The 71,793-nt window shown below is 43.0% G+C and overlaps 4 protein-coding genes across 8 annotated transcripts in view; 1 reads left to right on the top strand and 3 right to left on the bottom strand.

Moving 5' to 3' along the window:
* The window catches only part of LOC149501866 (uncharacterized), a 4,074-nt gene extending 2,712 nt beyond the window's left edge, over window positions 1-1,362 (bottom strand). The window contains exon 1 of the mRNA XM_089732168.1: window positions 1-1,362. This exon is cut by the window's left edge and continues 2,712 nt beyond it. Within this exon, the coding sequence (XP_089588294.1) occupies window positions 676-1,185 (510 nt within the window). The 5' untranslated portion in view covers window positions 1,186-1,362 and the 3' untranslated portion in view covers window positions 1-675.
* A 3,801-nt stretch (window positions 1,363-5,163) lies between these two features.
* On the bottom strand, window positions 5,164-24,392 carry Sir-3 (sid-1-related gene3). Of its 2 annotated transcripts, none has more exons than XM_028172010.2 (18): window positions 23,929-24,392; window positions 21,715-21,784; window positions 21,339-21,435; window positions 19,919-20,175; window positions 18,148-18,276; window positions 17,437-17,520; window positions 17,115-17,294; window positions 16,630-16,786; window positions 13,400-13,552; window positions 11,762-12,003; window positions 11,306-11,467; window positions 10,320-10,502; window positions 9,774-9,891; window positions 8,416-8,538; window positions 7,509-7,625; window positions 6,756-6,870; window positions 5,638-5,825; window positions 5,164-5,381 (listed from the first exon to the last, which is right to left on the bottom strand). In XM_028172010.2, the coding sequence occupies exons 1-18, from the start codon at window positions 24,000-24,002 to the stop codon at window positions 5,188-5,190; spliced, it is 2,643 nt and encodes an 880-aa protein (XP_028027811.2). In that variant the 5' UTR covers window positions 24,003-24,392; the 3' UTR covers window positions 5,164-5,187. The 2 variants fall into 2 exon arrangements, with proteins under 2 accessions (XP_028027811.2, XP_028027813.2); XM_028172012.2 differs by having other exon boundaries at window positions 18,166-18,276; window positions 23,929-24,391.
* A 4,322-nt stretch (window positions 24,393-28,714) lies between these two features.
* On the bottom strand, window positions 28,715-40,259 carry lace (serine palmitoyltransferase long chain base subunit). Of its 2 annotated transcripts, none has more exons than XM_028172015.2 (9): window positions 40,027-40,259; window positions 36,729-36,926; window positions 34,891-35,045; window positions 32,786-32,999; window positions 32,447-32,674; window positions 32,134-32,365; window positions 30,471-30,645; window positions 29,813-29,983; window positions 28,715-29,656 (listed from the first exon to the last, which is right to left on the bottom strand). In XM_028172015.2, exons 1-9 carry the CDS (start codon window positions 40,180-40,182, stop codon window positions 29,527-29,529), a joined length of 1,659 nt encoding a protein of 552 aa, XP_028027816.2. In that variant the 5' UTR covers window positions 40,183-40,259; the 3' UTR covers window positions 28,715-29,526. The 2 variants fall into 2 exon arrangements, with proteins under 2 accessions (XP_028027816.2, XP_089588277.1); XM_089732151.1 differs by lacking the exon at window positions 40,027-40,259 and adding an exon at window positions 38,157-38,179.
* A 3,172-nt stretch (window positions 40,260-43,431) lies between these two features.
* On the top strand, window positions 43,432-69,162 carry Rtnl1 (reticulon). Of its 3 annotated transcripts, XM_028181324.2 has the most exons (7): window positions 43,432-44,195; window positions 53,691-53,726; window positions 64,706-64,913; window positions 66,774-66,875; window positions 67,472-67,578; window positions 68,466-68,571; window positions 68,983-69,162. In XM_028181324.2, exons 1-7 carry the CDS (start codon window positions 43,547-43,549, stop codon window positions 69,035-69,037), a joined length of 1,263 nt encoding a protein of 420 aa, XP_028037125.2. In that variant the 5' UTR covers window positions 43,432-43,546; the 3' UTR covers window positions 69,038-69,162. The 3 variants fall into 3 exon arrangements, with proteins under 3 accessions (XP_028037125.2, XP_028037126.2, XP_028037128.1); XM_028181325.2 differs by lacking the exon at window positions 53,691-53,726 and having other exon boundaries at window positions 43,433-44,195; XM_028181327.2 differs by lacking the exons at window positions 43,432-44,195; window positions 53,691-53,726 and adding an exon at window positions 61,955-62,114.
* The last annotated feature ends 2,631 nt before the right edge of the window (window positions 69,163-71,793 follow it).

The raw sequence follows: 71,793 nt of genomic DNA, 5'->3' as shown, positions 1-71,793 counted from the left end.
CACACAAAAGTAAATTCATTCGTATCACAAACTAGGTATATAATACTTTATACATTTCTATATGCATATATATATATTATAATTATAATAGTTGAGTATCTAAATATTAGGATATGGCAACTTAACATCTTATTGTCTATTGGAATATTCTATCAACTAGAAGTAATCAGGCTGTAGGTTACGCTCTTTACTGTAGGTAATAAAACATTGACATTATACTTTAGAAGGGTTCAGTACAATAATTCACACAGAATAATTAATTGTTCTGGTACATGTTGGTTTTCACTTAAGATGTGTACTTATCAAACACATAGTATGCTATACATATTATTATGAACCGCTGATGGTATGAACCACTTTTAGCCATTGTATGTGACAATTATTTTATAATTGTTGTGAAATTAAATTTTTAAATTTCATAAAAACAGAACATACACAAAACCAGCCTGACACTTCAACCAAAATTACAACCTAACTATAAGTAAAAATTATTAAGGACGGTTCTGTCATGATGTGATTTGAATTTAAGCAGCAACATTTATGATATGTGTTACACTACCACGCTCAGTCATGTGCTCACTTCAGAGATTCAATTACAGGTAATTGTAATTTAGAATTATTAATCAAACAATACCGAAACAGTACCTGTAGTGAGATCGTAGTGACATTCAGATGTTACGTTTGCAACCAGTGGAACATGAGACTGTGCACTGTAGGATAGTCCAGCTCCGCATTCGGTGAAGAAAGGAACTCACGCAGAGTGAGCGACTCGTTGCCATTCGCCGAGTCCTTTAGTTCTGCAGCCGACTGCGCAGAGTTGTCGTCTGAAGCACAGTCGGAGGATTCACGCCATTTATCTTCGTAGTTAAGATCGCACAAAGTGGGTGGCTCGTCGCCGTCGCTGAACTCCTCTTCGAGTAGCAGCGTGCGAGACTTCGATCGCGAAGAATCTCCGTCATTGCTGTCCCGACTGCCGTTCTCGTTTTGTCGTCGCGCGTTCTTTAGCGCTCGGTACCTCCGTGACCGCTCCCGCTGTAGTCGTCTCTTCCTTTCATCAGCCCGTTCCAACTCTTCGGGTGTCTTCTTCAAGGCATTCTTTCCAAAAAAGTACCTCATGAATGACTCGTCACAGTTTCGTTTCGATAAATAACTCGCCATTAACTTGTAATAGTATTGGTTATCCATTCCGATGATATGTAATTAAGTGAAATGTTGGCGTTTTCTTTGATTGGAAAAGAGAAAATTACATAGGTATACCTACTGGAAGTTGCGAAATAAAAATAAATGAGAACGCGACGACAGTCGCCGCCGTGACGTCACTTCACCATGACAGTGTCACTGATTTGACATTAAAAAGTAAGATTCGTTTTACGCTATGTTGAAAGCTTTATTTTATTTTTGTTTGAGTAAGGTAAATTAAAAAAAAAAAAACTTACGTAATGTATATCGCTTTTATATTTTCTAGCAGTTACCACTACTTAGAATCAAACGATCGCGAGCGCGACGAACGCGATATGATATTATTATGCGTTATATTGCTTAACAGCACAGAAATGAAGGGGTTTTGAATCACAGTGTCACTTGCGACGAAAAATGAACTCTTTTTGATATCGTAAGTCATGGTTGTTAGAACCTGGTTGAGCATCTAGGCATTGCCCTAAACTATAACTTATCCATAAAAGAGTCATGGTCACTTTGGTGGTGTCGAAATAATTCAATATAGCTTCTTACCAAATGGGATTATTCTATCTCTTATTCACACGTCCCCACTATACGATATCGCTCGATCTCATACGCGACACAACAGACGGTCTCTAAGCTACAAGAGCTTTTGTTGGAAGTTTTGTGTCATCCCTCGTACTCACCAGACCAGCCCAGATTTAAATATCCATCAATTTTCGTAGACGGGGCTTTTAGAGAGTACATTTCACAAATCTAAAAAAAATAAGACCTTGCTCCGACAGACTTCTACTATTTCCAAAGTTTGGACAGCTTCTTGGCAGGAAAAATTCAATACTCGATAGGCAGTGCCCAATACCTTTGAAGAGTTTTTTGGCTTACGTACATCTGACTTCTTCACGAAGGGCCTTGAAAAATTACGACTGCGCTGACAGAGATGCATCGATACCATGGGCATATTTTGATTGATAGAAATAAAAATTATTTATAAACAACGGACTCAACTTTATTCTATTTTTTCCCCCCTACCTATGCTGATAGCCTTGAGAGGTTATTTCAGCTTCACCCTAACGTGTAGGTGAGCTCACGGGGCTCAAACCGGAGTGTTGCTAACACTGGCCTAGCAAGAGCCATGCTTTGCAGAATCTACCACCGGATCGGAAACGCGACCCACTGAGAAGATCTGGCGAGAAACTCAGTCGGCTGTGTATATGGGTTAATTCGCTCGTTGAGCCCTTCGTCGCAAGCGACGGGTTTGACGACGACGGTGACCGGTGCTTGTGGTACCGAAAGCACCGTTAATGGATCGGGAGGATCCGTAATGACGTGTTTTGGGCAACGTCGACTGTTTACCATTTGGTCTACAGGATCGGATATGATTTATTCTATACTAAATAGCAATTTCGTAGGTAAACCAGTATTATATATAAAATTAGTGCTTTATTTTCTATGACTCTCATTTCATCATCTGTAGGCCTCTCCCATAGTTCGCCACAATGAACGATACTCTGCCTTCCTCATTCAATATTTTTCAGCATATCGCCGCAAGTCATCGGACCGCCGGGCACGAGGACGCCCAACGCTGCGCTCACCGGTACGTGGTCTCCAATCCAGAACGCGTCTGCTCCATCGACTATCGGTTCTGCGACACGTATGTCCGGCCCATTGCCACTTCAGCTTGCTAATCTTTAGAGCTATGTCGGTTAATTTAGTTCTTCGACGGATTTCCTCATTTCTGACTCGATCCACCAAAGAAACTCCGAGCATACCCCTTTCCATAGCACGCTGAACAACTTTGAACATGCGGACCAAACCTAAGGTCAATGTCCACGTTTCAGCGCCATATGTCATGACCGATAGCACGCAAGTGTGGTGCTTTTAGGCAATACAAGCACCGGTTACCGTCCTCGTCGAACCCGTCGCTTGCGACGAAGGGCCCGACGAGCGAACTAACCCACAGACACAGCCCACTGAGTTTCTCGCCGGATCTTCTCAGTGGGTCGCGCTTCCGACCCGGTGGTAGATTCTGCGAAGCACTGCTCTTGCTAGGGCGGTGTTAGCAATTCTCCGGTTTGAGCCCCGTGAGCTCACCTACACAAGCTAGGGTAAGCTGAAATAGCCTCTCAAGGCTATCAGCATAGGTAGGAAAAAAAAAAAAAAAACGCAAGTGTTGAAGACTTTTGTCTTTAAGCATTGCGGGATAGCTGAGTTAACTCTCATTTACTAGGCTGCACTAAAAGTATCGGGAATGGAATATTTCCACTGTTCCTGTCATATTAAAATCTTTTTAATTGAAAACTCCTTGGTTTTAAAAATCGAATACCATTTATTTATTTTAAAAAAGATTCTCGGTCTTGTCACGAGGTTTTGTCAAACTTGTTTAGTCGTTGAGAAAATGGAATTGACTCGAGAAAATTCAAGAGCGATGATTTATTATGACTTTCGAAGTGGTTTAACACAAAAACAGTGTGTTGACCGGATGATTTCTGCATTTGGTGATGAAGCCCCATCCAAAACCACAATTTATCGCTGGCTTGCTGAGTTTCAACGTGGACGTGTTAAGCTCAGTGATGATCCCCGTCAAGGTCGTCCAAAACTGCAGTCACCCAAGAAAACGTTGATGCTGTGCGTAAGCTGTTTGAGGAAGATCGACATGTGACATACCGCGAAATTCAGGCAACTTTAGACATTGGCATGAGTCAAATACAAATAATCTTGCATTAACAATTAGGTGTAAAAAAGTTGTTTTCCCGATGGATACCGCATTCGCTCTGTGAAGAGCAAAAAGCGGCTCGCGTTACTTGGTGCGTCAGAACTCTCGAAAGATTCCACGCAGGATCCTCAAATGCTGTATACAACATTGTATCAGGTGACGAATCCTGGATATACGCGTACGAACCCGAAACAAAAAACCAGTCACGAGTTTGGGTGTTCGAAAATGAGTTAAAGCCAACAAAAATTGTTCGTTCACGGAATGTTGCAAAAAAATGGTGGCCACGCTTGTCTCCAAAACCGGCCATGTTACGACTATTCCTCTTGAGGGACAAAGAACGGTTAATGCAGAATGGTATGCTAGCATTTGTTTGCCATAGGTCGTTTCTGAACTCCGTAAAGAGAACTGCAACCGCCGCATCATCCTCCATCACGACAATGCGAGTTCTCACACCGCGCACAGAACAAAAGAGTTTTTAGAGCAAGAAAACATAGAATTATTAGACCATCCGCCGTACAGCCCCGACCTAAGCCCTAATGATTTCTATACTTTCCCTAAAATAAAGAATAAATTGCGTGGACAGAGATTTTCATCACCTGAAGAAGCTGTGGACGCCTACAAAAGGGCCATTTTGGAGACCCCAACTACCGAATGGAATGGTTGCTTCAATGATTGGTTCCATCGTATGGAAAAATGTGTCAAATTTCGCGGAGAATACTTCGAAAAGCAATAAATACATTTTTAAATAGTAATGTTGTGTCACTTCGTTAATTCCCGAAATTTTCAGTGCCGCCCTCGTAATGACCCCTATTTCTATTTTCATTTTTTTTCTTCAATGTACGAGACACATCGGATTCTACTGTTTTTACCGACTTCAAAAAACGAGGAAGTTCTCAATTCGACTATGTTTTTTGTTACCTCATAGGTTTTGAATGGGTGAATCGATTTGGATGATTCTTTTTTATTAGAAAGCTGACGCTTCCCGCGTGGTCCCATTTCAATTTAGACCAGTTCTGATAATCGTATCCACGAGAAAACCATATAAGTCTTAAATTTACATTAAGTACGTGCGCGACAAATAGATGAATAATTCAATAACTCAATGTCGCGCCAAGCGATTTCGATGATTATTGTTTTTAGTGTATATTAATTTGTTTTGGAATATCTTTTTTTTTTCTATTTGAAGTCGGTTTTTGTTAAAGCATTTCTATTTACAATTATTAACGAATTGTTTTAACATGATAAATACACTTAGAAATAAAAGATACAAACAATAAAAAATAGTTATATTAAATTCAAAAGACGGCAATCTCTGTCCGTTTGACGGCGGAGAGTCCGTCGTCCCAGGTGAGCATGACGTTGAAGGTGAAGTAGAGCGCGGCGGCCGACAGCATGTGCCACAGGTCGTGCGAGTCGTAGAACTGCAGCACGCGGCACTCGTGGTTGCGGTGCCGGGACTGCGCCGGCGTCGCCGACCAGTCCGTGCTGCCTGCGCACGACCGCACTCATGCAACTTAATGTCAGTGAATACAATATACAATAATATACCGATGCGGCGGGCGGCATGTCGGTAGATCAATAGCAGCAACCTTTCATGGTAAAAAGATATTAGTTTTAGTTAATACATATAGTTAGCTGGTTTGTTATATCCTGCACATTTTGTGTACGTTACTTTTTACAATAAAGCAATGCACTCTTCCGCCACTGTACTCTTATACCTACATAAAGTTTAATAAATATATTACCGGAAGTAAAAAAGTAGAGAGCTGGCACCCAGCAGGCGGCGGCCGCGGCCAGGAAGCACCAGGAGTACCAGCGGATGCGCTCCCCGTGCAGCAGCTTCATCAGCACGTAGAACACGATGTACAGCAGCGTGTTGCACAGTAGCACGTTCAGCAGGTGGGTCGCTATGTCCCCCGCCTGGGTCAGGAGCCTGGCGGAGCACATGGTGCGGTTGGCGAGGGGGCAGGATCCTTGTGCTAGCAGGCAAGTCGACAAACTTAGCTCTGCGAATTGGCACGTCGTCCTGTCCATCTGCCGCCGCCATTGTTGGCGTGTCCAGAGAGATGAGAGTGAGAGTGTGTGTTTGTTATTACGTTAAATGGTCAAATAATATGAACGTCAGGTTTATAGTATTCATCAAAGCCCATAGTGATGTTGCCAGCCGTCACGTCGTCACTATGACGTCTGCTCCAGTTCATCGAATACTTTACGGCGGACATTATGCCGCATTGTGCCGCCGGCGGTTAAACCTTGTAATTGCGCAGTTTTCTAAATTATGTTGATTTGTTTACATGTTGCGATCTCATTACTTTACCAACATTAAAATCGTTCTCGAGACCGTCTTAAGTAAATATTTCCTTCGAGAGACTGTTACCTGCCCGCGGGCAGGACGAAAGCCCCAAGAAGACCCCGTGAGGGCCGACTGTCGAGGTTTGAAGCTGTTTTAATCCTAATGGTTTGAGGATTCGTATACAATCAGCATCTTCATTCCTTTTATCTGATTATTGCAGCCGCATTGAGGCAGCGCGCTTGTATACTAAATGATTTCACTTAGGTACACATCTACCTCACAACGTCCGCTACTGAACGTGTTAGATTAAGGTAGCAGCAGTGGCCCTTTTTTCTCTGCGCCGATCGGACGGCACCAGGCCGCGGGCCGGGGAAGGGTTACGCTCAGCTCTAGACCCCGCAGGAAGCAGCCTGTCCTATTGATCCTATTCAGTCCCGCGTTCCTTTTCGCAGACAAATTATACGGTGACTCATCCCCAAGATGGCCGCGACTGCCCCTATTGACCTACTAGCACGTAGGTAATTTGGTTGCCGAAACAAAAAAATAAAGGTAATAGAGCAGTGAGATCACCCGTAGATGGCGAAGCCCCAGTTGGCGGCGTTGGCGATGAGCAGCATGACCAGCCGCGGCGTGTACAGCGGCCGCGCCCGCAGGCCCCGCGCCGCCACCGCCAGGCTCGACTTCTCTGCACACACACACACACATGGCAGGCGGTCGCGGGACAACATGACATACGAGATGCTCAGGACACAGTCCTCTATTACTTCGTCGCTGCTGGAGGCGAACCGCCAGCTGCTAAGCTAGTCCATGAGACCTATAGATTGGGCAGCGTCCACACGTGGTGTCGCCTATTGTACATACTTTCCTCATGCTCAAGAATGAGTTCCGTATGAAGGAATAATATAATATTTTAAAAATAAAATTATCGAAATGTTCATAATTACTGGTGATAGGACATCTTGTGAGGCCACACGTGAAGGTGCCACCGCCGCGGTTAGTTCTGCCGCGAGCAGTTGTAACGCGTTCCGATTTGAAGGACGGGATAATTGTCATACTGTACAATTGAATCTTAACAATTACGCAAAGTATAGTTATCGCTAATTTGCCCCCATCTTGAGACGCGTGTCTCATATTCCGGTCGGCGGTCGGAGTACCCCGGTGTAATACACAGACAATGCCATTCCATTCTCCAACGTATCCCACAGTCGCTTGTGCCGACATCCGCGCGAGCATCGGAGCGGTGTCGTTCTAGGACAACGCCATAGGACCTTTATATGAAATCAATTCCTAAGAAGTACATTCTAAAAATAGCAAGTTCGTTACCGAGACGAAACTGTCCGACGTAGTAGATGCGCAGGGACAGCAGCAGGAACGTGAACACGTGCAGCACAGTGAACACGCTCCAGAACAGCGGCCCCCCGCCCAGCACGCCCCACACCACTGCAACACGCGCATGTTTTGATTTTTTTTTTCCTACCCAGCTGAGAGCCTTGATAGGCTATTTCAGCGTAACCTTAACTAGTAGGTAAGCTCACGGGGCTCAAAACTGACGACATTGCTAACACGAACCCTAGCAAGAGCGTGCTTCGCAGAATCTACCACCGGATTGGAAACGCGACCCACTGAGAAGATCTCCGACGAGAAACTCAATGTGTCTGAGGGTTAATTTACTCGTCGAGCCCTTCGTCTCAAGCGACGGGTTGGACGAGAGCGATGACCGGTGCTTGAGGTACCTAAAAGCACCGTTAGTGGATCGGTAGGATCCGAGATGACGTGTTTGGGGTGACGTCGACTGCTTTCCATTCTGTCCGCAGGATCGGGAATGTAGTTACCGGCGGCCACGATGAGAGGGTTCTCGTGTCGTGCCGCTTTATCGAAGTGGGCGCGCACGTACTGTACTCGCACAGATACTGTTAGCAACATGACTACGTCACTTGCAGGCACCGAGAGAGATCGACGTCACGGGGCATACCGCTAATGTGAGCGTCGCAGGCTAATACAAATTTTGTATGAAGCGATATGTTCTGAGGCACTTGTTCCTCAATTTGCCAGGCAAAACGGGACTTTAATTTTAAATTAAATAGAATTCGATATATATCTGTACCCGATTAAGGAGCCTGACGCGGCACATTTTTAAAGTAGCAGCACTGTGATGTTTACGTTTAGTTGTATTTGCGCAGGTGCAGAAGTTTTGTACGTGTTAATGTTGAATGATGAGGTGGGCCCTTACCGAGCGCGATGAAGACGGCGAGCACCCCGAAGGTGGCGTGCGCCCGCGCGTTGATGTCGGGGTGTCGCGACTGGTAGATCTTCACCATGCACAGCACCGCCAGCACGTACATGAAGGCCGTGTCTGAAGACACACATCACGTATTCAACTACATGTTTTTAGGGAACTGGCCCTCAACAGAAAACATGAAGTCCTCATTTCGCTGTCCGTCTGTTTGTCTCTCTATTCAACTACATAGTTGAACCAAATTCTTGTCTAGTTGAAAATATTGATAACATAAGGTCTACGGCGCAAATAATTATTAAATATCTCAATCTTCTAACTCAATGCAAACAAAAGCAAAAAAATAACAAATAACAAAAAACACACAGCTACATTTTTACTCCTAAAAATCTATAGGGCACTTTCTCTTGACCTATAATAATAAAATTTGGTGAGAGGCTAAATCTTATAGCACAGATAAAAGGAAAAGTTTCAAAATAATATATCTACAGTAAATAAAGTAAATAAATTTATTACTAGGTAGGTAATTTCGGTAGGCAGCGGTTTGAGTCTGCCCCTGACATTGCTGAAGTCCATGGGCGACGGTAACCACTCACCATCAGGTGGGCCGTATGCTCGTCTGCATACAAGGGCAATAAAAAATAAATAAATAATAAACTCATAGATAAATATTTGAAACCTTAGTAACTAGCTAATATAATACTGGCTGTTCTAACAGAGACAATATCAAAAGTACGCTCTTTCCAAATTTAAAAGACAGAAAAAGTAGCTTTTTGACAAGAGCTTAGGATAGACGGTTTGCTTTTGGAAGGCCTTTGTAAAAAAATTTACGATGTAATCGTATTGTATGCCTTTATAAATAATGCCATCTGTCAACAAATAGCAGAAACGAATATCAAAACAACTAGTACTGTCGGGAACGTTCTCGATAATTGTAGACTCTCTCTCTTTCACTCTTTCTCGCTCTTATATTTAACTCCTTCTTTTTTCCCTCTGTCCACGGATGTCCACTGCTGGACATAGGCCTCCTCTAAGGTTCGCCACAGTGACCGGTGCTGCGCAGCCGGATCCAGCGAGTCCCCGCGACTTTTAGCCGGTCGCCTGCTGGTCGGTGGCGCACCCACCCGCGCTGCGCTTTCCGGTACGCAGTCGTCGTTGATATTTAACTCAATCGACGATATTAGAAGGCATCCCCCTGAAAGATTGAATTCTACGCATCAGTCTGAATAAATATAGCATTCCAAAAATTTTAATGACTTTCTGTGTCTGTCCTCTCTGCTGAACTTCGTTCAATGATACGTGGCATGTGCAGAGTTGTAGAATTAGTGCGAGCGAGGAGGTTCCAAAGTACATACCGAACTGGAAGTTGAGGCTGTTGGGACAGACGTGGTAGCTGGCGGAGAGCAGCGCCACCACCATCATGGCAGCGCCCAGGGACGACAGCAGTCCGTAGTGCGCCGGGATACCGTACTCCTGCACAACAGTGTCGATGCGTCACAACGGTCTGACGCCGCACAACCGTCCGGCTTGTTTGTACCACACGTCATCATTTATAGTATTTATTATAGCGCAGATGGCTGCCCGAGCCGTGGCCCGAGCCGTGGCCCGCCTGATTGCCGCTATTCACAATGAGGCATTAGGTCGAAATCTACATTTTATTGCTAGCCTCACGCGGGACGCACTACAGTTCCGCGGCAGGGATATAATGCTGACAGCCACTCCTGCGGGCTCATCACAAGCCCTTCCACCATCGGCGACGGACGTAGCTTCTGTTCGCACCACTTCTCAATTGTGGTTAAATTATAAACATATTCCTTTTTTTAAACATTTTCTGGACAACTGTCGTTATTATGTATGTAAACGTTTGACATGTTTCGTGGTAGAATGACGTAAAGTGGAACCTCATGTCGTGGCGCCCGCTTCCTGTTCCGCTTCCTGCGCTGCAGCTGCAGCATGAAGAGCGCGCCGAGCAGCAGGTAGCCGAGGTTCGAGAACACGTGGTTGAAGTCGGACAGCCCGCCCGCCGGGTGCGCGCACAGGAAGTTGTAGTAGCACATGTCCAGCGACCCCGATATGTTCAGCATCTGACGAGTGAGCCCACTTGTATGGCGCATGCTAGATCATCTGCACGCTTAGTAGCGGAAACCACCGGAAAGTAGTGTCCATCTAGTGTTAGAATCTGAGCTACTCATATTCCATCACGCTTGGGAATAAATTTCATTTTAGTATTTTCCTCGTGTGGACTATAACGTCAATGTCAACTACAACGGAAATGCCGCCACTCACTTTGAGGCAAGAGTTTTCAGGTCTCATACAATGGTCTCATACAGGCAGTACAATGGCTACCCCACCCTTCAAACCGAAGCGCATTACTGCTTCACGGCAGAAATAGGCAGGGCGTAGAACTCGCTGTAATCGACTGAATCGAGTGAACTAACCCATAAACACAGACCCCTGAGTTTTTCGTCGGATCTTTTCAGTGAGTGGTAGACCCTACGAAGCACTGCTCTTACTAGGGCTAGTGTTAGCAACGCCTCCAAGTTTGAACCCAAAGAGCTCACCTAGACGTTAGGGTAACTCTGGCATTTACTGGTGGACCTCTCGTGAGTCCGCACGGGTAGGTATCGCCGCCCCGCCTATTTCTGCCGTGAAGCAGTAATGCGTTTCGGTTTGAAGGGTGAGGCAGCCGTTGTAACTATACTGAGACCTTAGAACTTATATCTCAAGGTATGTGGAGCGTTTACGTTGTAGATGTCTATGGGTTCCAGTAACCACTTAACACCAGGTGGGCTAAGAGCTTGTCCACACATCTAGGCAATAAAAAAAAAACAGCCTCTCAAGGCTATCAGCTTAAGTAGGAATAAATAAGAAAAAAAAGAGGACGTACCACCTGGAAGGCGGCGACGAACTGCAACACGGGCAGTGCGTAGAACACGGCCACGGTGTAGAGCGTGTGCAGGTAGCGGTCCGAGCGCGCCCGCAGCACGCGCCGCCCGCGCCGCGCCAGCGCCGCCACGTGCAGCCGCGCCGGCATACCGAACGGACGACTCTGTCGAGCACAGCCCACCTGGACCCACGGTTCTATCCAACACGCCCTACCAGTAAGTGAAGCGGGAGTTCCATGCATCGTAGGTAAGACAGCGGTTTTTTCACTACAGTTGTAGCTTAGTTCGAAAGGTGCACAACGAAGACTTCGTTGTAATATCTGTGCTCTTTGGTAATCACTTAGCGTCCAGGAGGTCTGCGAGTTCTTCCGCCCATCTACGCATTAGTTTTCCAGAACATGACTTTTCACGTCCCCCTAAAGTTAGAGAAGGAAGAGAGAAGAAGCAATGATCCTTACCGTTTCCTCCTGTACCGTGCTCCGTTCTATGGCGTCGCCTTCCGTGACGGCTCCATTGGCTCGGTCCGGGGGCGAGGCTGCTCCGTGATTACCGGGGGTCCCGGGAGACGTAGTGGGGTTAGCGGCAGAGGACGATGCGGTGGGATTGGCGATCATATTGTTTGTGATCGTGTCGTTTGTGACGGCAGGAGACTCCTCCTCCGAATCTGTATCACTTGCATCACTGCTGTCAAATGTTGCATCTGAAATGCGTTATTTTTTTATTGTGGAATGTACTCTTTAAAAGCCCCTTCTACGAAAATTTATGGATATTATATCTGGTTTGGAGAGTACGAAGGATGACGCAAAACAGTAAACCCTAGCTATGAGGTCGAGAGTTGTGTAGGAGCAGCGGGGACGTGTGATTGACTGAGACTGACCGGAGTTCGCGAGCTTGTTCGCCCTTGTGTCCAGTTCCTCACAGTACACATCTGCAGTAATGCTGGTGTCATTTGGTAAGAAGCTATGATGAATTATACCGGCACTTTTTTGGGGCTTGTAAATTTCCTTAGCTTGGTTCAAGCTTTTTCGAATTCCTTTTATTTTATTATAACTAGCGCTACAGTAGGTCTGCAGTGCACAGACAGTGTAATTATCATCTGCATTACGCTTAATTATAATTTACGAGTATAAAATACTGATATAGAATAGTCTTATGGAAAAAAGTATAGGTACGGATCAAAGATTTAAGCCAGCAGTATTCACTTCATAAATTTTTATTGAGGCAAGTTCATAGCTAAAGACCGATTGTATTTAATGGCGATCGAAAGAAGTCGGCTGGAAGCCGTATTTGGTGAATGAGGTGGTTACTACATGGTATTTGTTTTTGGACAAAAATTCATTCAGAATGATGTTCTTGTGCGAAGGCGCATTATCATCATGAAAAACCCAAGACTTTTCTTTCCTCAAATGTGATCTTTTGTGTCGAACTTTAACGCCACATAACACTCAAATATTTATTAGAATTCTTCATTTATCGTTAGATCTTTCGAGAAGAATTCCGAGTGCACAAACCCCGCGACAGTCAAAGAAAACACTCAACACGATTTTGACTTTGATCAATTTGTCGTGGTTTTTTTCGGTTTCGGTTCAGTTGGAAGGCGCCTCTCCGAAGACTGTTGGCTAGTTTCCATGTCTAACTCGTAAACCCGCGTCTCGTCACCAGTGCAATGTCAATGCATTTCATGAATCTTGTGTCGGAATTGAATCGTTCCAAATATGTCCTCAGCGACTCCTTGTGTGGTTGAGTTTTTGAAGAAAATTCAAGCGTTTTAGTACTAGCGGAGCGGCAATATGTTTCAAACAAAGTGATTATTTAAATGGTACGGATCGACTTGCGAGAGAGAAAGCTCGGCGGCTATCTCTTACAAATTTGAATGCAAATGCAAAATTTAAGACAGTCTCTTTCTTCGATGTTTTTGTCCATTATCAAATTCGCAATACACACTAAATGTGATATAACCAAGAACAGCACTGTAGCAATCCAAATAGGAGATGCAACTCAAACTCCGCGCCAAAATAGAAAACAGTTGTGCCAACCTAATGGCAACCACAACGACAGCAAAAAGCACTGAAAATGCAAGTATACAGCGCACTCACCGGAGCCGCGCCGCCGCCGCGCGGTCCGCACGGGCGTGCCCGCATCGCTCGTCACGCCGGTCACGCTCGTCACGCCGGTCACACTCGTCACGCCGGTCACACTCGTCACGCCGGTCACACTGACGCCTTCCGACAACGCTCCGCTCTCAGACTCTATAGACGCCAAGTTATCTTAGTCGTAGTAGTCGTCTCGTTAGTAGTAAAAGATAGTCTATCTAGACGATGTGCGACCCACCTGATGTATGGACATTACCACATGAATGTAACCACCAGCTCAACTTAGGTCCCAATAGGATAGTAAATACAAAAACAGCGGAATCTCAACATTGCCGTCCTTTAGATCATGACGACTTCGGACTTATTAAAGTGGTCACTGATGACCACGACGCGAGGCACGTCCGCACTGAGGTGCGGGGACAGCCGTGGACAACGTTCACACCGTCCGAGAGCTCAGATAATTAAGAACAAAGAGTTGCCTTGCGGCAGAAATGTTTTTATTTATTTATTGCTTAGATGGGTGGACGAGCTCACAGCCCACCTGGTGTTGAGTCGTTACTGAAGCCCATAGACATCTACGACGTAAATGCGCCACCCACCTTGAGATATAAGTTCTAAGGTCTCAAGTGTATTGAGTAGAAGAAGGCTGCTGCAGTGGTACCCACTAATGCAATGTACCTACATAGTTCAAGAAGTCTTACTCTCTGATTTCGGAGGCTACTACTTATTTTTAAATGTTATATTCTATCGTTAATGCTATGAATATTATTTCAGGTGCGCTGAGGCGCCTGCCTACCGGCTGTCCCACAAAGAGTACATCGAGCCGAAACTGTAGACAGCGTTCCATCAGAATAATTGACTCGACAAAAGAAAAAAAGTTCCCAGTAAATAGTTTCGTAATAAAGAGTACTTGAACATGACGAACAAACCATTCTTCGGCCATCCTTTGAATTATATTACGCAAGGTATCGTATTAAGGCTATTATTATTATTAGTATTGTGATTTTCTTCATTTTTCGACCATAAATCAAAGTTCTCTTGTAATAGGGAATGCTGTGTATAAGAGAAACGACCTAGCTCTCTTTGTCCTTTCCCTCTCCCCGCGCTCGTCGAGTGGATCGCGAGACGCTCGGTCTATTTTCTCACTCTCGCTTTTCCTAAATTGTATCCTGTCTGTCTAGCCGCAATGAATCTGTCGCGAGTTAAATTTTACTCTCAATGCGCTTAAATAAGTTTCACTTCAAAAAAGAACGCAGGCTACGAGTAAGTCCGAAGTAAACGATTTTCTCCGCTCAATAGGAAGTTAAGGAAAATGGAACAGACTCTGAGTTTGCAAGAGCTAAGTATCGTCGTGCGTGTTACTTAATTAATTAGTCGAAATCTAACTCCAATCGGAGTAGACCGCGTACCTACATGCGTCAAATTATAGTTACATATACTTGTTTCAAAGATAGGATAGAAAGCAAGATTGCAATAGAGACTCGACCTCATTTCACAAGTAGGTGGTGGTATACACGTTATAATATCTATGAGTTGCGGTGCGATAACCACGTAAAATCAGGTAAGCCGTATGCTCAACAACTAATGTACAGCAGTAAATTAATAATAACAGTTCTAGTTCCGCTACGCAAATGCAGCCAAGACTCAGGCCTTTGAAGGGCTGCGGCAGTCGCTCCGAATGTGTCTTCTTTTGTCTTTGCAATAAAGAAGTAATATAATAACATGTTCAAGTTTGCAGAAGCTTTTGAGCCTTGTGAACCTAGTGATATGATTGTATTTTTTTTTTTTTTATTGCTTACGTGTGTGGACGATCTCACAGCCCACCTGGTGTTAAGTGGTTACTGGAGCCCATAAACATCTACAACGTAAATGCGCCACACACCTTGAGATATAGTTCTAAGGTCTCAGTATAGTCACAACGGCTGCCCCACCCTTCAAACCGAAACGCATTACTGCTTCACGGCAGAAATAGGCGGGGCGGTGGTACCTGCCTGTGCGGACTCAAGAGATCCTACCACAAGTAATTACGCAAATTATAATTGTGCGGGTTTGATTTTTATTACACGATGTTATTCCTTCATAGTGGAAGTCAATCGTGAACATTTGTTAAGTACGTATTTCATTAGAAAAATTGGTACCCGCCAGCGGGATTCGAACACCGGTGCATCGCTATATACGAATGCACCGGACGTCTTATCCTTTAGGCCACGACGACTTCAAACTGTTGTATTCATTGTTTGAAATAAGTTGAAAGCCTTTGTTATAATTTTGTTCTGACGCATGAACCGAATGAACGACGCAATGGTACTTTTGTTGTACAAAGTCAAGGCTCTCATAGAACAGTTGAAGCAATAATTATTTTTTTTCCTACCTATGATGATAGCCTTGAGAGGTTATTTCAGTTTCACCCTAACGTGTAGGTGAGCTCACGGGGCTCAAACCGGAGTGGTGCTAACACTGGCCCAAGCAAGAGCAGTGCTTCGCAGAATCTACCACCGGATCGGAAACGCAACCCACTGAGAAGATCCGGCGAGAAACTCAGTGGGCTGTGTCTATGGGTTAATTTGCTCGTCGAGCCCTTCGTCGCAAGCGACGGATTCGACGAGGACGGTGACCGGTGCTTGAGATACCTAAAAGCACCGTTAATGGATCGGGAGGATCCGTAATGACGCGTTTTGGGCAACGTCGACTGTTTACCATTCGGTCTACAGGATTGGGTATGTAGTTTCCAGCGGCTACGACAAGAGGATTCTCATGTCGTGCCGCTTTCTCAAAGTGTAAAGCAATTAGGTAATAATTTAGGATGAAATTGTATGAAATTATTAATTATTGTCAGAAGGCTTCTTCAAAAAAGCGACGCGACACGATAGCCCTCATATTGTGATTGCCTCAACTTATATGCTCGACCCAAATGACGGAGCGACGCCAAGCACATCCTATTTTATCCTCCCGATTCACTCTCGGTGCCGTCTGACCTGCAGTCCAGCCCATAAATGAAGCCCACTGAGTTTCTCGCCAGATCTCTGCAGTGGGTCGCGATTTCGATCCGGTAATCGATTTAGCAAAGCGCTGCTCTCGTTAGGGCTAGTGTTAGCAAGTCATCCCAGGTTGAGCTCTGTGAGTTCACTCAGCAAACCCCTTCGGCTACGAACGAACACGTAGAGGAACACATTACAGAGGCCACGTTTGGGCCCGGTGTACTGTTAGCGGGACCGCGCGGGGTGCGTGCGTACTGTGCGCGTCGGCGAGCACGGCCCGCGGCGCCGTGAGCCGCGCGCAGGCGGGCCAGCGCTGCGCCAGCACCAGCGCCGCGAAGGCCACGTAGAACAGCAGGAACACCGCCACCGTCACGCCCGCGCCCACCATGTACTGCGCCCGGGACAGCGACGCCTGCACACCAACATCTTACTTCTAATCACCTACTGCACGTTTCGCTACTTCGGGCCAGAACAGAGAGTCTACAAGACACTCATCAAATTTTGAACGAATCTTTTAGCGCTCACTAAGACAAAGAGAGAAGAACAAAGTGACAGGCCCGGGCGGACAAGTAAGCAAGCATCTTGAATCTCTTTCTCTCTCTTTGAATAGTTTTCAGTATGACTACACGATGTTCGCTACAGAATTCAGTCATGTCAGGTTCATTTTCTCAAATTTTCGTCGATTTAAAGATGCAAGAACAGAAAAGTTATCTGTCTGTTGTGAGAATGAGTGATTGTACCCTAACGGTCAGCATGAAGGTCTTCTGCCGCAGAGTGGCTGGGGGGGAGGGGCGGTCAGTGTGGGCCCAGAGGGCGGCCTCCAGCAGCCAGTCGTCCTCGGGGGCCGGCTCGCCGGAGCACGCCGCGTCGTCGGGCCGCACCAGCGACACCACGTAGAACCCCATCGGGTACAGGCTGCGCTGTCAACGCACCACAAGAACTCTTTTCGATGACGCGGAACATCTCAAGGATCGAAGTGACGAGTTACAAATCTTTCGGTTTTTAGTTAATTAAATGGACGTGTATTGAATCGATGTTTACGAACTGTATTGTGGTTCTTACAGAGAGCTGCACGGCGCCGGAGCGCATGACGGTCATCCTGAGGGTCGTCAGGTCGATGTCCTCGATGGTCTCCGCCAACGGACACTGAAGGAGAAAAACAAAACGCGTCTTCAAAATAAAATAATAATAATGAAAAACTCAGGTCATGTTAACGCAACCTTACTGTTGTTGAAAAATGCACGAGTTGAGCGAATTTATTTACATTTGGGGCTATATCTACCAAACGAGGTCAGAGCATCCTCCCTAGATACTACCCACTCTATACAATCAACTTCAGAACGCTAGTTTTAAAATAATACAATTTGTACCAAAAACGTTTGCAGATCATCATTAGCAACGTGTGCGTGTGTGCGTTCTGACCCGAGCAAACATTACACAGAGTATCACGTACTATTGTAATCACGAAATTAAAAACAACTATAGATCCAAAGCCATTGCTTTTTTGAATTAATTGAATAATAATTAATTGAAATTAAAAACAAGATGCATGTTCGGGTGCATGTTGGACGTCAGCGCCGGTGCTTCGAAAGACATTTTATGTATACAATTTTATTAGACCTCACAAGCTTTATTAATCGTTCAACTTTTTCTAATGCGAGAGCTTTTCTTCGTTCAACTTTTTTAAAGAGAAACAAAAAACTTACTTTCCACACCGGGCCGACGTACAATGTGCGCCTGAGCTAAAACGTACGGACAATCACACCCACCGACCACAAACATAAGATCTACCGTGTATCTCTGCACGGAGATGGTCGCGCACACCTCGTCCTCCGACTCCACGATCAGTCGGACGCTGTTCTGTCCCGGAATGAAGTCATAGTAGTTTACCGCAGGACCAGTCTGAAATATTATTTATTAATTCTCAAGTGAAGGTAGTGCTCAATAAGTCAAGCAGTCTGTTCAATATTCATAGCTTTGTTTGATTTACAGCTCATGTTAGTGCATGAAAGCAGACACCGATCTACTTAAAAGTCGAAAGTACAGCAGACGCAATGCGATACTTATCGGTCATATTGGAAATATATAGGAGGTGGCTTTGAGGTATTTTTTAGGATAGGAAGGCTTGATGCAGCGCCACCTTACGAGGAAAGAACATTTTCCTTCGTTGGCAAATCTACCCCATAGAGCCTGCAGAGGCGGTACGATCACGGAGTCACTTCACGTGTCGGAGTTCTGCAGAATAACTCCCATTTTCCCTGACCTTTTTGCTCTAAGGTATCGGTTAACGTAGAGATTGAACAGTAACGCGGACCGGACGGACCCTTGCGGAACTCCAAACAAGATTGGGCGCAAACAGAAACGAATTTACTTGACCCGATACTGAAATTAATGATTGGATGAGAACTCTCGTGAAGTGTTGTGCAAATCGTTGTAATCGTTGTAACTTTGCTGAACGCCTACACAACATTAAAGAAAGCGACTCCCGTGTAAACGATTTTGGGTCTGTTAAGAAATACTTGAATGAGATCCGTGATGTGGTGCACAAGTGTTTGAAGTGGAACCCAGTCGTCGTGGCCTAAAGGATACGACGTCCGATGCATTCGTTTTGAACGATGTAACGGTTTTTGAATCCCGCAGGCGCGTATCAATTTTTCTAATGAAATTCGTATCTGGCAAATGTTCATGATTGACTTCCACGGTGAAGGAATAACATCGTGTAATCAAAATCAAACCCGCAAAACTATAATTTACGTAATTACTGGTGGTAGGACCTCTTGTGAGTCCACACAAATAGGTACCACCACCCTGCCTATTTCTGCCGTGAAGCAGTAATGCATTTCGGTTTGAAGGGTGGGGCATCCGTTGTAACTATACTAAGACCTTAGAACTTATATCTCAAGATGGGTGGCGGCGTTTACCCTGTAGACGTCTATGGGCTCCCGTAACCACTTAACACCTACACTACTCGTCCATGGGAATGCTCATGGGGGGAGACGAATCCCCGAGGCGCTTGCAGATCAGATGCTCGTATATTTGTTTATTAGAGATATGAGGCTAGTCTGACGGTGGGCTTAGGTGCTATTTTGATTTGCAGAGTTTGTAAATGCCCATAATGTCTATTACTTACTTACTTACGTAGGGTTTTAGGGGAGTTCTACGTTCGAACCATAAGGAATAGCTCTGGCTGTTCGGGGCTCGCGGATTTAATACAAGTACGAGTATGTAACTCTAATTCTCTATGTCATCGAATGCCGGAGGTCGGTCGGTCGGCGTGTGCGAGGAGACACAACGGCGGCCGCGTCGGGCCCGGAGCTCTGAGACAATTCTACGATGATTTTAGATAACGCTATGAAGCTCGCAACCTTGTTTCGGTTGGCTACGAATCATAAACCTGGATCGATCTGTTTTTTGCTCGTAAACGATCTTTAACGTCGTCAGGCAGTTTGAAGCGGTGAAGGACTAATCGTTTTTATAACCTTTTCACATATAGCGGGAGAATGTGTGAGCTTGGGCCGAGTTATAAAGGGCAGAGACTTAGTACCTGTGTCGCGGTGACGGTGGTGCGGGCCTGGAAGCCGAGCAGCCAGTCCCTGGCGGGCGCGGCTCGCAGCGTGACGGTGAGGGGCGCGGCGCAGGCGGACGCGAGGTGCAGGGTGAAGCCGCGCTGCGAGCCCGCGCCCTCGCACTCGGACGGCGCCCCCACCGCGTCCGTCGGGGAGCCATCCCAGCACAGCGTGCGCTCCAGCTCAGACATCAGCATCGATCCGGACTGGTACGGGAGCTGCCATGTTGTCGCTCCTGCGTCATCAACAAACTGTGAAACTAGATCAACTCTCGTCTCTGTCTCTCTTCGTCGACTATTATTAGAATATCAGAGGACGATCTGCACTGTCACACAGCTCGTAAGTGTTTATGGTAATTCTGTATATTGACTGGTGTATATTCGTATTGCATCCGCACATAGGACATACCTATAGCGCGTTGTAGAAATAAAGTACAAACTTGTAATTTATTTCTACAACGCGCTATCGTTGGGTTCCTTGAATAAATATTTAAAGGTTATCAATATCTAATAAAATGTTGTCACTCGCTTAATGCGTGATTCACTTTAGTTTTTCACCAACTACGAGTAAGGAGGGGACAAAGTTTGGGACGAAATTTAATGCAGTCGAATGCAGAATATTAGACGTTCCAACTTGTAGTTAAATATATACATTTATTAATTATCAGGGTCATGTGCGAAGTGTAATTGCATTCATCGCCCAATCATACCAAAGTCCAATGTCGATCATGTATACATTATTTATTTTTGTATTTATCTACTATAAATTCAAACATTTTGGTTTTATATGTTAGCAAGAGAATGAGTAGTTAAATAATAAGTTAAAATTTAAACCGCCAGATAATGATTTCTTAAATGTAATTGACCACAAAACTCGAGCTAAACCACCCAACTACATACTTTACTTTTCTTGAAATACTCTCAAAAGTAATACGAGTAGGTAGTGACGTTTGTGTTGTCGAGTAACTTCATTAAAACCAACATTATCAATGCAGCGGATTCATTATGATTGAGGGTGTTTTTCTTAAAAAGGCGATGAATGGTCATGCACTGCTGTCGATTACAATGGATATAACAGTATATGATCGACACAACGCCCGCTTGGTTGTTGTCTTTTCGACATCATTTGAATGTACATATGTATATAACGTTTACAAAATTACATATTCAAAAAATATGAATAATCCAAACAATCGTTGAAGCAAGGTAGCACTCTCGTATGTATCTTTAAAACACCTAGATATAAGATGAACGTTGTTGTATGTTGATGCGTGTTGCTACTAACGACGCTAGGAGCCTTCGCACTCTGCTCTAATGATTGCGTAGCAACGCAGTTTGATCTATCTAATGTTTGATTTCTTGTTGTAATTGTAATGTAATATCGACCGATTGATATTACCTGTTTTAGTTCTGGCGGTGAGCAGTAGCGGCCGGGAGGTGTCCCCGCCGACGCTGCGCACCCACAACCGGCTCGGGAACTCTGCTTGATCTTCGTTCTGGGTAGAGATACTTATTATTCCTACTTTATTTAGAGTGTATACGAAATATTGTGATCGCGAAGGTAGTTACCCCCCCCCCTCCCTCCTCCTGCCGCGTTGCGGTTTGTAGCGCGATACAATCCAGACTTCGGCCTCAAGTCTCACGATGGTTGGCGGCATTATATGTGATGTCCATGGGCTCCGATAATCGTTTAATGTGGTCAGTAATCGGTGTGCTGTAAGTCAGTATCCACCTGTTTTCAGAAAATATTTTTAGGATGTAACATCTTCACTCACCGGCACAAACTGTAGAATGAACTCTATAGATGGCGTCACCACCAACGTGTACTCTTCTTCGAGGTTTAATCTGGAGTGACGTGAACATTAACTTAACTTAAATAAAAGACAATGTGAACGCGGCTTCCTACATTGAGAGATAAGTACAAAGTATCACGCCTGTGACGCTGTTGAAGCCGGAACGCATGACTGCATCGCGATACAAATAAGCAAAATAAAGCGTATTATTATTAAACAAATAAGCGTGACTTACACGTGCGGTAACAATACGAACTATCAACAGTAATTACGAAAATATTGAAATTTTGATTTTTTTACACAATATCAGTCCTTGATCGTGCCAGTCGGTCGTGAGCACATGTAAAATAGCTACGTAATTCCTTGATACCAATGGCAACAATCGTCACTTCATTGTGAGACTCTTACATCAGCGCAGTTGCATCGCTTGATACGAACACATCGTGTAGGTACCACATCGTGTTCTTATTCCCTGCCTATTCGCTGGTAGCATAAAGGACTATTCCAACTACACGCGGACGGGATCGTTTATGCCACAACAACTTCTATACAATGCTCTAACTGGAATTTGATTTTGAACAGTCTTATCTAGAAACTCTTAAACTTTATTTTCAACTCCATGTCATCTTGGAAGTAAGCATAGCGTGGTAAACAGCTCTCGAACTAAATCGCTATTCAGTCCTGGTTAGCAAGTAGCAGTACTACCGCCCCCTCAAACATCACGGTTAACGGATATCTCCGTCAAATTCATTTCACATTTCGTTAAGGGTAATGTGTATTTTGACATTAACATCATAATCAAAATAATGTTTCTAAATACCCAGTTGCATCGAACTGGGTATTTACTTTCTAATAGATGTAATAAGTAGTCGTGTAGTCGACATTCGGAGTATAGGCAGGTGGCAGCGGCTAGACCTCTTATTCAGTTCCTAGCGTTTACCACCAGGAACACTGCTCACGGCAAAATCTTAGTGAATAAATAAAACAGTTCTTATTTGTGACCGCGATTTTTTTGTGAATTTCCAACAATATCTGTTTTGTTTTCCTGTCGCAATAATACATTACTGTAAACACGGAACATTCGTCCGAGCCACACCCAGTTCTGTGCAAAAGTTTAGTCATTAAATACCTACCTACTTTTAAATGTGTGTGTGTGTGTGTGTATCTTTGTGTGTGTGTGTATCTTTGTGTGTGTGTGTTTGTGGATAATTTGCTATAATTTATGGTTTTAAAGTATTTACTATATACGTAAATAGCTATGTCATGATGATTTTTGTAGCCCACAAACAAATACTCCGGTTTAATATTAGTTTTGATAGACAGTTAAGGAAAGACGGCATTTACAATTAATACGTATATTGGGAAGAGCTAAAAAGATATTTACAAATAATAAATTTAACTTATCGGTTCTGCTGAGTCGATGACATCGACAACTTCGACTGTTTACCCAACTTTGGCTAAGGCCTCCTCTATTAGAACGGATTTAGTGTTTTTATATACAGTAGGTAAATACGTAAATACGTGCTCAGCTATGTAAATGTGAATTCATGCTGATCATTTCCAATCGTCACTGAAATGACTTTTACTAGCGAGGAATCATAATTTGAAGCACCAAGCTACACCACTGTGCATGCTGAAGTCGGAGTTCAGTTCCTAATCGATAGTTTTGCATTTCGCTATTAAATAATCTTGTTTAAATGAAATCGAAATGCCGGTGCCGAGTTGACTATCAGTGTTGATTCCCAGTGTGTTTGTACTGCGCGAGTGACATGTGTTGAGTTTTGGCTGTGCGGTGGCCTAAAATATTACCTACCACCGCGCTTTCTCCCGTCGCCGTGGTGGCGTCTAACTACTAATCAACTTTGGAATTGACCGAAGAATAAACAGCAGTTCTCTAAGTACTGTACTCGCACATTGCCTATACGAGCAGTTACCATCATTCTGACTATTTCTGCCGCGAAGCATGCGTTGTGATTTGAAGGACGGAGCAGCCGTTACACAATACAGTTAGGGCTTCGACCTCATGTCTGAAGCTGGGTCGCGAATATAAATCATATCCACGGGTGTATTGTTACGAAAGTTAGCCTAACCTATAAATTAGAGTTGTTGACTGCTTTGTATTTGCTGTGGCAGTTTCAAGAGTAGCAGACAGCACTGGTCTAGAAAGGCCTGGCTTCACGTTCCCTGGGTACTCACATTCTTTGCTCGACAGTGATGTTGCTTGCGAGGACTGCGCTCACGCACAAGGCTAGGGCGCACCACGAGATCATCGCTGCATCGCGCACGCTACTAGCCACATCCGTCAATACTAATACACATTCCAAGAGTCACTGGATGAGTACTTGGGAATTCGGCGTTCGCGGAATCAGGCTTGCGCGTTATCAGTACGCCGACACCACTATCAAGTTTTGGAATACATCGATAACTAGCGCGACCTGTATCACTCGCCCCGTGAATCAATCTACTTATCGGATAAATGTACCAGATTTGATACGATAAGAAACGGCTACAGCACTGGTCGGCGCGGCTGGTGGCGGAGCCTCGCAGCGAGCGTGCGTCCCGGAGCTGCGCTTGCAATGCTTTAATAGACGCATGTTATTGTGGAATTAAATGCGTATTTAAAGCTTATCAAATTCACAACTAATATTTGTGTTTTTAGGAATCTAAATTTAACTTGTATTACGTACCTATCTGAGTATGAAGTACCGCAGGGTGTGCGAGGAGACAGGGGAAGGGGGTACTGGGGGTCAAGGACTGTACACTTGCTAAGCGGCGTGATGTCACAGACGACATGTAGCCTTGCGGCCGTCGAAGACGTGTACTCCAAGACAAGACAATACTAATCTGGTCTTGATTTGCATCTTATTGAGTTAACTCACTTATTATATATTAGTACCTAAGTCATAACAATATAGGTACATGACAATCTGTATTAGTTCCTTGTCACTGTAGTGACGTAAGCCTGGTGGATGTACAATGTCGGTTGTGACCCACATACACACTGATAACCTTCTTGTTCACAATTAATGAAAATCGTCGTAAATCAAATTTTTTTTTTATTATTCAAATATTAATTTCAATGGGTAATTGAGATAGCGTGAGCTTTGATGTTGAAATAGCAATTTTTTCCGCCACAAAGCTATAGGAAGCTGAAAATTTGTGTTGCAATTCGGAGGGAAGCCAATCTGCAAATCTTCTAATGAGGGCCACGCGTATGATTTGTAACAATACTTCTAGTACCTACTATCCGGTTCGGGTTCATCTTGTTAAATTTCATACTGTTAATTTACAACTCTGTATTTATTATATCATAAGCGATCTTGGTAGATAGTTCAAGGCCACCCATGTTTAGACCGCAAGGGTGAAGTCACAGGCGTTACGTAGGTATCATAATTTCAAACTTTTAAGGCAAATACTCGGATGTACTATAATGAAGATAAGACTAGCGCGTTCATCCTTATCTAAGCAAAGCTTTTTTTATTTATTTTTTTGCTTATATGGGTGGACGAATTCACAGCCCAAAAGCTCATCTTCGAGCAGCATAAGAATCTTAATCACATCAAATTGTGGAGTGCCTTTTGATTTGAAGGAATAAATTAAATTAATCTTTATTTGAAAAAATTCGTTAAAGGTAGGCACTAACTAACAAACAATTTTCAAATTTTTCAATATACCTGCGCTATAACTTTTCTCAGCAAATTTCACAACTTTAGGTCGATAGTAGATATAGGTAGGTGTTAATAAGTTCACCGGGAGCCAAACGAGCTTTGGTTGAGAACTTCGATCAACAATAGTAACTATTGATGATCGAAGGTTGAGAAGCTCGAGACTAACCTCGACTCGAAACCTACACCCGTCCCTGTCGCACGGACAGACGGGAATCGCTCAGAATTATATATAGGTATATGAACATGGCTTTTGAATTCCAATTATCACCCAACAATCAACAATAAGACACGTGGATTCAAATTTAGTCGTGATTTACAGGGATTGACAGGGCACTATCATAAGAATCGTCACTGCAACATTCCCAATACAGTTTAATGAATTCCAGATAACAGTACATTTTTATAGTTCAGTAATTTCACAAGGTCGTTGCGCGCTGACGCGACGTGCCGCTCCGTGCCGCTTCGTGCCGCTCCGTGCCGCTCCGTGCCGCGTAGGGACGAGAGAACCAACGCTTCAATACCCACGGTTTACTTATAATTTGGTTTCAGCGGTAGAGTAACTGCTGTATCATTGCTTAGCACGAACCTTTGATATTTATTTTAAGAAAACTTTTATGTTTAGCTTTAAAAGACAAATAATACTTTTCTAATGTGTTAGGTAGAGGCAAAAATAACACAACGTGTCAAGAGATTAAACCCCAACAATATAACTGTATTGAAGACGAATATTCAAATGTTATTGTTCGGTCTATCGGAGGGTGATTAGTTGAATAAACTACCCACCGCTAACTTTTAGTGAAGTTTGAAAACATTGCTCGTGCGGACCTTAGCTTTAGTACAAATATCTCTATCCGAGAGCGAACAAGGGGATGCTAGCTACCTCGAAGTCAAATCGGGACGGGAAGGACAGAGTGGAGCTCAAACGACATCCGCCGATGATGGTGGAGACGCTCACCAATTGGACCCACTACATCGCAGCCATCACGAAACGCCTTCAGAGCTCACTTTGTGCGTCGAATGGGGACATACTGTCGTATTCTGCCGACGTCGATGGAGAACTACAGGCTGGTCCAAGTCTACCTTACTTAGATTATTGTCTTGCTAGAACCCGTAAAGGATAGGCGAAAGGTCTCCAACTACCGACTGGTTACCTTAATATTGCACGGGGACAAGTTGTTTGAGATGTTTCTCCTGACTGAATATCGTCGTATATTTTCCTCAGGCCGGAGCAAGTCGGCTTTAGGACCGGCCAACCAACAACTCTGTAACTGAACCGCGTTCTGCACCACTTTCTGGATCGGCGCAACTCGGAACAATACACTCGATATTGAGGCCTTTGACCGTGTGTGACACGAGGGGCTGGTTCACAACCAGCGGGACGCGGGGCTACCGCTCTGGTCGTAGATCTGGTGTTAAGTGGTTACCGGAGCCCAAATACATCTACAATGTAAATACTGCCATCTACTTGGAGATATTTCTAAAGTCTCAGTACAGTACAGTGGCTCCCCCACCCTTCAAACCGAAACGCATTACTGCTTCACGGCAGAAATAGGCAGGATGGTGGAACCTACCCATGCGAACTCACCAGACGTCCTACCACCAATAGGCTTGTCGCCGTCCCAGTGGGCGAGGTTACAGGCCCAGGAAAATCGTTCCCTCCGTACTATTATCGGGGCATGGCGGTACATCAGGAACGACGTTATCGCCCGCGACTTGGGTGTGGAGTTCGTCGGTAGACTCGCCTGCAACATGTACGAGCCGAAAACGGTCCCCATAAGCATCTCCACAACATTGTCCGTTACACGCCAAAACACCCGATGGTAAGACGTTTCCCCGAGAACTTCTTCATCTTTCGGAGTTAAAAAGGATCTATGAGCCCGTCTTGGGACTGGGTTTCACCCTCTCCTCACATTTCGAGAGGCAGAGAACCGCGCCACCCCGTCTGGAGGCGATAGTGGAACCGTCAGGGGAGGGACCCTTCCGCTCCGTGCTCTCTTGGGTCCGGATCGGTGTAAGTACCTCCACTGAAGAGGGCTTGAGCGCACGCTGCAGCCCTCTCCCCTCGCTCCTGTGGTCTGTACAGTTCCTGTATGGGTGAGAGCTCCAGCATGGAAATATTAAAGGAGGTTGCTGTCACACCTCTGACTCTGTCTTGATTAATATTGGCTTACTCAGTGTTATTCTAGTTTACTTTGTGTTTGATCGTCATTATCAAACGTCTCAAAGCCTCATCCCCACCATCATTCACCACTACCACTCGTTGTTCATCATTCTACCAGCATAAACATCACTCCTGCCAACAACGCAGGAGGACCGTGGTCGAGTACAAACCGCCGAACAGGTCGGACCTCTTGAATATTATAAAGGGAAATAAACGGCTACAGGTACACATGTTTGTGTTCCTACTACTTCACTACGCATGAGCCACCACCGTTATGAATGAAGGTAGTGACATCAGCATGGCTGACATCGTGCCTTTTCGAAATAGTCAGGGCATCGGTCATTCGTCATGTACAGATTGAATCTAAATTTGTTTGTCATAGTGTGTGATGGGTGTCGGTCAGCGGGTGTGCCCTGCGTGTGGGTACCGCCCTTCTGTTCAGTTTGCCGCGCTGCAGACATACTACTTCAACCTCGTGTCGACATTGATGTTTGATTGTCCATGGACTCCCGTAACCACTTGACGTCAGCTGGGTCGTGATTTCGCTCACCATATAACAAAAAACGGTCCGTGTACTTATGTACGCGCGTAAGAAGTTTTATTAAATTTCTTTTTTTTTTATTTAAACTTTCATCAATTTGAAAAAAAATCGATTGAACAACATCCTCAAACACGCATATTGGACATCCCTTTTCTTGAAATCGTATAAATTCGGTAATTCTCGGTACGGTTCGGGCCGGTCACCGTCCTCGTCGAACCCGTCGCTTGCGACGAAGGGCTCGACGTCATGCGAACTAACCCACAGACACAGCCCAATGAGTTTCTCGCCGGATCTTCTCAGTGGGTCGCGTTTCCGATCCGGTGGTAGATTCTGCGAAGCACTGCTCTTGCTAGGGTCAGTGTTAGCAACTCTCCGGTTGAGCCCCGTGAGCTCACATACAAACGTTAGTGTGAAGCTGAAATAGCCTCTCAAGGCTATCAGCATAGGTAGGACAAAAAAAAGGGTTCGGAAAGTTCACCTGAGGCTATATTCAGACTCGCCAAGTTACGTCGGTCGTATTGTAATAAGCGATTTAGTGGGCAACTTTTGTGTCACGAATTGTGTGCATTGAATCGACGACTCACTATTCTTATATTAAGAAAAATAACGATGCAGCGTGACAAAATATAATTTATTGAGTATAAAAATAGTCACACGAACACGCTCATGAAGACTCGTGCGCCGTTCCACCGGACCCGATGTGAACATGGACTGATCAATTTGTGAAGAAACAGGTGGTTCCGGTCCGGTTTGCCGGCGGCCCCCCGGTGCCGGCGGGGGGGCGGCCCCCCGGTGCCGGCGGGGGGGCGGCCCCCCAATACTGTCGGTGAGCCCGGTTTGCACGCACAGACCGCGCAGGTCTGTGGGCGGGTGACGCAGTGTGAAGCGTCTTCGATCGTTTATTGATCTACATCAGCTTATATAATATCATATAATAAGATGAACTAGTTTTTCATAAATCAATTGAGGCTGCAGCTCATTCCATTACATTCAGTGCATTCCAATATAGTCCTTGTGCACTTTGAACACAATTTAATTTTAGAAGTTCTCTTCAGTGCCCGCCCGCCGTCTCGCGGACTCGTGTCGCTGCTCACTACTGATACTTAATGTTATCTTCATAAAAATAATTAAATGCAATAATAATGCTTATTGTTCCGCTTTTAAAGGTGCACTTCAGTGATCACATCAGTATATGGGTACTTCATTACATCTTTAGTGATGGTGTGCACACAGAGTGCGGGCCAGTGCGGGGACGCGGCGTCCTTTTGCGGAACATCAGAACATCCAACCCACCACGAAACTTTTAATTAAACAAGTATATAATTAACTCGAGTAAGTATTTTTTATGATCGATTCGCGAATTTCATAACAGTTAAAGTATGCATTTCATGCAACTTTTATTTGTATCTGTGCAGCGTGAAGGTTTAAGAGGGTCGGGGCTCCGCGAGGGGGCGGCGGCGCGAGTAGCGCAGGCCCAGCTCGTCCGCCACCTGCTCCACGGCCAGCAGGCACCGGTCCAGCTGCTCCCGGGTGTGGGACGCCGACAGGCAGAAACTGGAAACAGACAGACACACATTTCATCCCATTTTGGAAATAGTTCCTTTCCTCGGTGTTTCCAGAGCGCTATGTCCGGGTAATAAAATAAAAAAGTTCAATTTGTAAGATAGTTCCTTAGAATAGTTCAGGAAAGGTCCCGAGCTGGTATCGTACCGTATGCGCGCCATGTTGAGCGGCGTGGCGGGGAAGCCGACGCCGACGGTGGCGACGCCGGCGCGCGTGAGGCGCTCCACCGTGGCCGCCATCTTGCTGAACGTGTACACCAGCATGGGCACCACCGGCGAGTCGTCGTGCCCGAACGTCACCACGCCCAGCTCGCGCAGCCTGCGGGCACAGCCGACCGGCCATCTCAATCTCCGAGTTGATCTTTTGTAATTTAAGACTTTATCAGCACTTGACAGAAAAACGCGCATTTTTATAGAACGCTGTTAATCCTACTTGAATTACGTGTGACGAGATGAGCAGGTGCGGCGCGCTGCTGTGCCGGTGCGAGCAGCGCCCGCCGTCAATAATTAGCATATCGAAACGACTAGTACTCTCGGGAACGTTCCAGACAATAGTAGTACACATGTCGTGTTGACTATAAAAACGTTGTGACATGAAGCCAGTCAGTCACTCGAGGCGAAGTCAAGAAGAAAATTGCGAATTGTGAAGTGTACTTCAAGTGTTGTAATAATTAAATTGAGTTCTAATTTGTGTTTCGGTGAATTTTATTTATCCCGAACCCGAGCGCGTCGCGGGTACTTTCATCAACACAACTATGGCGATTGTGTTCGTTTTACTAGAATTGAGTTGGAGGGTGGAGTGGGACCTGCGGCGGAAGTAGGCCGTGTTCTGCGCCAGCGCCCGCACCCGCGCCCGGCCCGGCGCCGCGTCCAGCGCGCGCACGGCCGCCAGCACCTGCGCCGCCACGCCGCACGACATGCTGTGCGCGTAGCCGTGCGCGTGCCCGTGCGCGCGCAGCCACTGCACCAGCCGCCGCGGGCCTGCGGGACCACACGCCGAGTGCTCAAGTAGTCAAGTGGTATTTCATTTCAAACAAAGGACAAAAGTGGGCCCACTTCATGTCAAAACTATTTGTACATGAAAAACTATGCCTTATTTTTTTACGTTGTTTAGTTTATACTAGCGACCCGCCCTCGCTTCGCTTCGGAAACATTAAAACACACATAAAACAAAAAATAAAAATAAAAAATAAAATAAAAAAAGTAGCCTATGTTCATCAGGGACAATGTCGGCTTCTAATGGAAAAAGAATTTTTCAAATCAGTCCAGTAGTTTCGGAGCCTATTCGAAACAAACAAACAAACAAATCTTTCCTCTTTATAATATTAGTATAGATATCAACACTTCATTCACCCTGGCATTGTTTTACAAAAAAAAAAATACTTATTTGATAACATCCCAAAACTGAATGCCAGTTTTTAAATTCGCCAATAGGCAAAGGGCTTAGCCCATACAGCCTTATAGTAAACCTATATGCTGCCAAACAAAAGAGTTGTCTGTGACTTGAACAACAAATTAAAAAATATAGCTAATGGTTATAATTCACAGACTTTTTAATTTATTGTTGTTCAATTTACAATTCAATATTTATCTATTGTTATAATAATTATTACTTAAAACTATGAATTATTTAATATTTTTAGATATTAATGATTCCATTAGTAAAAATCTCAATGGCCTACCATTACTCTTCTTATTATATATGATCAGAGTTTTGGCAGCAACCAGAGTGAAGCGTCACTTGAATTTTTATTTTAATGTTTTTTTAATAGTTTATTGTGATGTATAATATACAAATTGGGTGCTGTTTTGTGTATTAAAATTCAATAATCGTTGTTCACAATTATTGAGGCATTGGAATAAAACTGTGGCTAACATAGCAGTGACTGTTTTTTTTTTCAAGATTGCTATTCATCGAGTTGACGTCAAAACTCCCAAAAAGCAATAAAAACAGATACACCGACTTTTTATTGACATAAAAAAAATATTACTACGACAAACTAGGCTGTATAGGCTACGCTCTTTGCCGGCTTCCGGATTTCATTTCATTTTATTATTATTATGAAGATAAAATAATAATAAAATGTACGTAAGGGCTTATTTCTACATCTATACATTAACCACAATTACCTTATTTAATACTGTAAATAATGATGAGAGCAATTATTGATTTCGAAGAAAACAATTAACAACTTAATTTTAGCTGCAGAAAAAAACAATTTCTCTTAAACTTGGGTGAGAATATAAAAGTCGTTTTCTGAATATGAAACGATATTTCACTGGACAACTTTTTTAGGGGCCCAAACGCCCATAGAAAATGGGCATTGTCCTTTGCTGCAGCTTCGTTAACGGACACCTTAGACTGACATATTATTTGTGCTGTGCAACCATTCGACCGATTGAGTGTATTCAGTGTCAGTGTTGCCACAGCGTTGTCTTAGTGTTGTGTTTATGTGTGCAGGCTCGGACCTGCGATGTACCCCCCGGCCGCGCCGAAGCTCTTTGTGAAGGTGCCCATGAGCACGTCGACGTGCGCGGCGAGCACGCGGCACCGCTGCAGCGCGCCGCGGCCCGTGGACCCCAGAGCGCCCACGGAGTGCGCCTCGTCCACGTACAGGTGCAGCCCCAGCGCCTGCTTCAACGCCACCAGGCCCTCCAGAGCCGCCACAGAGCCCTCCATGCTGTAAACGCCCTCCACCACCTGCGGGCGTCCATAACATCTGACTGTCTAACATCATCCGATCCACTAACGCGTATTGTGGCCCAGTGCAGCGTCCCTCACCAGCAGCACGTTGGCCCAGCGGCGCTCGGCCAGCGCGGCGCGGGCCAGCTCCTCGGCGTGGCGCACGTCGTTGTGTCGGAACACGCGCACGGTGGCGCGGGACAGGCGCAGGCCCAGGATGAGCGACGCGTGGTTGTTCTCGTCGCTCAGCACCAGCGTGCCCGGCCCGATCAGCCCCGGTATGCTCAGCGTGTTGGTGGCGAACCCCATTCCGAACACGATGGCGTCCTGCGGACGGAGACGCGGGTAGATCAATTATGTGCTCAGCGGCGCCACTCCCCCGTCGCCCTAGTCGGTTGAGGCTTATGGGTTCCGGTAAGTGGGACCGCGCTACCGTACCTCGACCCCCAAGAAGTCAGCCACGGCCCGTTCCAGTTCGAGGTGCAGCGGCGTGGTGCCCAGCTCGGCGCGCGAGGAGCCCTGCGCCAGGCCGTAGCGGCGCACGGCGGCGGCCACGGCGCGCGCGCAGCCCCCCTCCGCGCCCTCCCCGCCCGCGAACCCCAGGTAGTTGTACGAGCCCAGGTTGACGCAGCGCCGCTCCACGCCCGTGAACCTGACCGACAGGCTCAGGTTAAGGCGGCACACGATATCATCGCTTTCATATCGCTATTATACGCTTTCTCATTGTTTACGCTAGCTGTAAGCAGGTCGTATGTTTATTTTAATAAAATCTTTTTTCAACTTCATCTTTTAAAAATGAGTTTCATTCTAAAACAGGTCAGCGACAAATGGACGTAATTTAACATTAACAATAAAAACACCTTTACGATATACTGACCCAGAACTAAAATCCAAATCTGTTATCTGTACCTTGTACCTAGTATTGTCTCACCCGCCGTCTGATCTCCACTCGGAGTCGGAATCGGGACAGAGTAAGTTCCCGCGGTCAACAATCCTATGCTATCACGCCCTAACTGCTCATTACTTGTTTCTACCTTCCAACTCAGTCAATAAAGTAAAAATATTATAATAGACAAAGGAGAAGCCTAATATTAGGTCTTTACCTATGAAGTTGTGTTTTGCAATAGTTGCCATTTTAAACGTAATTTATGTATCATCATCATCATCATAATCATAATCATTATCAGCCCCCAGTCGTTCACTGCTGGATCCACACCATTGAGCCCGGTCTCCGGCTCTCCCCATCCACCACCTGCCGACCCCTCTTTGAAGATCATCATCTATTTATATATGGTTGGCAATAAATTCTTAATTCAAATAACGTTTATTTAAAATTTGGAATTCTATTTTTAAATTCAGTGATTTGATAATGATTAGTGTTTTGTTTTATCTACATCTGTATCTTTATCATCAATATGGACACGATAAGAATACCCGTAATTATGGAATACGAGTTCCGTCGCTACAGCAATACCGCACAAATGACTCACGACATTAATGACGCACGACTCACGACTCGTTTAGTTTGAACGTTTCCGACATGGATTTTTTTTAAATGAAATTTGTGGTCAACCAAAAACTAGTCTGTTAAGAAACTGACGATACTCAATCTACCGCTGAGTTAGCTGCAGTTTTCAACGTTAGCATCAGAACAATATCGGTCCATTTGTGTCAAGTTGACGAGATAACTAACTAGATAAGTGTGAGCCGCACGAACTGAACGCTCGCAGCACGGTGTGCCGTGCGTTGATTAACAGATACAGAAACGAAGGGGTTTTGAGCCGCTTGAAAAGTAGACTCTTTTTGGTCATTGTAATCCTAGTTACAGCATCTAGGCAATGTCTCAAACGAGAACTTACGCCTAAAAGTCATGGTCATCGTTTGGTGATCTAGTACATCCGGTATAATTCATCACAGCTGCTTACCAAATGATAGTTCTGCGTCATCCAACGTACTTACTAGACGTTGCACCGACAGACTTCTACTATTTCCAAAGTTTGGACAACTTCTTGGCTGGGAAAATACAATAGGTAGGTACCCGAGAGACAGTGCACAATACCTTTGAAGAATTTGTTGGCTCCCGCACACCTGACTTCTTCACGAAGAACATTGGAAATTTACGACTGCGCTGGCAGAGATGCATCGATATCATGAATGCATATTTTGATAGATAGAAATAAAATAGAATTAAAAAAAAACACCAAAATCACTAACCGCAATTTCGTAGGTAAGGACCTAATATTTAAGAAGCTAAGTTTCTACGCTCTCTGTGCACGTTCAAATCAATCTCCATAGTATTTACTTTATGCCACAGAATGAGTTCAGCCAACGGCCCAACACACACGCGCGCGCGTACACTTAAAGAGGACGTTCCCGGTCGGGGGCCACATCGCCGGGTACTTAAATTACAACTTTGGGGAATATTTTTTTATTATGTTTTCCATGAACGACACAAATCATTTAGAAACGTTTTTTGCCAAAATCAATGACCTCAACGTGCTGTAAAATTAGATACACTCTTTCTTTTATGACACAATACATACTTGAAAGTCCAATTGTGATCGGTGCTTTCCCACTCCTTGAGGACGACTTCGGCTCCGGGCGCCGAGCATATCGGTCGGTTGAAGCAGTGCCGCACGCGCCGGTACACGTACCGAGAGAAGAACTGCTCGAACGGATCGTACAGCGGAGCGTACCCCTGGAAGCCACCATTGCGCTCTACACTCCGCGCCCTTCACTACTCACTTGAGCCGTGATCTTTTACATCGCACACACACACTGCTCATTCAATCGAGCTTTACGACAACTACTTTATCTGAACTCAAGCTAGGAGATAGAACAAGATGGCGTACCATCGAGACAGTCGCAACCATGGAATCAGGAACACTGCCAGTACTTCTCGACCTTTAATTATTTATCTAGTAGTTAGCGGAACAGATTGGAATCAGGTGACGACCTTGGCTTCATCGATTGATAAATATACTAGTCTTATTGAATTAAATGCACGGGTCTGAAGATTGAGACATCTGTTGTACAATATAATTGAGTTTTGACCTCAAGGTGACTGGCGGCGTTCACGTGATGTCTATGGAGTAGTGTAGTAGTAATGTCTATCCAGTGAGAACTTGATACGAGTCGCGGTATCAAGTTCTAGTATCATATTTTTTTAAGATTTCCATGATCATTTTTATATTTATAATTACAATAATAATATAATAATTTATTAAGTTTTACACTGATTTAGAGATTAATACAGGTAGATAAATAAAAGAAAAGAAAAAAGGCGAATGCTGTTTAAAGTGTATGCATCGAACAGTGCTGATTTTATGAGTATGGGCGACTTGACAGTACAACTAGACTCGTGACGGCACCCCGACGATACCTGACCGTTAGGTTCTCGAGGCAATCGTCGACGACCAATGATACCATCCTCAGTGATACGGCGGCCCCACAGGACAGACCCAACTCTAACTACCGTCGCCTCCGATCACAGAGTGGGCACCCCGAGGCGGTGCTCTCCGGGCCCCGTGAAACAACAGGGTCTGGGATTTGTCGAGTGCCCTTCCAGCCCAGCCTTCGAATCCTACTGACGACTTTTTAAGCTTCCCTAAATTCTACGATGATACTGTACTAATTAATCTGAAATTTACAATGAGCATTGAGCTTTTTTAATTTTCTTTGATTGGAATCTATTTCGGGGAATAGGCCAGTTGTACATAGAAGATCAATTTTCAATGACAAGTAATCTTTAATTCCCATTATTTTTACCTAATTTTGTTTGACCTTTGCTTGTTCACAAAAATAATTTTAGCGACATTTCAAGGCAGTTTACGAGCCTTGGTTTCAGTGTAGAGTCGTCTAGTGCGAACTGTAACAGGTAGGTACACAAGTTTGTTTTTCTACTCCGCCAAGCACGAGCGGCCGCCCGACTTTAGTGGTGACGATGGTGACGTCAGTCTCTTGAAAACAGCCAGGTTATAGTCGCTCCGTCAAATATTATACGTGCTGATATTGAAAAAATACACGACATTCACTAAAAAATTCTGTGATTTGTGAATTGCTCATAGAGATTGAGCGCTATCCCGAGCGCTGCAATGCACCTGTGGCACTTCGCTCTCTGTCTGGCAAAGAAATTAAAACGCTCGTTTCTGAACATTGTCCCCGTTCATCGGCTGTAATTATCAATAGCCTTTGTATGAGACAATAAAAATGTCAACAAGAGGGCCGCCGCTGCCTTGACAGAAGTTGACCGTCTCAAGGAAGTTATCAAACAGCTTCGGAAGCGATGGTTATAATCTTAAAAGCCTACATGGATGCCAAATTTTATTGGAAAAGTTTTTGTTAGTGAGATAGTATTAGAGACATTAGACAATCAACGAACCTCTCTGTTCTTCTCGGTGGCGGCCTTAGGCTTGAATATGAGCTGGTTGACGAAGCCCAGGAACATGAGAACGTAAAGTCCAACGTGCGTGAGGACGGCCGTCAGTAGGGAACACTTCTCGAACGAGCCCGGGAACGTGTCGTACTTGGACCAGTCTATCTTTGGCAGGCCGCCTCCCTCCACTTGTGTCATCTTCGGCTGAAAACATATTTTAGCAAGATTGAAGATTTAGTTAATGTCGTCATGTAGTTTTATAATTTGTAATTTGTGGCGGTTACAATTTTATAATGTTTAATATTTAAAATTCGACAGTAAATTCAAATAACATCGATAACGGAGTGAAGTGAGGCGGGGCGACGGGCTGGCGTCTGTACGAGAGCTGGTACAAAATGGCGTCCGCGCTGTTATTCGTTCGTCTACCCGATGATATGTAGGCGAAGTAAAATGTCCCTTAGAAATAAGGTGACACTCTACAAAACTTGCATACGCCCCGTCATGACCTATGCAAGTGTAGTGTTCGCTCACGCGGCCCGCATACACTTAAAATCCTTTCAAATCATTCAATCCCGTTTTTGCAGGATAGCCGTCGGAGCCCCGTGGTTCGTCAGGAACGTCGACCTCCATGACGACCTGGACTTAGAGTCCATCAGTAAGTATCTGCAGTCGGCGTCCATGCGCCACTTCGATAAAGCGGCACGACACGAGAACCCTCTCATCGTGGCCGCCGGTAACTACATTCCCGATCCTGCGGACAGAATGGAAAGCAGTCGACGTCGCCCAAAACACGTCATCTCGGATCCACCCGATCCACTAACGGTGCTTTTAGGTAATTCAAGCACCGGTCACCGTTCTCGTCGAACCCGTCGCTTGCGACGAAGGGCTCGACGAGTAAATTAACTCTCAGACACAGCCCACTGAGTTTCTCGCCGGATCTTCTCAGTGGGTCGCGTTTCCGATCCGGTGGTAGATTCTGCGAAGCACGACTCTTGCTAGGGTTCGTGTTAGCAACATCGTCAGGTTTGAGCCCCGTGAGCTCACCTACTAAAGTTAGGGTTACGCTGATATAGCCTCTCAAGGCTCTCAGCTTAGGTAGGAAAAAAAAAAAAAAAAAAAAAAAAAATTCGTTCGTGGCGAACTCCGCTTTGAGAAGGCTCGCAATCCGCTAGTATGTTATGGCATTTAGTGTTACAGTTCAAATCGTGCATTCGTCAATAAACAGTAAAAGTTTGGCTTCACTGTAGTTACATGTAATTAAGGAGCTGGCTGTTTGTTGTATTCAATTTTTTTTTGTATGCGAGTATTATTGAATATGATAGAGCACTAGGTATACACATAATAATATATTAGTGAAGAGACATAACTTGAAATAAATAGGAAGAAGCCACCAGACCATGTCCTTCCCAGTTTGATTAAATTAACTATACTTACTCATTTAAATTCTAACGGCTGCCGCCTATAAGGACTCTTCTCAAGCCTCGTTTGGTATAGGGCATAGAACGCAATCACATGGAAGGTGAACTAGTGCGGTACTATCTAAGACAGGCCGTTCATCGACTGCATCAGCTGACTCTTTCCTACAGTATTTAATTAGTATTGGATTGTTGCAGTAGCTTGTGGAACACAACGCAACGCTAAATAGGTGCGATAATTACTTTTAAACAGCACAAGGCATAATTACATCATCAATCAGCAGGTATCAAATTACAATCAAACACTGTTCTTCTGTTTTCAATGATAGTGTTTTACAATGTAATTGTTACCCAATTGTCTACATATTCTACTCTATTAACCCTTTGCACTCTCTCTCTATCTCGGCCTCACTCAACACTCGTTTGGTGCAGAAATTGATGTGCCCGCAAAGACCAAACAAACTTTTTCGTCACACAAATGTTTGTTTGATATGAGAATCAAACCCACGACCCTCAGAGCAACAGAGGGGCGCTTATTACTGACCCACTGAGTCAGTATATTGAAAACTATTTTTAACTTTTAGTATTTTATTATTTAACAATCACCTTAGCTAAGTTTCCTCTAATCCTTATTGTGAATAAATTATGTCAAATGAGATGTCAAGTGAGGTCAATTTTTTATAGATTAAACTTTTCCATAATAATATCTTCAGTTATTAAACACATCCACTGCCACAATAAGACAATATTTGTTGAGATATATTGGGTAGGGATACAAAATTCTTCCAATATTAATTTTTAATAAGGCTTTCTTTAAAAAAAGTTTGAGTATACCACTACCTACAACAAAATAGCAGTAACTTACAGATAGAAGTGACTACTTCATATCAAGTTGTGTAGATAGTAGGTAAATCTTGTATTTCAATAGTCTGCCCGGCTATTAAATATGATACAGGTCTATGACCTTGGCTTCCTACATCACTGTTGACTAATACATCCCTTTAGAGTTTAGAGTTTAACACGAGCAGCCAACACTTCTTTCTTAGTTCCGAACAACAACATTCAGACAATCAGTCTACTGACTAACATCATCTGCTCTGTGGAAATCTTTCCTTTGTCGTATGCCTACACCCCCTTTCAACCCTTTACAACCCATTTTTTGCATTAAAAAGTAAGATATATTCAGGCTGCGTAAAAAATTTCATTGAAATCGTTCAGTAGTTTTGGCATGAAAGCGTAACAGAATTACTTTTGCATTTATAGTATTAGTATGGATTAATCCATACATAATATATGAGAAATAAATGCAAAACTAATAAATTTTTTAGTCACAATACACATGTATCAATTTTTTTTATTAATGACCCTTGTTTTTTATGAACAAATCATAGTATGTTAACATCAGAAAAACTTAAATTGTCTTTTTTCAAAACAATATCATTGTTTTTACTTCTTTTCCCTAAAATCCTCAACCTCTAGACTATTATTTAAATAATAATTAAACAACTTAATAAAAAGGGTTACACTTATTACTAACACAATCAATCAACACTTATATATTTTTAATCTAGACAGTTCCAAACAAGGATATCTGGCCTGACGCCTCAATTGTCCAGAAATATATGACTTCGTATTGTCATGATTATTTATAAATATAATAAATGCGACATTAAGCCCATTATTGCACCTTCCAATTTGCAGAAGGTCAAATCAGGCATAGCATAGAAGCAGGCCTGTCACAGAAAGCTAAATGAAGAATTAAAAAAAATCTGCCAGCGGTAACTTTGCAACCTATCCAACAACAAGGCGGTGCCGGTAAATACATACTGTTCTAATTTTTTAATCATCAATTCTATTTAGGTTAGAAAATAAATGCAAAACCTCCTCACCGTTGATCCATTATTCTGTGTGGACTTCATGTAACCATTTTTGCGATCTTTTATTTTACCATTAATCAATTTTTCGTCTTGCTCGTATGATTTTTTAGTAGTCTTTAGTGAATCACCATCACCGATATCAACAAAACCATTTTTTTTAGCCGCCATCCTTTACAAGTAGGTAAGTGCTAATTAGCAAGTGCTGCAATGCAATGCAAGCATCAAATATTAAGTGTATAATCTATGGCAAGCATCATAAATTAATATTGTGCATTAGCACTAGACATGCGTAGTTCCGGACCTAAATAGTTCCTGGAACTATGTCCTCATATGGAACTATATCATTCAATCCGAGTTGTCAAAATTAACATGTTCAGACAGTTCCATTCCAAGTGTACTGTTATACAGGAACTACGAACGCGTTGAACATGACAGACATGCGGACATGATTAGAGCATAGGTATAGGTATCGCGCGGCGCGGAGGCGTGGCGCGGCGAGTCCACCCGAATGAGTCCCGAAGCGACACGAGTCCACGTAAAGAGATAAGGCGAAATATGGCGCTAATACGAGGGAGTGAGATGGAGCGAGTGCATGCAACTGCGTGTGGAGTTCTTTCACATTACATTTTTATGAATATTGAAGTTATGTTCTACGACCTACGTGTTACAGTCGATAGTTGAATGAATTAAAATGTTTTGCTTAGGATTTTGACCTTGACCATGCATCATTCTTACGAGCACTTAACCTTACGTGTTTGTAGACCATTTCTTAGAAAATCATAATAAAAAATTAGAGAATTTTAAAACATTCACCACTTTCGCTAGTTTTGTTAGCTACATTACGTAATGAAAATAAAATATATTGTTATCTCGGTTATGGGAAAAAGGTTGTAAAGCTAAAACGAGCTCAATATGTTGTATATCAGAATAACGTGGTATTTTAATTGACAATTGATAGGTTATAGTTTCCGGTGCATCGTACAATACATTGAAAAATAATGAAAGTAGTAGACTAATTGAAATTATGACAAAGTGGAATAGTACATTAATAAATTATGAAACAAACTAACAATGAACCTAAAATTAAAAACCTTACAAAATAATAATTATAGTAATAATTGCCATAAGCGGCAATTTATTTTTATAGTGTTTTTAAAAAATTGTATTATAATACCTTTTTTGAAAAATATTGTGTAATTAATGATAATTTAATACGTGATTCGCTACACTACAAACAGCTACTAGACTTAACATGTCCGCGGAACTAAACGGCTACAAACAGCTACCAGACTTAATATGTCCGCGGAACTGAGCAGCTACAAACAGCTACTAGACTTAACATGTCCGCGGAACTAAACGGCTACAAACAGCTACCAGACTTAATATGTCCGCGGAACTGAGCAGCTACAAACAGCTACTAGACTTAACATGTCCGCGGAACTAAACAGTTCCGCGGACATGTTTACTGGAACTAGTTCCGACACTCTAAAGAACGATGTCATGTTCAATCCTTTTCCGAACATGATTAGCGCACGTCTAATTAGCACGAGTTTTAATATCTAAGTAATGGTGCATTATTATGGCAGCAAGTGTAATATCTACGGCTGGTGATAGATATTAGATAGGTACCATACCATAGGACTTTTTGGCGGGAACGCGAGGAGTGAAGTTGTGTGATTTGTTTTATTTTTTCTATTTAGTGCTTCTTCAGGTTTAAATGTGTAATAACGGTGGTTTATTAATTGTTTAGTATCTCTGTGAAAGTGCACAAGGTGGGAAAATGAAACAAAGCCGCTGAACGTAACTTCTCGGGATCCCCCAAAAAGTCTGCTGAAATCATGCAATGTTTGATATTAATCAACTTCATTTCATTTCGCTCCATATTATCATTTTTCATAAAAATATAAGAATATAAATTAAAATAATACTTGACCTAAAGGTCTTAGCTACCAGGTCGTAAAATTCCTTAAAAAAAATACCATAGATTTAGCACCTTTTTTTTAAGGGATTTTATGACCTGGTAACTAAAACCTTTAAGTCATGTCTTATTTTAATTTATAATAAGATTCTGAACTTTATTAAGGTACTGACTGAGACGAATTGAATAGCCCCTCAGTTAAATGATGGCAATTTACATAAATCTCATTGAAAAAGCCTGAGAAGCTACGTTCAAGGACGCTGTTTCAATTTCCCACACTTGTACACTTTCATAAATACTAAGCAGTTAATAAGTCACCATTGTTGCACGTTTAAACCTGGTGAGGGAGTCCATTACAGAGTCCCTTCTTCATTTCGCCGTAATGTCGTGTTTTATGTAATTAACACCACAGTTGAAACAATAGAAATTTTATTGTTGTAGCGGCATAAATAATTCTAAGTTAGTATATTATATTAGTTATTAAACACATTATAAATTAATTTTTACGTTTTAAATTTTCGGCGGTAAAATGATCTCGTGTCACAGACTATATTCTTTTTCTCACCTCTCGTGCGTTCCGGCTTACGCATCATAAAAATGTGCGTTCTTAAACGCCACACCGGGAAACATTAAGTTAACAAAATAAATCAATTCAACTAACGCCGTGCTTTTCCGCTAAAAAGTCGATGTGTATTAAATACCTAGTCTTCCGAAAAAAATATAATTATTGTATCAGCAAAGGAACACAGCGATAGAACCGTATCTGATTTATAAAAAGTTAAATGGAGCTAAATATATTAAATTTAGTCAATTTAATATATTTAGCTCCACTTGGAACCATCCATTTAATGTTAATTAAAATTCATTAAAAGTTCAATGGTATTTTTGATTCAGTTTCTCAGATTTGTGAACCTTCAAAATAATTAAATAACTCCATACAGCATCACTTCTTGCATTCCCGCCAAAAAGTCACGGGAACATAATAACATTATTTTCCATGGAGATGAAAAATTAAAGGTGTTAAAGTTAAAAAAATATTGAAACATATATGTAATAATTTTATTATCTATTGGATTTTATTTTCTAGTAATTTACTTAATTATTTAGGTATGTATCCTTATTTAAACATTAGATAGCATGAATGTACATAGTTTTGCATCTCTACGAAGTTTTCGTTTTTTATGTGAAATTACTGCTATTCTAACTTGTCAGGCACTGGTGTCAAAACATCACAAATAGCACGCCGTTAACAAAAAGGTATGCAATAAATTTCAATAGATTTTATGTTTTTTACAAGTTGATCAGTTAAGACGCATTCACGTTATTTAGACCAATCATTAAGAACATAAGAAGTTTATGTATTTTCATGAAACAGTGCAACGTTCGATCGAGGCGCTCTGTGCAGCGGCCGGTCCGTGAGTAATAGGTACCGTTTCTCGTGGTGAGTGACGTCGTGCAGCGCCGACCCGCGACCGGCGCGCTGCCCCCGCACGCCGCCCGCCGCAGTACTACACCGCGCCGAGACTCGGCAGGACTCACCCGCTCGTCGCACCCTCGCACTCGCGTCTGCACCGCACCCTATCGATCACTTATTTTACTTTTCTGTAAAGTATCATGGAGAGCACAGGCGCCCTCCTGGGAGGCTTCGCGGCCGCCGGTGATGCGGCGCCCGGTGCGGATCAGACCATGAAGCGCGACCAGGACTCGACGGATGATTTCGAGCATCTCGATCGTGAAACTAAACAAGACCCGGCGGATTCACCGGTTCACCATCATCGCGTGGCTACTCAGAGTTTCTTGGAGATGGAACGTGGGCCCGCAGCGGAACATCGGCCGCCTTCCGTCGCCGAAAAGCTTATGGACCACATGGCCGACAAATTTACCGACAGTGAGTCAGACGCCGATACTGCAGGAGAGTCGCCCCTCCATCGGCCCGAGCCGAGGGTCGAACTCCCGAAGCCTAGCGCTCCGACACCGGAACCACCGATGCCTGAAGCTCACGACCCGACACCGGTGCTGGCCCCCGCGCCCGCTCCGCCTGTCCCCGAGAAACCTGTGGAGCCCAAAGTGGAGCCGGCCGTCGTCCCTGAGCCTAAGCCGGTGCCGAAAGCGGAACCCGTCAAGCGAGAAGAGGTGGCTCCGCCCAAGCCCGAGCCAGCCTCGCAACCAAAGCCGGTCCCCGTAGAGGAGAAGCCGGAGCCGGCTCGCGGACCTACGGCGCATGTCATCGAAGCAGAAGTAATCTTCTGTCAAATGGGACTTGGTGAGTTACAGTTTTTCTATTTATATAGTAAGCATCCGTATGTAGCATCAGTTTAGCTTCAGACACGCAACGTACAAATCGATAGTTGACCGAGCATGCAAACTTTTAATTTTGTGTTTATTATCGCCACACCTACAAATTTCCAACAGTATAGTTTTATCGTTTTAGTCCAAAATGTTTTCGCACAGCAGCTAGAACGTACAATGATGTAGTTTATAGTCTAGTTCTATGTGCCACGGAGCGTGAAGAATCTCGTCTGCAGGTGAACAATGGCGGCGACGGCTAGCTCACAAAACATACTATTCTCCCTTATATTTCATTACACACCGTGTGTCAGCAAGGACATAGCGACATTTAGAATACCTGAGATGACGCAACACAAATGTATGATTCAGAGTCGCTCAGGATAGAAGACGCAATATGATTAGGTATGATTCGCAAGTGTGTGGGCGGCGAGGGAGGGGTGGTCCGCAGAGGTGGGCGAGGTGGCGGAGCGGCAAGAGCGATGACCGCGCTGCAGTGTCGGCTAACGGAGCCGGCTGTCTGTCGCTGCACGGTTGCACCTCCAGCAAAACCATGTCCGCTCACTTCGCCTTTCACCCTCCGTTCCATTGCCAATTGAGATCAACACAATGCACGTACAATACAGACTCATCTAATTATTACATTTCATACATCTTTGATATCGCAATAACCATGTTGATGCATCAGGTGCACAACTAGTGAAGAATGCAGATCAATCGAGAACTTATTGTAGCTAATGATCGCACTTCATTTGTTGTGACTTTACGTTGTGTCACGTTCCTTTATCATAAAATCGAGTTAGTGCAAATAATGCTTGAAGGCCGTACTTCACTAGAGATAGTTGGTTTGCCTTATCGCAGCGGACTCAGAGCGACAAAGTTACGCAGACTGTATCTAATCGCGGGCTCCGATGCGGTAGATTCATAGATAATGTCATGAAAAAATGGCACTCGACGTAAGATTGGGGCGCGCTGTGAGCGTTCTGTGCAGACCGCCGATGCTAATTATAGCAGCAGTTCGGAAGCGGCGCGAACACAACCGAGGATCTGTCGGAGGCCGGCTCACGTCTTCCGCGCTCTCGCTGTCCACATCGCCGGCACTCTGTCATGTAGCATTGTGTTCTAATAGTGATCGAGACTCATAACTCTTCGCTAAATTGTAATTTAATTGTGTACCTATTTGAAAACAAACATGGGATCCGATAGCGCCGATGTCACATGTGAGTATGTGGAAAAAACTATAAAACCTTGGGTTGGCGCTTCATTACCGAGGTCGGCTGTGTGTGTTACCCGAGCGAGTGCTCTCCTGCTGCACGGTGTGCTTTCCTCCCTTTCATACAAGTATAAATATAATCCAATCGTACTGATATCAGTAAACAATTACGTCAATCGGAATCATTCGTTGTGTCCCGTGGCCTTTTTTGGCGCTTGTACTGGAAGGATATGAACGTTAAGCTATTAGAGCTGCGCTACACATATTTACACATATGATTATGTAGTCAGTGAAGGCGTTCGATACGGACATATTGTGTCTGTTCTCCGTTTAATTATGCGTGCCATCGATTTTTTTTGTTTCGAGACGTTTCGTGTGACCGAAACGTCCTCAGAGCTCCGTCGCAAACAAACCAATACCTTATCTCTAGCGTTATTTTATTGATTTTCAAAACTAGGCTGTCTCTCGTCTGCTCGTAGTTAGCAACGTTTAGGTATAGTTTGTAATATTCGCAAGACGTATGTGTATTTAGTTGAATAGAGAACGGTTATTCAGAATCTGCCGGCATAAATTATATCTGTCCACTGCCATCCCGCATGGCGCTTAGTGACACGGTTGCGTCGGTTGCTCCGACACATTGCTATTTCGTAACTGTTTGCGGACTTAAGATTTTAAGTCGTCGTGGCTAAAGGAGAAGACGTCCGGTGCATTCGTGTTGAGCGATGCACCGGTGTTCGAATCCCAGGCGGGTACCAATTTTTCTAATCAAATACGTACTCAACAAAATTAAATGTTCTCGATTGACTTCCACGGTGAAGGAATAACATTGTGTAATAAAAATCAAACCCGCGAATTTTTATTTGCGTAATTACTAGTGGTAGGACCTCTTGTGAGTCCGCGCGGGTAGGTACCACCACCCCACCTATTTCTGTCGTGAAGCAGTAATGCGTTTCGGTTTGAAGGGTGGGGCAGCTGTTGTAACTATATTGAGACCTTAAAACTTATATTTATCTCAAGGTGGGTGGCATTTACATCGTAGATGTCTATGGGCTCCAGTAACCACTTAACATCAGGTGGGAGCCCCAAGTAAGAAATAAATAAAAAATACACAAAAATCAGTACCTAAAGACATGAAACTAAATATTGTCGATCGTAGCTACGCAGCTAGGGACAGAACTAGAGCAGCTTAGTTTTAGAAATAGCTCGTTAATTTTCTTTCTGTGATTATGTCCATTCCCGACACGTCTACCAACAACAAAGTACGTTTGTTGAATTTTGGCTTTAATAACCTATTTTTACTATATATTAAAATCAGTGTCATAGCTTCAGACACCATCAGTTAAATTCACTGCTATTTGCTAAATTGAAGTCACGTATTAACTTTAAAACCAATCATTATAACAATGTTAGTCGCCTGTTTTCCAAACAAAGCCTGCCGAGAAGATATTTTTTTACCGAACTAACATACAGGGTTACAGACTTTTCTAGAAACAAAAAAATGTCTTTTGGACTTAGGCACGTAGGTACCTCCTGTACACCTTTTCATTTGTAAACACGTAATAATTTAATTTAAATATGCATTTGGTTTTCTGTTACAGTTTTATAATTATCAGTAATAGCTTCCTGTTGTGAACTTGATACTCTAGTACCCAGAGGGCTCTGATAAAATGATTCAATTTGGATTTCAATACGCTCAATAATACAACTAATGATAATATTATATTAGCTTTAAAATATAACTGCGTAGATATTAGATTCTCGTAAGACTCCTAAAGTAAGTCCTAGGCCGTTCTAATCTGGAATAGGGTAGTGTTTCGGTTCGGCGTTGTCCTAGTTGTCACCCTCTTCACTCGGTGCGCTGTTTTCTTTGTTTGAAAACGATGACGTCACCAAATGTCACCCTTGGCTTAGCCACTCCCATCTTAATCGAATTGACTTTTTTGACGAACAATATGTCCTGATATAAGACGTATCCGTTTTGAACCGAGAGGTTGATTACACTGTGAACACCAGGGCACTTTGTGCCTCAGTGGCACTAAGCTAACGCATCATTACTCCGTTACGTATGTAAAGACATTTGTAATAAATAGACAGTGAATTCAAGAGGCAATCATGTCCTGCGACACGTCTAACCATCGAAAATGTTGATAAAACTGAATGTCTAGTTTTAGAGATGGGTTAGTATATATTTGGTGATGTACGTCGGGGCCAGACATTCGTGCAGTAGGGGGCGGGCGGCGCGGCGGCGCTCGGCTCCAATCGATACCGCCCTCCGTGCAGACACACCGTCTGTTCCCTTGGCTACACGACTCTATGCTAATCTATTGAACAATTTTACACCTCCCCATTCATTTCTAAGGATACGAAGACATGCCAATAATTAACTAGGTAGATTTATAAACAAAACTGCCAAATAAATATCGTGCTTTTTTGCAAGCTTTGATTCAGGCCATACTGACGATTCATTCGAATAGTATTTGCGAAGAGAAGACAGAGGTGCCCGTGTGGACACTTAGTTAGAACTATCAGCTATCATTTTTGTAACTTCAATAGTTCTGCTGATATCGAAGAACGATGGTGACCGCTTTATCTGACATCGGTCATAGCTAGGACGACTGCTCGGTATGTTTCAGCCAGAAATTTATTAAGCTGGCACGTATGATGAAAATTTGGTTACATATTTTCATATTTTATGACGCCTTTAAGTTTGCTACAAGGTTCGGGTTGGCCTTTCTTACAACAGTGTTTTTATATTTGAGTAGTAGATTGTAACATAAGTAATATACATTTCCAAGTGAGTGCATATACGAGTATTGTCGCGAGTGCACTGACACCGCATCGCAATAATAACACAGATAACGTTTGCCCTCTTGTCCTTAAAGCGAGACCTGTTCGTTCGCTGCGTTGTTGATAGGCTAATTTTAGTGGCTAGCTTGAGGACAACAGTGTATGTTCTATAAAAGAGGATTCCGTCCACGACCACCTGACTGGCCTGGCTGACTATCAGACCGCGAGCGTGTGCCTGTCTGTCACAAGGTCATAAATATAGTTTACCATAATGTATATTATGTATTACTACAACAACTTTGACAGAGCTCACATTTAATCAAATTAAAGTTGCTTTTTCTTAGCATTTTTATTATAGTTTCATTGAGATTTCTATCCAATATATAACAGAATATGACGTAGGTGTGCAAAACCTATCAGCGAACTTTTTAAATTGTATATCTTGACTCAGAATGAGTTCGAAGATTACCTGAATAATTTGAAAGCTTCGATTCGACTTCGATTTGAAATCACAGGTGAAAATCAGGTGATTTGTAAATTGTTACTAAAATATCGAACGTTATACGCAGCGTGACTCACATGTCGCTGGTAGAGTAGCGGCACTAGCGGCACGAGTTGTGCATATATCCGCATTACGTGAAGCTGGAGAGTTTGAGTGTTGAAACGCATTGATTTCAGGAACCAGAATCGATATGAAACATTCCTTTCGTGGTCTGGTCGCTCGATTACTTTCGACTACTCTCTTTTAGATGTAGGCTTTCTAACCTAACTCTGAGCTCCAATTGAGCCGGTTGGTTACAGTTAGTCTGCATGCAGCTAGTTGTGCGAACATAATCTCAGTGATAGCTAACTGTGGTTAAAGCTCCTCACAGGAAGTTTTACTCGCCATCAACGCACCGCGTTCACTTGTTTCAGCTGTTGTGAGCTTGGTGAGCTGTGTACTATGATATCGATTAAAGTGCTAAGGGGGTGCCGGCTCGTCAAATGAATCACTGGGTATTTCGCGTGCCTTGTTACCACGTCAATTATTAACAGTATTTGAATACTTTTCTGTATGTTTTTTTGTTTTAACATGAAGCCGCCATAAACTGAATTTCGGTATGAATGAAGATAGGTATTGTTAGTTCTGAGCCCACATGCTACCTACTTTCCATTACTACCTAAAAAAAAAAAACTACCTACTTCTGCCAAGAGGTCATACCTACCTTTTGATTTAAAGGATGGAATAGCTGAGATACAAATAATACAATTGAGATTTCGACCTCATATTCCAAGGTAGACGTCACAAAGAACAAGTACTTCAGTTCTACATTTATCTATTTTAATTAAAATTTTGAAATTAAGAGTGTCAAATGTTTCTGTGCCCACGCATACGACTAATTTTATTCTGATCTTGTTAATTGAGATTTTTCTGAATATGTTTGTAGTTATCTGTTCGTCATTAGAGACGTCATTACGAAGATATGTACAGAGAACATCCCCGTAGCTTCCACTCCATGTCCCGAGACAGGAGCGCCCGGAGCCCGTGCGGCTGCGTGGACCCAAGTCAATGAGTGTTCGTGCGTCGTGTCGTGTCGTGCCGTGGAACAAGTCCGCCAACATTTTCAATTATGGTCGTTGTTTGAAAGTTGAATTGCGTGCTATTGAACAGTTTCAAGTTATGATCGTGTAGACTCGTGTGGCCCGAGCAATCAGTACCGGCGGGACCGGGTGACTCATGCAAGGCTTCTCGTGATTTCAATATATTCGTACATAGCACAATAAACGAGGCTGAACTCAATAACAATACAATACTTCAAAGTACGACGTGCTGTCCATCTGCCACGTCGGAATCGTGATCATTTTAAGAAATTTTGAATTTTAACAACTTTGAACAAGTACCTGACGCTGGCCTAGTCGCGTGGCTTGGTATAACAAAATATGATGTTGTGTACACTTATTCCGAAATGGCGTTATTTAAGCGTCTCCTAAAATGGCTTATCATAAATACATAGTAAGCTTGCTTTCAGATTGTTAATTTTTTATTAAGCTCATCTCAGCTCAGCTATCTGTTAGTTAGCGGTACTTCGATGCGAGAACGTAAATACCTATCGTTGTTCGCAACGAAAGCATTCGCGAATGAAATAGGCGGGACCGTGGCGCCAAATGTACGCTCTGCTCCGTTGGGTCTTCACCCCGCGGTGGCGTCCATTCTCATCCGCATATCTAGATTATTAATATCGTATCGGGTAAGATCTATTGGCCCCAAATAATTTAATGCAATACTTCAAATTATATCATTTTTATTGTATGTTTTGGTTATTAAAAATTGCACCATAAGACATTTGCACCATAAGCATAGTACCAGCTAATCGCTAATTTAGAGAATATATTGTAGGTTCAAGTTACGTACAATGCGTGGGCATTGTAATGTGAGTCTGTACGAAAGAGGCTTGGCGGATACTCGTAAACAGCCCACTGACTTTCTCGGCAAATCTTCTCAGTGGATCGCTATTCCGATCCGGTGGTAGATTTCGCGAAGCACTGCCCTTGCTAGGGTTACTATTAGCAAATTCTCCTAGGTTGAGCCCGAAAGCTGACCTACACGTCCGCGCGTAGCTGCAATAGCCCCTTAGGCTACCAGCGAATAGGTAGAAAAAAACTCGTAACGAAGAATTATGACAGTTTAATATTATTATGGCGTTGATGGAATTAATTGTACCAAATCTGCAATTTCGAAGCGAGGAGTACGTGACCACAAAATGTTTAAAACATTCGCTTAATGAAACTCGAAATAATTTACTCGTTGCAAAGACTGGATATTTAAACAAATTATTACAATACAATACAAATTATGAAATTATTAAAATAATTACAATTAAATTGTTTGTAATTGATTGTAAATTAAATGTCGAAGATGAAGTCGTAGATTCTGGAGTTCGATAGCATGCTGATTGCACATTGTCCGTTATCCTCGTAATTACCCATATAAAATCACATGGGCGGTAAATTCGTTTGCCTATGGTCGGATAAAAAAGTATTTAATGTAAATGGAAAATGTTGACAATGGCTTTTCGGTTTCATTTAAGAATAATTTTACGATTTTTAGTCAGAGTATTTAATAAAAACTTAAAAATTATAAATTTAAAATAAAAATTATATTACCTAATAGAATAATCGGGACAAAACGTGAGTCGCGTAAACAACGATAGTAACTAATCGCATTCGTGGACACAATACTTGGAGCAATGGATGAACATATAAATTTATCCACATTGCTACAGTTATAATTCTCTTTTGGCTTTCTACAGTGTTTTCACAATATAATAGAATCGCCATAAATCGTTAACTGGTATCTTAAATTGCCGATTTTCAACGATGAATAGTTTGGTTGGAGTCGGTTGAACTTTTTGTGTGATGTCTGACGGTGCCTGAAGGTAATCGGTCAATGTCGTCCGTGTTTCACTAGAAAATGTTCATGAATAGGTACTGTATTAAGTTGCCACACTATCTAGCTTGCTCAGAGCATGAAAAAACGCATAGGAAAACAATTTGAGTAGTTTTCTATCCGTCGAAGACCCAACAATTATACTGGTGGTAGGACCTCTTGTGAGTCCGCACGGGTAGGTACCACCACCCTGCCTATTTCTGCCGTGAAGCAGTAATGCGTCTATGGGCTCCAGTAACCATTTAACACCAGGTGGGCGGTGTTAAGTGGTTACTGGAGCCCATAGACATCTACAGCGTAAATGCGCCACCCGCCTTGAAATATAAAGTTCTAAGGTCTCAAATATAGTTACAACGGCTGCCCCACCCTTCAAACCGAAACGCATTACTGGTTCACGGCAGAATGAAGCAGTCAACCTCAACTTTAGAATATTTCTTTGAAGAAGTAGTTAAATAAATCCAAAACTTTTTTCATGTGCCTTATCATTTAAATAAGGATGGATTTTATTTATAGTAGACCTTATTAGACTACACTATCGTCTTACTCTCATAGCGTCTCCAATAGCAAAGCTATCCGTTCCTCGCATGCTTTCTAATTTAGTCCTATGGCCTATTGAACTCTGTAGCCGCATCGCTGCTGATGTGACCTAAGTAGGATAGGCACTAGATATGTTTGATTTGCACTAAAGAGTCATCGGGTCATTAGTAGTTGATTATCGGTTCCTATTTTGGTAATTTATGCTTTACGATTGTCTGTTACCTTTATTCCCAATGGCATTAGATAGCGGCTATCTTAGTGTTCACACCAAAACTACCAAAGCGCAGCGTTTGGGACAAGTAAGCCGGAAGACAGGTTAGACAGACGATGTGACAATCCGACTGGTGTTGAGTGATGCCGGTGCCTATGAACATTACACTCATATTTTTGCAATTTGTCAGCAATCTCAACTGCAGGAGCTTATACATTTGATTCTGCTGACCTATATTGTTCTTTAAATTCTATTGTTCATAATGTTGAGTACTTTTTAAGCTGTACTGTCAATGTAACTAATCCTTTTATTGAGATTTTGTGTTTCCTGGATATTCCTAGATGTTCTGCATTAACCTATAATTTAAGCTGCTCCCCTTAAGACATGACTCGCTGTTTCAGATTACTTAAAAAACTCACAATAACATGTAGGTAAAGAATATAATAAATCCAATAGAAGTGGTTCACACTCATTGCGTAACTAATTGTATAACTTTTACTAAGTATCTACATTATGTACTAGAGGATGCAATTTGAACTAGTGCAATTAGAGTAGTATCGTCAGTATGTAGGAACGTGATTTAATGTGCTAAGTGTGATGACGTACGAGTTGACTCACTGTCGGCACTATCAACTATAACGTCTGTAGCTGATAAGGGTCACCAGGCTATGACCGACCGGCACATATTGTACCTAATAGCACAATCGTTCGCTTCTTCATGATTGGATTTTGTTTTGTTTTGAATGACATTAATGTTGTTTCTTCCATGAAGCAAGTAGGTAAACTAGATTTTGATTTGCTTTTATCTGTTTTGCTTTTAATCAAGTGACTCGCTTGTGATGTTCGTGAAGTAGGTAAGTGTTTTATCATTTTGCTTTTTAATATTATGCCTTAGTTTGCCTGTTTTCGTAGGATTTTGATTTTTAAAGTTTAAGTGCGAAATGTAAAAGCATGCTTGCGGTCGAGGGTATGGTCGAGGGTCGCAGGGTGATGCAGTGCGGGGGTGAGCTGGGCCGCGCATGCGTGCGGGTTGTGTGGTGGCGCGGGGCGAGGGAGGGAGGGGATGAGCGGCGCGGGGCTCCTCCTCGCCAGTATCGACGCGAGAGTCGGGCGCGGCGCCCGTAACAAACGCCGCTCGTTTCTCATTCTCACGCGTTACGTAAAGTGTCAGCATGCCCGAGTCAGCACCCTCGCTATGCACCATCCTCGACCCCCGTGAGTAGCCGCGCCGAATAGGCTTCTCTCGCTTCTTCTTTCTGTCGCAACTAACCCGCTAACGCGCCGCCTTCTCTTCCAGATGCCTGGTTCGACCCACAGCGACTGCACCCCGAAGGTGAGTGTGAGGGTGGGGGCGGGCGAGGCGCCAGCTCCCGCCCGGGCGCCGCGGCCGTCGCCGCATTTAACTCGCTGCTTGTGTTGGCGTAGCACTAACACTAGTCGCTACTCGCTGTCAAGAAGCCGGAAGGATGTCCGAACTCGTGAGAGAGAACAGTTTGCGATCAGTTAGCGTCCACATAACAATATTAAGTTGCCAGGTCGCGTCAAGGTTCGCTCTCATTACACTGAAGCACCTGGATCGGCCGCGCGACAGGACACGTGGAATGCCGTAGGTATCGCGCCGAGAAGGCTTACGTCCAAATGTCATCGACCACCAGTCTGTGTAGATCAGGAACGCGGCTACAGTCTTGTGTATTTATATCTCGCCGATAGAGACGTGAAGGTGCGACCGTCCATTTGATGCGTATCCGCTTTATTGTTTCTCAAAGTTTAATTTTGTCACCCGACTTAGTTATGTTGTCTGGAATGCACCTTGTCGTAAAAGTCGTCCGATTCGCGCATGCGTGTTCGTGCCGGTCGCCCCTCGCCGGACACCGTGCCGTCGACGACCGTGCCAAGATCAGATTGGACTAGTTCGGCTGACATTGATGACTGCGCACCTGATTAATGCGATTTGACCGTCACCAAACTAGAAATAGGTCAGGCATGACTTGAAGTATTCAATGATCTTTGTAAACAGTAAAAAACTATTGACTTATAGTTTAATTAATCCCCACACACAAGGAACAGACACATCTTCATGCCAATATTTTTTTCAAAGCAAATTCATGTGGTTGTGATGCGCTAGACAAAGAGTACTTCAATGAATAACTCTTTATCAGTAGGTAGGTAAGCAATTTAAAAGCCAGCAGATCAACTGTCAAAATTAATCTTACTTAATTCTTAATTTTATTTAAAGAAAAGCAACCCGCTATTATTACCTACTCTACGCAACCCGCTCTAAATTACCTGTTGTAATGATCCGAGTAGCAACTGTCATTGTATTATGTATGTTCTACATTTACATTTATAACGTTGGTAAATTGGTTAGATCGATAAATAATGTGGATGTAACAAGACGTGCGACACTGGGTGAAAACTAATTAATCCTATGATACGAGCGTTATTCGACACACAAGGCTACACTCATAAACACCAGTTGTGATAATTATCATCTTAACATGAGTTTACCGATGTCAATTTTGTCAAAAGAACTTCTCTGATTTTACTATTGAATCCCGAGCTAGATTGTCGGAATGACCTAGATTCGATCCCTAACACGTAACACGCTAATTGAATTAGTGGCGCACGTACATAGCAGTTCGTTGGGTTTGCAGATGATTCTTATACAGATGACAATGGGACAGTTTCCCCGTCGCTGCTCGGTGCCCGGAGCGCGGATCAGAAGCCGAGTCTGACCCCGCTCAGTGTTATGTATCGTAAACACACTATACATATAGGGTTACTTATGACTTTGTTTTTTTTTTGAGGAGTTCTTTTTTTTAGTCTAAATAGATAGACTGTTTGCAACCCTGTGTTTGTTATAGTAGTATCGATCACGTCGCCGACTTGACACGTACATACTTAGAAAATGTACTTCAATAAAATCGGGACCCACACTGAACAGTTAAATAAAAAAACTACTCTGGAGTTGACGTAAACTGGTTAAAATGAATATTTAAGCTCTTCTTGATACACCTGAATGTAATGGCATCATGCATTATTAACATTCTCATTAGCGGTTGCCTTGATGCCCATTTGTAACCAATCATCAGTCGCTTACGTCATCTCATGATGTAGTGTGGAAGATTTATGCATCTGACTAATATAATGTGATGTCGCCGCTCTTTGTGCATTGAATCTCAGAGTTTTTGAATCACAAAGTGGAGAGTGTTGATGATCAGAAAGATAACTTACCATGTTGTCGTTTAAATTTTAAAGAAATACATAAGTTTATTTTTCATTGTAATGCCTCCATAACATATTATGTATTTGCGGAAGGTCGCACAAATAAAAAATCCAGAACTTAAAAAATCTAAAATATGCAAAGAGAAAAGAACGGCCCGGAGAGAAGCCACAGGCACAATATAAAAAAAATCAGTAAATCGATTTGAAGACCCTTATGATAAGGTTACCATAACCTATATGGGTTCGCGGGTCCCCGCTGGATGCAGGCAGCGCAGGGTCGATCGTTGTGGAGGCCAATGTCCAGTAGTGGACGACTGTGTGCTGATAGAATAAAAAAATAAACTTTTCTGCGCACTTTGTTCCAAAATTCATGGTGGTGGTGGTGGTGGTGGTGGTCATTACATGCCCTTTCAGATTCTTCTCGGCTGCCGAGCGTCCGTTCAAAACTTGTGATCTGACCGTAGTGTTCTGGCATACTTCATGCAGATGCTTGTCCCAATAATAAGTTGAAAAACTACATTCAAATATTAATCATAACAAAAACATACCCAACACAATTTTTTAAGAATTGTCTTTTCTTGCGTTGTTTGTCAATCTCGCAACCTTTGCTTTCATATTGTATTCAAGGTTGTTCCGAGAACAACAGCTTTGAATTTGTCTGTATCGGTGTCTAGTGTCTAGTAATATTATCTGTAATGTTTAAAAAACTTGAGGTATTGTTGTCACCTTAAAAGCAGCCGGTAGTAGAATGACCCTCTTCGATCATCGAACGCATGTAGGTTTAAGGTGTATTTAATTTGTTTCTCTGAACGGACACTTTTCCCTGTGCTCAGTTATAATAATACTTTATCAAATTATCCGGGAATGCAATAATACTGTAAATTCGGTTTTAGCTGCGATCTGTTTAACTTCGGCTTAACAAATCAGTTTACTTGTGATTATACTCGTAGATGTGTAAATTACCGAGACAAGTAATAGCATGAAAATAATGAGCGTGTTTATCGACCGAACTTTTTACTCAACACTATTGCCCCGCACTGATAATGTCATTGATATGAGCTGATAACGTGAGTACTTTCCTGTCTACTCTCGCCACAAGGCGACAACAACAATGTTCCACTATGTACTGATCCTAACTGGCAGATCCGCTAGCAGTAACTTCGTCTGTGTAATAGTCAATGTAGTGGTTTCATTATTTTTCGTGAGTCGCTAACATTATTAAAACTACTTTTACAGTTTAATATTGCCAGACCTCAAGATTCTAGTTAGTCCTGTTGCTGTGTGCAAAGCAAAGTCAGATTAATATAATTTAAACTTATAAACATTGGTACGTAGGACAGAATACAGTCGTTAGTGCAATATTCAAATGTTGAGGAGCACCTTCACGGTCAGTTTCTACAAAAGACTAGAAAAATCTTTTCCTCGCGCTTTCTGATATTTAGTTTGTGTTGCCGACCGAGGACTACGCAGACCGTGAGCTCGTCGTCCGTCTGTCTGTACAAGTGCAAGTCTATATAATATAATTCTTCAAAATGCTCACTGTATTAAGTGTGTAGTGAAATATCTGGGCATCGACTCTTGACATTGAGTTCCGTCCTCGAAATGTTTGTGTAAAAGTTTGTTAGTTCAATAAATCTGCCTCAAATTATGTAGAGTGTATTCCCGGTTTACATTCCGTAGTTTGGCTCGTTAGTTACCGTCGTCATGATGCCGCTCCGTGACGACATAACGCGACACTTGCCACTTTCAATCAGTCGTTGCTTTCTAACGCGATACGTTAACTAGACATTTGGGAATCCGAATATTTCTTATTTCCCTTGTTTTTATTGATTTTTTAGGCAGACCAGCACACGGAACATCTGATGGAGAGTGGTCACTGTCGTTCAAGGACGTCAGCAACGTCATGGGCGTTGTGAGCCCGCACGGGTGGGTGGGTATCGTTGTCTTGTCGTTTTTTGTTAGCTTTTCTGGTTTGAAGACTGGAGTAGTCTTTGTTACTAGAGAATTAAGACTTCGATCTCGTACCTCGAATTGGACGGTATTCAGTCGGGTCCTGAAGAGTTATTGTTAATTGTGATAGTTTGAACGGCGACTTCGCCCCCTCAATTCCGTGATGGTGTTGTGGTTTTCTAAATATCGAACACCTTTCTATTACAATTAAAACTTAGTACCAAATTTTATGCAATTACAAAATGAATGACACTGTTTCGAAACAATGAATCAGCGAAGCAATCGAGCTGTTCGCTATCAGTTCATCTAATGGGGAAGTAGCTAGTTGAGTTAAAGACTATGTGTTCGTTTGTTTTCGTCACAAGTGATTGGGCACAAAAACTATAACATTACGTAATCACACCCGAGTTCGAGGTCAATCACTTGCGGCGCCCAAACTCAACCTTGAACCTTACCATAATACTTTAATATTTCACATGAGCATTGATCCCACGTGTCTACGAAACTAATTGTGTAATGACTCACACGGACATATTCAGTTTTTTGTTCGAAACAAACCCACGAAGCAATTAATACTCCTGCAAGTTTTATTTTTAATCATTGTAAGGATGCTTAAAATAGCAACGTTCTCATGTCTCCACAGCAAGGCGCACAGTAAGTAGACCAATATTTTAATGCCAAATTACAGTCAAGTTAATAGTCAGTTGTACAAAAATCTTTGAGTCATATTGAAGGGTAGGACAAACTTTGTTACAAAAAATTTAATTATGAGAGTCCTATTGGACGGCGGCATTAGCACTATGGTGTCTTGAGGCCACAGAAATCACTGAGAGGATGGACCGATCCGAAACATCACTTTCACGTTTGCAACCATTTAAAAGATCAGTAGATAAACATACGTCATCTGTTCGGGGCTGTTGTCGAGTGGCATTGACCGCTGCACTCGCTACTGCGATGCCAAGACACGGCATTACCTGCGTATTTATATTGGCAACAATGGCTACTAGCGAAGTGCGTGCGTACGTCTAAACCGCGACTTGTCCATCTAGTAATATAAAATTACATACCGGTATTACTCTTGATTGTCGACTCGAAGTATACGAATTTCAAGTCGTTGTGTAATAACACGCTACTTATAACAAGGCGTACGTTGTTTATCGTTTTTTTTATTGCTTAATTGAGGGGACGAGCTCACGGCCCACCTGATGTTAAGTGGTTACCAGAGCCCATAGACATCTACAACGTAAATGCCGCCACCCACCTTGAGAGATGAGTTCTAAGGTCTCAGTTTTTACAGTACAGGCTGCTCCACCCTTTAGAGCGCAAACTATAATTTTGCGGGTTTGCTTTTTATTACATGATGTTATTCCTTCATCGTGGAAGTCAATCGTGAACATTTGTTAAGTTCGTATTTCATTAGAAAAATTTATACCCGCCTGCGGGATTTGAACATCGTTGCATCACTAGATACGAATGCACCGGACGTCTTATCCTTTAGGCCACGACGACGTTGAAATGTGTGCGGCTCTCATTTTATTACGTGTACTATATGCCGCGAAGAAATACATATATATAATATCAAAAACAATGCCCAGGGATCGACGCTTTATCGATCAGTGGCACACCTCTGCTGACTGGGCACCTTGCCTGTAATACTCATCGCCATGTTGTGGTTCTCTGCACTTAGACTACATAGGTGTCGACGGACGGATTGTGTGTTGAGCTGTGTGGTCGCTGGCACGGACAGCCCCTAGTTTACTCATCGCTCTTAATCAGCGATCGACAAAAAGTTATTTATTCCGCCCACGTTCGATCGTGTGCCGAGACTTATCAAGGCCCGCCGGTGTACTCGTACGCTTGCTACGTTTGTTTCATAATATAAATTTAAGTATCTTATGATATCTTCACAGCACTAAGTTGAAGGGATTTAACTAAGCAACGTTCTGAATCAGTTTTTATAATACATTATAAGTTCCTGTCATAGTCGAACATGTCCCTTGTGACGAAGGGCTCGACGAGTAAGTTAACTCTCAGAGACAGCCCACTGAGTTTCTCGCCGGGTCTTCTCAGTGGGTCGCGTTTCCAATCCGCTAGTAGACTATGCGAAGCACGGCTCTTGCTAGGGTTCGTGTTAGCAACATCGTCAGGTTTGAGCACCGTGTGCTCACCTACTAATTAAGGTTACGCTGATATGGTCTCTCTAGACTATCAGCTTAGGTAGGAAAAAAACGGGAGGATCTGTAATGACGTGTTTAGGGCGACGTCGACTGCTTACCCTTCGGTCCAGAGGATCGCGTATGTATCAGTAGCAGTAGTAATAGCCCTAGTAAGAGCAATGCTTTGCAGAATCTATCACCGGATCGAGATCGTTATCCACTGAGAAGATGCAGCAGGAAACTCAGTGGATTTGTGCCTATTGTCATTGACTATTAACTTTGTCACCGGCTAAACTTTACAGCAGACAAAAGTATATAATAGAATTAAGAAGTCACAATAACACGATTGGGACTTCAACCTCATGTCTCAAGGTGGGTGGCGGTCGTGTATCTGCGCTCGGAATACTATGTACGTAACAGCAAGTGGCCGTGTAGGTACGTTTATGCAGTAAAAAATAATGTTCCGGGTTCAAGACATAGGACACGTACTACGTATTATAATATAATTTCAGTTTTTTCGAACACCACAGAACATAGGTAACGCAGCCGCTGCTAGAAATGTACCGACGTTATCAAAGACCTAGGTGACGCTATTGTTATTTAGGGAAACCATCCCTTGGGAAGGTTGACACACTTTGCGAGGTTCTGTTAACACAATGATGTACGTGTTACCGAAGCGAATCTATTTACATAATGCAAAACTATACAGAGTCATAGTTACATACGTACGTTATAGTGAAAGTGATCGGCTCAGATGCGTGGAAACTGAAAGTGGACTAATAGGAAATCAGATAGTTCCGGCGTTGATTGCGCTACAGCATGTTCACAACATTCATTTCTGAAAGCCATCAGGTGGACGGACAGGAGTCTCTGACTTGGCTGTTATGTAGTCTAATGTGCACTTACAAAGATCATACTTTTTATCATATACCATTCGGCTTTAGAACAAACCCCTCCGCGGTGTTCCTGAGCGCTATAGTCATTTTATTATTTCCGACGTTTGGATTATTTTAGTTTTCAGAGTCGACAACTGAACAAATTACTGTAGGTACTTGGCAATATCAAGTAATATCAGGCAGTTACAATCTAAAAAGAACCATAGATTTGTCTGTGAACCACAAAGCTTATGAAGTATTCAAAACTTCGGAGACATTGAAATGTAAATAGCAAATGCAAGACTAAACAGTAATTTTAATTTATATAAAACTAGCGGCACGCTCCGGCTAGGCGGCTGCGGCTCCGCTCGGGTCTTTAACAAAAATTTCAACGATATTTGACGTTGTTTTATTTTTTAAAATAAAAGTATACTTATTGCGGCATAACTATAATAGTTAGACATATGCTATCGCGATACTTTTTGTAAATAGTGATGTGTTTTACAAAGTCGTAGTACATTATTTTATTCTATCATCAATAGTTTTCGCAGGGCACGCGATGTAAAGAATATTTTAGGTAATATTTTTACACCTTGGGCTACATTATTGGAGTTTTAATAAAGATCCCTAATTTTTTTCAAAAAAGATTATAATAATATCCTATGTCACTCGGGAATAGTGTAGCTTCCAAGCAGTGATATAATTTTTCAAATCTGTTCAGTATCGGAGCCTATTCAATACAAACAAACAAATCTATCTTTCCTCTTTATAATATTAGTATAGAAGTATAGAAGATGCGTTACATGCCATTGAGATCACATGATAACAGCATTTTTGTTAGATATTACTTAGGTTACAGTGAAATCCGATTAAAATTATTTTAACATTGACACAACAATTTAATTTGAATTTTTTTCTTTAAGTTCTGTATCAAATTATTGACTTTGTAATTTATCACGCTTCAAGTTCAATGTCCTATGCTCGTAATCCTGTACGTCTCTCACTTATTAAAACAGAAAGAGATAGATTTTTTGACTTTCTTTGCGACCTGGTGATAACCTCACAGCATTGGCATCGTTGCATTCATTGAAATGTCGATAGGTGATTATTTATATATTACGATACGATTTCTAAGTGTCGTGTATTCAGTTCTATGTAAGGTAATTTTTTTATTTCTTTTTTATATAGTTTTGCTATGAATAAATTAGTAAAACGATACCAATGTGATCGTCTATATTGCGGATAGCCAGTCATCGTGAATCATAATTATTGAAAATGAATGCAGGCAGAGACAGATAATATCTTATCGATAGTTTGCGATAAATGATTGTCGCGTAGTGTAAGAGTGGAGTCGTGGGTTGCGTGGCGGTAGCGGGTGACGTGTGTAGAAAGGCCCGGCCGCGTGGAGCGCCACGCCGACACCCGCCGACACCCGCGCTCACTCAGTCGCCATGGCACGCTCGAGGCAGACGCCGCGATTCACTTCCCAAGCAGACCTGCCGCCCCGTGGACCAGGTATTCACACAAACCGTACCTCTAACAACCTAAACATCACAGTGGACATATTCAAATATATCCGTGGATCCAAAATACGTGAAAAAATTAGTCGTTTCCGTAAAACTATCGTAATGTAACAGATGTGTCTTGTTCCTCGTAGTGTACCAGTTTATCGCAACAAACTACAGCCTAAAGTAATGTTTAGGTATAAATCTAATTAACAAAATTAAATGTACTTCCAGTATTTTTTCTGATGTTCCTTAAAAAGCGTGTGCTTCCCGAGCCTAGCGTCCTTCCTAAAGTCTGCTCAAGTTGAAATGTAAGCGTGAGTACCTATATTATAAAACGAGGTGTGTCAATGGCCCAGTGCAGTGCAGTCAGCGGCAGTCAGTGCAGTCGGGTCGATCAAGTCGCAGCTTCAAACTGTGCACGTACACTTTCGGTCTTATTAAGTCATTTGGACGTAACTTGAATGTTTGCCGTTCGCGAGTGCTAGTAGCCGGTAGACCCTTTGTTCAAACTAATTGTAAGAGTGAAGTTTGCGTATAAATAATTTGAAATGAAAACTCGATTGCTACTTAATTATTTTGTTACAATTCAGTACCTATACAATTAAAAATCACGAAAACGCAGTTGCTTGCAGAGACAGAAGGTGTCTGTCTTCAAATAACTATCTTATCTTAGTTTTATTTATTTATTTATCTTAATATTTAATATTATATTACTAGCTTAATGACAGTCGCGGTAGAATATGTAAGAGATAAAATGAAAGCGTTGATATAATATAACGGTGTTGCGGAACTAAACGGTCGTGACTTCGTTTATATGAAACGAACAAAATTAAATGTTTGTGTCAAATAGTATGACCGCTCACCTGCTGCCGATCGGCTTGTGTTAGTTATTAATCGACTTTGTCTCAGTAGTTGAAACACACAAGAGCTTTACGTCCGAAACACGCGGCCAGTGACACCCGCCGTCATCCGCTACCAGCAACCCGTATTAAAGCATCGATGACGTCACTGTATAGTCTGTACGTAGACTGCTGTACTGGAATGCATCCGAACACAACATACTACTCCTGAGAACGCGGTCAAAAATACAAACGCTCTGCGTTTTATCATAATATTGAGCAGAGCATAATTAGTATTTGTGAGTTAGTTGTGCAAGAGGATGCTGGTCTTCTCCACATTTCATGTTCAAAACTCGTTCAGTTAGTCTTCCTGCCCCGGACTGCTATGACCATACTGACATCAATATCGATACTGAGGTCGGGGTCGTGGAAGTCTGCCTCGCTGGCAAGGGCGGATCCAGCTTTGGCGCCAGGAGGGGGTCACAGTCAAATTTAGATGCGTTCGTTCCCAAACGTTTGCCATTATACAAAATTATTATATTATATTAAATTAATTAAATATTGAAGGTATGTAGTTACATAAAATCTGTATGGTGACAAAATATATAAATAAAATCATTATATTCAATTAGTGGTCCACCTAAGTCCTGGACCCAGCTCAGGGGGTGGTCATGACCCCCATGACCCTCCCCCTGGATCCGCCATTGTTCGCTGGACGTCGTCGAGCACGGGGCGTGCCGCGACTGTCGCAAACCAAGTGCTAGTTGCTCTCACACGGTACGGTAGTGTAACCATGTCTGCATTGGTCGATGTGATTATAACAAAACAGTGAATGAATAAATTCGAAAGTACATCCAACATCCAAGGACATCCTTCCTTAACGCATCTTGAAGTTAAAAAATGAAGTCGTCTAAATGTCAATTAGAATTTGAATTTTTGCGACTTAGGCTTATTAAAGTAGAACTTATTTGAAGATGAATACTATTATATCGTTTATTAGTTATGCTAATCTACTATTTCGTCATCAACCTTGTTGCCGTATGTAAAATAATTTAATTTAGCTGGTTGCAGATATCTATACATATTGCCTATCTCATAATATTATGGTGTTTGTTCTGCAGCATCCTACGGATAATTTATAAATTTATAATTTGATACATACCTGTGTGCTTAGTGCGAGTTTTTTTAACTTGGATTTGGAACAGGGAGGCCCTTCGTTTGCCGCTAGTGGTGCTGTTCCAACTCCAATTGAGAAGTTAAAAAAAATCGCACTAAGCACACTGTAACCGAGTACATTGTTTCTATTTGAGGTACTCTTATTTTTGACGTAGTGAAAATATTAACAGCGGTATGTATCCAGTTCGATAGGTGCTCGCCCTGCTCCTGTGCTCCGGTATGACATGACGATCAGGCCGGGGGCGTGGAGGGGGCTGGTTGACGAACCGTGCGTCGGTCTTTACTACATAGATTGTCGTGACTCATTATATCGGTAGTGTAGTGTGTCCATTGAATTCATATGGGATTTGGCGCAAAAGGTCCTCTAGTGCTGCCTGTGTGATGGTAATTAATGCTAAGAGCTCGCCGGTGTCCCATAAACACAGCATATTTTTCTAACGACATCGCAAAGTATTGCTGCTTAGCGACAGAACAGATATATTAAGGGTATTAGTAAACTATGTTCCAATGTGAGTAGAGGTGTACTGAGTACTGAGAGTGAGTAGTGAGACATGGCACGAGTGTGACGGTTCGTTTTCCTCAGTGGAGTCGTTGATCTACTGGCGGAACGCGGCACGCTCTGGCGCGGCGCTGGGCGCGGGACTGGCGCTGCTGGTGGCGCTGGCGTGCTGCTCGGTGGTGTCGGTGCTCGCCTACGTGTCGCTGCTGGCGCTCAGCGCGGCCGTCGCCTTCCGCCTCTACAAGAACGTGCTGCAGGCCGTTCAGAAGACCAACGATGGACATCCCTTCAAGTGAGTGTAACGACTTCACTTCCTCCCCACCACCAGGAACTAACGACGTTATCGTGTGTTATTATTGCCTTTATGGATCCCTATGGAAGTAACTCGGAGCGCCGCGACGTTGTTGCTAGCACAATTCCATACAGATTTATGCAAATTATTGTGTTGGGAACGTTTCTTCTGGTGCTCTCTCAGTACCTCGATAGGAGTAACGTGTGTGGGAAAACTATATTCAAGTATTCGAATTAAAAATACATTCAAAGAGTGTATGTACTATGGACAGGCTCGCGGTGCTGCCGAGTCCCTGCTTACGCTGACTTTCTCACCGTGAGCTCACATAAACATACTTCTCGTTATTGCAAATATATAATGAAGTTATATAATCTTGAGATTGTTCATATTATTATGTTTGTGTGGCCGTTAACGAATGGAGTAGCGAGTCGATGATTATAGATATTATATAACGTAACGTGGTGCTTCACAACTACCTGCCTCGGCTCACGGCTCGGTACTTCTCAATTACATATCCGATCGATAACAACGCGGCGACCGGCGACCGTCTGCTCCGTGTGTCCCATATGTATAACTGTATAGAACATAATAATATGTAGGTATACCTGAATACAGGGTATCAGGTCGGGTTATTTATTTAAAAACAATCCCTTAATTATGATGTACTGCAGATACAAAATTAAAACAAACTCGCGTTTTTTTTCCGCATATATTTCTGAATTCAGGCAGTTGTTGAGCCATGATCGAGGAATATGAAGGTATGAACTGGAGAAACGAAAACAAAATGAAATATGACTTGGGACTAATGAAATAGAAAATAATACACATTAATAATACATGGTATCATAAATAGTTGCGAGAACGTCAGACGATTAAATAACTGTGTGTATCGGTCAGCTCCGACTCCAGGAATACTAACGATGACGCACGCACCACTCGAACGGAACCAAACTACCTGCCCGCCGAATGTCAGTGGCGGCTTTATTTTTTTATTTTTTTGCTGACCCGGAAGATTTTGTAGTGCCTCAATCGATAAATAAAAGACCTAAACTTTTGTATAAAATAAACTTAAAACAAACAAAAGGAATCCGTCCGACGGAGGACACATCAAAGGAAAAACAAAATTGTTATTTTTATTTAATTTCGAGCATTTTCATATTTACCTTTTAAACCTCTGGACTGCCACAAATAATTCAAGACCAAAATTAGCCAATTCGGGTTCCAGCCCTTCTCGAGTTTTAGCGAGACTAACGAACAGCAATTCATTTTTATATATATAGATTGTTTAGGTGGGTGGACGAGCTCACGGCTCACGCAATGTTAAGTGGTTACCGAATCCCATAGACATCTACAGGGTAAACGCCACCACCCATCTTGAGATATGAGTTCTAAGGTCTCAGTTTTTACAGTAAAATGGTTGCCCCACTCTTCAAACCGAAACGTATTACTGCTTCACGGTAGAAATAGACGAGATGGTGGTACCTACCTGTGTGGACTCACAAGACGTCCTACCACTAGTAATTACACAAATTATAATTTTGAGGGCTTGATTTTGATTACACGATGTTATTTCTTCACCGTGGAAGTCAATCGTGAATATTTTTAAGTACGTATTTCATTAGAAAAAATTGTATGTACCCGCCTCCGGAATTCGAACACCGGTGCATCGCTCAACACGAATGCACCGGACGTCTTATCCTTTAGGCCACGACTACTTCCCGTTAGTTGGCCTGCGTACTGACTTGTTGAGTATATTAGTGGCGCGAGTTTCTAGTTTTCCTCACACACCCCGCGGCGCATGTCGCGCTCCGCACACACGAACTGACTGAGCACTAACGGTGTCGGTGGTGCGGCTTCCAGGTGGCTGCTGGAGGCGGAGGTGAGCGTGTCGGCGGAGCGCGCGCAGGCGCTGGCCGCCGCCGCCACCGCGCACCTCAACGCCGCCCTGTATGAGCTGCGCAGGTACACACCCACGCCACGTGGGGGTCAATCCTCAGGAAGATTCTATCACAGCATTCCTCACTCTTTCATTTTATTGTAGTCAGTAGTCATACTATCCGTCACGTCTGAGGAATTGTTCGAGATGATACTGTCATCTCGTTTTTACCACCGCACCGCCCGCCACCGGAGTAGAGTTCATTCATACTACCTGGAGCCACTGCGGTCATCGACAGTGCGTTTCCAGAGGTATTTTTTGCCACGTACCATCCGGCTATGGAATGAGCTCCCCTCCGCGGTGTTTCCCGAGCGCTATGACATGTCCTTCTTCAAACGAGGCTTGTGGAGAGTATTAAGCCGTTGACAGCGGCTTGGCTCTGCCCCTGGCATTGCTAAATCCTGATGAGGAGGGCCGTGCGCTCGTCTGCCTACAAGGGCAATAAAAAAAGCGGTTGCCGTTATTTCGACTGTCAATCTGCCGTAGTTTGTCTACACTGGGCACAGAATATTTTAACCCGCCTGCGTCGCTTGAGTATTTGTTGTTGTTTAACCCGGCACTTGTAATGGCTCCGAAGATGAGAGTAGTTTGTACAGCGTGGTTGCGCCCCGCGTGTCCGCAGACTGTTCCTGGTGGAGGACCTGGTGGACTCGCTGAAGTTCGGCGTGCTGCTGTGGTGCCTCACGTACGTGGGGGCGTGCTTCAACGGGATCACGCTCATCATCCTCGGTAGGTGCCGCCGCCCGCCACCACCACAAGGGACCTCTGACGCACTCCTTGTCCTACAACTCAACTAAAACACATATATTATTATTATATTATTGCTTAACTAATTGATGTGGATTTTTACTATTTATCTGGAACTGATATAACTCGACTCCACGCACTGTACCGGGGTGTCGTTGAACTTTGGGACACGGAGTACCTAAGGGGAAACTATATATATATCGGCGCAACGTTACTATTTAGTTAACTAAAATTAGTTGAAGTTAACTATCTCCTTGATATTGACGTAGTTTGTGGACTATTGTAAGTCCAACGCATGTATACAATTATTTAAGATGATGTTCATAACAATTCATGACTAAGCTACCCCTACTTTCTACATAAATACGATTGACTATTGTCGATCACCGTCCTCGTTGAACCCGTCGCTTGCAACGAAGGGCTAGACGAGTAAATTAACCCATAGACACAGCCCACTGAGTTTCTCGCCAGAACTTCTCAGTGGGTCGAGCTTCCGATGCGGTGGTGGATTCTACGTAGCACTGCTCTTGCTAGTGCCAGTGTTAGCAACACTCCCGGCTTGAGCCCCTTAAGCTTACCTACACGCCAAGTGAAATAGCCTCTCAAGGCTATCAGCATGGGTAGGGGAAAAAAACGCACAAAGCATTCCGGCCCGAGCAGCCCAACAGAGTGGAGCTCGCTGCTGTTATCGTTGTGCACTTAAAGGTAATAAATAAAATTCATTGGAAAAGTGAGTCTTAATTACTGACACTAAGGAAGGTAATGATAATGATGAAGAGAATGGTGTCAGCGACTTGACGTCATCATTTTAAAAACACCATGGAACTAGTCTCCGGCATATACCTGAGAACGCGCGCGTACCGTTGCAGGTTGGATAGCGCTGTTCACGCTGCCGAAGGCCTACGAGATGAACAAGGCGCAGGTGGACGCCAACCTCGAGCTGGCGCGCGCCAAGATCAACGAGATCACCGCCAAGTGAGTACCCGCCCCTCCCCCTCCCTCCCCCTCCCTCCCCCCTCCCTCCCCCCTCCCTCCGCGCGACAAACTGTACTTGTTGATCTAAGTTTTCAAGTCGTCGTGGCCTAAAGGATAACACGTCCGATGCATTCGTATGTAGCGATGCACCGGTGTACGGAGCCCGCTGGCGGATACTAATTTTTCTAATGAAATAAGTACTTAACAAATGTTCACGATTGACTTCCACGGTGAAGGAATAACATCGTGTAATAAAAATCAAACCCGCAAAATTATAATTTGCGTAATTACTGGTGGTAGGACCTCTTGTGAGTCCACACGGGTAGGTACCACCACTCGGCCTATTTCCGCCGACCGTCCGTGCTCTGCGGCGGGCTGGTACATGGTGCTGACCGAGGGCTCGTGTTGCAGGGTGCGCGCCGCGGTGCCGCTGGGCAGGAGGGCGGAGGGCGACAAGGACAAGTAGACGCCGCTCCGCGCTGTTATTTATTAACTACATTACTACTTTACGTGTAAAGCTTTATGAGAGTCATGCGGAGATTATTGTATTTGCTTTTTGAAATTTTAAATTAAATAAAATAATTGTCGAAACGTTGCGTTTTATTTTTGTTTGTCGGAGACGACCAGGGGCTCGGCTTGGGATGGGATCTGAATCTAGTAGCTCTCCGCAGACAGCTGCGCTGCGTAGACTCGTGGGCTTACATCACGTGGTGGAAGGCCTTGGCCCGGCAGTGAGATGTGAGGGAGCTTGAAATGGCCGTGGTCTAAAAAGAAAGTTGTCCCATTTTCTACATGGTTCAAGTCCCGCGGACAGGCACCAATTTATCTAACAAAATATGTACGTAATTAACTCATGTTCACAAAATACTTCCACGATGAAGAAATAACATCCTGAACTAAAATCAAACCAAAAAATGCACTATTTGTGTAATTACACTAGTTACTGATTGTAGGGGCCCGCACGGGTAGGTACCACTAACCTGACTGCTTATACCGCAAAGCTTAATGCGATCCGGTTGAAACACTTCAGTAAAACAGCGGTACTTATAAAATGAATACTGAGACCACGTATCTCAAGGTGCGAGGCGACGTTCGTGTAGTCTATTGACTTCGGTAACCATTTAACGCCACATGGGTCGTGAACTTGTTCTCCCATCTAAACTCTAAAAATAAGAGGTAACCTATTTTTTCCCAGAGCTCAAACTATTTACGAGTAAGTACCGTTCATAATCAGCTGAGTTTCGGCGCGAAAAATTACAAACCGTCGCGTCGCCCGCCGCTTTGTAACCTGCCATGTAATCACTTCTAAATGACTATAAGTTTTCCTAACAACATCCGTTTGTAATTAAATTAAAGTCTAAATTGGCTTCAAATTATTATTAATGACATAAAAAGTCACTTCTTGCCTTTTAGTATATTAATACTTTAATAAGTAATATTTGTTATTAATCTTTGAACTAGCTTATGAGGTAAAAAAATCAAGGTTCTTTCAAAAACCAAGCCAAATTTTAATTTAACCGAGCTAACTCCCAATTACTTACCCAACATCTAAAAACCTAATGAAATTAAAAATAACTTTCAATCTTGTCATTCGTATTGGAAAATCCCCTCATCGGTATCGTCATGTCAAAAGTCTAGAACTCTGTTTCTTTTATTTTCACAGCTCGCTTCTTTATTTACTTTGATATTAAGTACCTCTCTATCTCTCACTCTCACGCATCATCAATTTCTCTCTGTTTGTACTCTTTTGAATTTCAGTAAGTATGACCTATTTGAAGATGATCTCTCAAACTGATGGATGGCACAGAGCGTGTTGTTGAAAAACCAGTGCATATCAGGTACTCCTTGTCCTTATTTGTGTTGTGGTATTGTATTCGCAACAATATATTAGTATTGATGACTTCATAAGAAGAAATTTCATACTGTCCTTTTGGACATGACTACAAATAATCAAATAACATTACTATCACACAGAACAGAACATAGCTTTCTTATATTAACTTTAGAGCACTGAGCGACCAACCGAGATTGTACCTTTCACGGCCTTTAGGGATTTTGGGAAACTTCTTGTCTTGGGATTTTATATAAATATAAGAGTAAAGACTAAGGCAGGCTCAGAATGTTTCTAATACGGCCACGTCGCGGCGTCGCCGATAACATCGACGATCAACTTGATCTACCGTCCGTTTAAGATCAGTGTGCTTAGTGTGAGTTTCTTAACGTTCTCTATAGCGTAAAAGTTAAGCCAATTTTGTATGCAATGGAACAGCTCCACAAGCGGCAAACGAACGTAAACGATCCCGTTCCATACAAATATGAGCTAACTTTTATGCTATCGAGACCGTTAAGAAACTCTCACTAAGCACACAGAACCAAGCTCACATGGCGCCCCACTGCCAGGTCCAGCTTCTAAAGTTTCAGCTCACAGATTTCATTTCAGTAACCAGAAAGAAAGGTCAACATTTATGAACCGAAAATAGCACGAAGCCCTTATTATTATTGTTTTAATTGGGTTGTAACGTTATTCGTTGAATTTAGTTTATTAGATATTCATTACATAGGTACTATTTACTTTGTTTATATGACTTATATTTTTCTTTTCTTGTGGTAACTTTATTTAAAAGAATGGATAAATTGACACCGAAGGAAATGCCGTGAAGAAATGAATTCACCGAACTTTATCAATAAATATCGTTTTTTCACTGGACATGTATAATGCACAAGAATTAGAAACACCCATAATGGCTCACGCCTGACTTGATGTTAAGCAAAGACTGGAGTCCATAGTCAGCAGAGCGTGAATTCCTCCGCCTTCATCGAGACATGGAAATCTCAGTTGTACAGTAAACCAACTATGCCAGTCCTCAAATTGGAGCGCGTTTATGTTCCTGCAGGAATGGACGCAATGATGCCGACTCGTGTGGGCTCACAACGCGCCCTACCACTACATTTTGTTATATTAAAATGGAGTGAGGTGATAAAGACAACTGAAGTGCCGTGATAGGGTACATAAGGTACCTAAGTAAGGTACCCTTGGTACATAATGGAAATTCAATGCGCTTGGTATCACTCGTAGTTCAACATTTGTGTATCGACGTATCGAGCTATTGATGAGTGTGCTTAGTGTGAGTTTTTTAACATTGCGTGTATGCAGTTGGAACGTTTACCTACGTTTTTCTGCTAGGAGCACTGTTCCAACTCAATAAAAAACCCATTACACAC

This window comes from Bombyx mandarina, chromosome 12 (genome assembly GCF_030267445.1).
Source record: "Bombyx mandarina strain Sakado chromosome 12, ASM3026744v2".
Classification (NCBI taxonomy): domain Eukaryota; kingdom Metazoa; phylum Arthropoda; class Insecta; order Lepidoptera; family Bombycidae; genus Bombyx; species Bombyx mandarina.
This window is presented reverse-complemented; position numbering and strand designations above follow the sequence as displayed.

Bases quoted from the DNA above. Each gene is read 5' to 3' on its own strand.
- Rtnl1 (XM_028181324.2), top strand. From the start codon at position 43,547: ATGGAGAGCACAGGCGCCCTCCTGGGAGGCTTCGCGGCCGCCGGTGAT. The intron at 64,914-66,773 runs GTGAGTGTAACG...TGCGGCTTCCAG, and splicing joins AACGATGGACATCCCTTCAA to GTGGCTGCTGGAGGCGGAGG. The intron at 66,876-67,471 runs GTACACACCCAC...GCGTGTCCGCAG, and splicing joins GCCCTGTATGAGCTGCGCAG to ACTGTTCCTGGTGGAGGACC.
- lace (XM_028172015.2), bottom strand. From the start codon at position 40,182: ATGGCGGCTAAAAAAAATGGTTTTGTTGATATCGGTGATGGTGATTCA. The intron at 35,046-36,728 runs GTTCGTTGATTG...GGTGGCTTCCAG, and splicing joins CCACCGAGAAGAACAGAGAG to GGGTACGCTCCGCTGTACGA. The intron at 29,984-30,470 runs GTCCCACTCCAC...CTGTGCCCGCAG, and splicing joins ACGGCCTACTTCCGCCGCAG to GCTGCGCGAGCTGGGCGTGG.
- Sir-3 (XM_028172010.2), bottom strand. From the start codon at position 24,002: ATGATCTCGTGGTGCGCCCTAGCCTTGTGCGTGAGCGCAGTCCTCGCA. The intron at 17,295-17,436 runs GTAAGAACCACA...GTGCGTTGACAG, and splicing joins CCGGCGCCGTGCAGCTCTCT to CGCAGCCTGTACCCGATGGG. The intron at 16,787-17,114 runs GTACAATCACTC...GTTGGTGTGCAG, and splicing joins CCTTCATGCTGACCGTTAGG to GCGTCGCTGTCCCGGGCGCA.